This window comes from Salminus brasiliensis, chromosome 1 (assembly GCF_030463535.1).
Source record: "Salminus brasiliensis chromosome 1, fSalBra1.hap2, whole genome shotgun sequence".
Classification (NCBI taxonomy): domain Eukaryota; kingdom Metazoa; phylum Chordata; class Actinopteri; order Characiformes; family Bryconidae; genus Salminus; species Salminus brasiliensis.
In genome coordinates, this window is record NC_132878.1 from 55,019,383 (window position 1) to 55,091,471 (window position 72,089).

At 43.0% G+C, this 72,089-nt stretch overlaps 1 protein-coding gene across 1 annotated transcript; it reads left to right on the forward strand.

The window, feature by feature from the left end:
- Positions 1-6,326: 6,326 nt before the first annotated feature.
- On the forward strand, positions 6,327-58,341 carry cdh2 (cadherin 2, type 1, N-cadherin (neuronal)). The gene is made up of 16 exons (XM_072682694.1): positions 6,327-6,655; positions 10,187-10,295; positions 36,561-36,778; positions 40,184-40,324; positions 42,432-42,587; positions 44,164-44,308; positions 44,512-44,684; positions 45,492-45,629; positions 46,867-47,052; positions 47,370-47,623; positions 48,900-49,042; positions 49,960-50,193; positions 51,481-51,714; positions 51,928-52,067; positions 52,844-53,008; positions 56,248-58,341. The coding sequence occupies exons 1-16, from the start codon at positions 6,605-6,607 to the stop codon at positions 56,452-56,454; spliced, it is 2,694 nt and encodes an 897-aa protein (XP_072538795.1). The 5' UTR covers positions 6,327-6,604; the 3' UTR covers positions 56,455-58,341.
- Positions 58,342-72,089: the final 13,748 nt, after the last annotated feature.

Genomic DNA, 72,089 nt, shown 5'->3' on the forward strand with positions numbered 1-72,089 from the left:
ATCACTCACACACACACACATACTCATGACAGAGGTAGACAGAGCAACTCCACAACTACTATTAAGAAAGTCTAATGTACCAGCTGACAACTCATCCATCAGTGTAGCATTCAGACATGTCCCTCGTGTTCCTCCCTTACCAGTTAAATTAATGAGGAGAATCCCCGGCTTGTTTTGAAACAATGCCTTAATGTCGTCAGTGCTTGGACCCAATTGCTCGGCGGTATTAGCGGTGACTAATGACTCAAAATACTTTCCTTATGCGAGAGGGAGCTCAACATTTGCATTCTGCCTTTAATTCGTTTAGCAGATGCTCTAATTTGCCGTGACTCATAAGTCTGAAGGCATCCGGGGCACAGAAAAATATGGCTGGGGAGTGCTCCGGTTCAGCACACAAGAAATACGGCCAAGGAGCGAAAAACAAATCATTTGTCTGAGTGTCTGAAGGGACTGTGGAGCTCTGGCTGAAGAGATGAGCTCCAGCACTGTCCAATTTAGGTGGAGGAAGAGGAAGAGAGCTGACCATTACAGTGATGGTAATGTACTGTAGGGGTAGTGCACTGAAGCTATAAGGCTGGCTTTGCAGCAGACTATAAAGTGCTTGTGCTGGTTAGACACTGCAACAGTAAATAGTGCTGGGTGGTGTAATGTCTGGTGGAAGCGGCAGGCCTGCAGGTGATATACTGTGATATTGGCTTTTCAGTGTTAGCGCTGTTGATACATAGCAAGTATTGCGTGCATGAGAACACTCAATGTCACAAAACAGCGGCTTTTCTATTGCAAAAGTCTAAGCTGTGCCAGTTGCACATGGTATTTCAGCTTGGACAGCAACACAAGTATCATCATGAGCTAAATTCAGTCATGATGTACCATTTGTGATACAGAGCCCTAAATGATAGCTTGGAAAATCCCTGATGGCAACATAATTACCATATTATTCCATTACATTGACACTTACATATAATGGTGGGCTAACTTTAAAGTTATATTCTGCCGATATGCTGTTTGGCACTGACAAATACTGCTGAACATTGGTGCATTGGTATTCACTTATTTTAACACTCATGTATTATGTTTAATTAGCCTTTCTTGCTGATTACAGATGTAAATTTATATATTATAATCTTTCCAAGTGGAGTTCAAGGTATGTATGTATGTATGTTTCATTTGTATGCCCAGCAATTATACACAGTCTTTTTCTGTGGTATGTAGATTCCAAGATACTGGTTAAATAAAGACAAATCAATCAGAAATATTTGACTCTTGATATTTCATAATATTAAATATCATCCCAAAGCCGGTCATATCCAACACCTACACCATTCATTAGAAAGTACATTACATACTAAAAAAACAGAAAATACATACAACCAACTTTTGTAGAATTATTGGTATTGTGCAGAGGGCAATGCTATGCTCTTATTAAAGGTCCTTTAGTAAAGGTAATGGTGCTATAGCCTACAGAACAATTTGAAGGCTCTGTGGTTCTTTGCCTGGTTTCTTGATTTTTCAGATCTGTGGAAAACTATTTTATCAATGGTTATTTATAGACACTTTTAGAAAATGGTTATATGTAGTATGAAAAAAAGTTTCCACTGTTGTAATCCTATTGCTAACCTTTTTATTTCCCATGTGGTAGACTGGGATTCACTGCCTAATTAATTCACTGCTGAGGCAGGAACGCCACACTATGCCAAGAAGAGTCCATGGGCAAGACTCCCAAACACTACTTTCAGTGCCTGCTAAATGCTATAAATCTACACTAAATGAATAATAGTAAGCTTCCTGTGTACACATTTGGATAATGTTGATAGTGTATAAGCAGGGTCATTTCTGAACATGTATGAACTTGAAAAAAAGACCAGTTTAAAGCAGTATAGTTATACCAGTATAATAACCTAGTGATAAATACATTACTGAGCCATGACGCTTTGCCATCAGCATCCGGAGTCCAAAGGGGCACAGTTGGTCATGGTCCCTCTGGGTGGGTAGATAGCGCTCTCTGCCCTCATCACTCTAAAAGTGATATTGGCTATGTTGGTCTGTTAACTGGTGTGGTGGAGCTGGCTAACAGCGGGCGCTTTCTTCCGAGTGTGTTGACTGCCCAGAGGCAGTGGCTGGCTTTGCATGTATAGTCCTAGTGTTGGGAGCCTTGCTATAGTGCTAGAGGTAGTAACAAACTGTTGGGTTAGTTGATAATAACAAATTGTAAGGAAAGGGGAAAAAATCAATAAACTAATTTTGTTAAAAAATGAATAAATTACATACAATAAATACAGGTAAAAGAAATGACATGTGGCTTATGTATCCTTTTTGCTTTTTATTTTTATCAATGCTGTCTTTATAAGATATATTTGAGTCAATATCATGATTGACACACTCATTTGGCTTCTTGTGCCCCAGGGGCTTTAAATGACTGCTCGTACAGCTTATTGCGGAAGTGGTCCGGTGTGTGAGCTTCTTTATGCTGTAATTTTAAAATAGGAAAATGAAGCACAAAGGCCCAATCAAAGCGAGAAGTCAAGTCTGACATTCTTTTTAGCATATAGGAGCAATTGCCAGAAAGCATAACCTCATTAACTTTATTAATGCTAACTCAAATGTCATCTGATAAGACTTGAAAAATACTGTGCTATAGAATTGTACTCATACTGTTCAGCACCGGCTTTTAATATAAATCACTCTGCTGCGACTCCAGAGTGATGCTGCAGTCGAGATGTGCTCTTCTAATGTCCATTTCCATCTTTGACCCATCGCCATTTACTCTGACTGCTCCACTCTCTAATAGCGCAGCTGTACGCGGCTGAAGCATGGGAGGAAAAACCAGTGAAATGCTCCACTGAAGTGTCCATTGACGCAGTGTGTTCTGAAGGGATGCTTTAAGACGTGCTCAGGTGAAGTCTCTCTCTCTCTCTCTCTCTCTCTCTCTCACTCTCTCTCTCTCTCTCTCTCTCTCTCTCTTTCTATCTCTCTCTGTCTGTCTCTCTCCCTCTCTATATCACTCTGCCTGAACCGATGTTTCTGACGTCACTTGGACACGCCGTCGGCTACCGTGGACTGTGACACTGTGTGTCTGTGTCTGTGTATTTAGCTCTTTGTGGGGACCAAGATGAGGGAAAACATGAACTGTTTGATGTTGTGAGGACATTTAGTCGATGTCTGTCATCTAATTGAAATATCATTGTTGTCTTCCTGTAATCTCATTGATGACATCACCACACACCAAAAGGAGGGGGGAATGAGCTCCACCTCTCAACATCCCCACTTATCTTCATGTGAAATGTTCAGAAATGAATCATGACATAACAAATGTCTGAGGAACAACATGACTGAACCATCCTATGCTTTATTTCTTGGTGGCTTGGAGCCGACGTAAGGGAAGCTCTGTGGGATCGTCTGTTTCAAGTTTTCGGCTCATTAACTAGTCTACCGTTCTTTCAGCTCAGAGAACGTGTCTCAATCTGTGTTTATGTGTGTTCTTGCGATTTCCATCTTGAAAGGTAGCTTAGAATCTACTTTCCAAGAACTCTTCCCAAGGCCCCTCTCGTCACGTTCTTGGTATTGAGAAACACCCAGAGTGTCTCTAGCAGTGATCCTCTAATGGTCTCATTCAAACTGCATAAAACACACAGGATGCAATAAAGCTGGACTACAAAGAAAATCTATGCAAATTTAAATTAAATTAATATTACATTAATATTGTTCGAATTTTATTAGAATTATTCCACTCTAATCAGGTGTAGCATGGCAGCATTTAGCTACACAAAAATACCGACATGTGGAAGTGTCCCACAAAGGCAGAAATACAAAGTTGTGGGTGTGTGTGCATAAGTGTGTGTGTTGGCCGGTCGGTAATGATGAGCAGATGGTCGAGCGCACTGATGACCGGACACTCTCTTGGTGCGCACGGGACATCTGCTGTGTAGACACACACACACACATATACACACGCAAGTTGGTGGTCACTCCTCAAGTCAGCATGAAGAGAGAGTACCTGAAGTAACACCCCTGTCTGCCACCACCATCCATCTACACTGCAGGCGCACTGCCACGGGTGGGCCTGGGTGCGTCTGGGCCTATCCCGATCGGTCACAGGCCCAGTGAGTCGGGAAATAATATTTTATTTCGATTCATTCTCTGTGAGTGATGTTGTTGTATTACGACCAAACAAAATCATTACGCTCTCAGCAGTATTCCTGAATGTGTGAGTTATAGTCCAATGACCAATAACAAGCTCGTCTGGGGTGTTGTTTTCTCCACCCTCCAATCACTGCTATCCGTTGCCAACCGCCATTGCCATTGCCTTGTGCGCCAGTGTTTTAAACTGGTCAAAAGGGGTCAGGGGGAAAACGTCCAAAAGCTTTGGATTCCACCTTAAAAAGTACACCTTTTTACTTGTACAAAAGTACAAGTAAAAAGTGGAACGTAAAATTCAGGGAAGAAGATTTCCAGAGCCAAAAATAAATAAATTCTAATAATTAAAAAACATCATTAGTGATCACCCAGAAATGTATTTCTGTCCTGTTTTGCTCTGCTTCACTGTGGACTGTTATCCTGTAATCACTGCTGTCATCTCAAAACCTTGGCATGTTTTTACTTCTTTTTTTTTTTGGCATTACATTTTTTAACATCTACTCTTAACACTGTGTGAACATTTTAATGAGCGGGCCAACAGAAACGCTCCAACCCTGGAGCATGGAGCACTGTATTAATTTTGCCATATACAATAAAGAGAGTTCAGTACACGAACGTGACGACCATGAACCTCAAATACTGCCCAAACAGACAGACGGACAGATTCCAAAACCCCCAAACTGTAAAGTAACTTGACTCCTTATATTTACACCCTCAAAGAATTCACATACACCCAGCCCACTTGTGAAAGCCTTTCCTTTAAAGCCTTGACACATACCGACTGTGCCAGATATCAGAAAAGAGGATGCTATATAAACCAGGCCCTGCGACTGCGGCTTTTCTTGTGCCGATGCACTGTTACACTGTAGTCCTGGACTGCTTTGCGTTCATACTGGCATATGTACAATCAAACCGACATTCAGGGAATAGAAGGCAGCAAGTAAAGCTCTGCGCAAGGTGGGTGTGTCCCCAGGTCCGCTTTCATTTGCAGCACTGCAGTCATAGCAGGCAAACATGCATCAGGTTGTGGGTTGAAGCGGGCGGGTAAGATCTCTCATTTGGGAGAAGCAGAGCTTGGGTGGACCAGAGTAAATATACTACAAGTGAACTGCAGAGAGGAAATTGAAGCCCTGGATCCTTAACCCTGGCTTATTAAATCTCATAGACCTGATATCAGTATTTAACCACATTTTTGATAGTGTTTATTGCTTAAAACGACAAAATTTCAACGTTGCTGTGACTGCTTCCCAACTCACATACGTCTTTACTTTACTGAGGCAACTACACTATTGAAGGCACATCTAATGGAGGCTAGGTTTTGAACCCCTGTGTAATGTGGGAGTGTGTGGTTTTGGGGCACAGTCCCGCTAAACTCAAGCATCAGACAGACAGAGTACAAGACAGAGTTAAAGCACAGAAACGTGGGCATGGAGGCCCACCTAAAGGTGCACTTACAGAGCAATAGCATGCTATTACTAAAATACTAAATGCTAAAATGACAGCTGGGGAAGCAATCAGGTTCCGGGCTAGGCTAAAAGCTAACCATAGGACAGGATAGCAGGATCTGCTAAGACTGGGGGATCATTACAAATAATTAAATAAAAAAACTATGCTATGCAACAGTGAAAACATATATTATTGTAAGGCAAAATAACAGGGCTGTACATGCATTTTCAGCCCAATTAAGGTCACACACTCATCATTTCTAAATGAATGAGGGACTGAAACCCTCAGTGCATTCATTCTGTGGCACCCTCAGAAGCCAAGAATGCTTTAATCTCTTACAGCGTGACCATTTCAGAGATGCACACTGAGTTTGGGCAGCGATGGTGTGATACACTGTGTGATAAGTCTGAGGCGTTAAAAACAGCGCTTTGCTACATTTCCCTCCAGTGCGCGTTCACGCAGTTGGAAGAGCCCCCATACGTGTTGGAGGCGCTTTACCACTTCGGAGCCTGCAAATCTCCCAGACGATTAGGAAGCATTAAAAGGAGGAGGAGGAGGTGGTGCTGGTGGCGGGGGTGAGGAGGAGGGGAGGAGGAGGACTGGGTGGGGTTAAAGAAAGAAGATTTTCCTTTTGTCGCGCTGAGGGAGGCGCCGTCTGTCACTCCTCCTCACACACACCGACTTCCGGAGGCTGAGTGAGTGAGGGAGAGAGAGAGAGGCTTGTGGACGCTGCACGGTTAGGTTCCCTGCTGAGTGGAAGAGCTCCTCGCCCGCATCCGCCAGGGGGAGACAGAGAGGCGGCGCTGTTCACTCGGCCGAGGTGAACGAGCGGCAGCGGCGGCGCCAGCAGCAGACCACGAGCAGCGAGCCAGCGAGAAGGAGAGCGAGCGAGCGAGAGAGAGAGAGAGAGAGAGAGAGAGAGCGGATAGAGAGAGGGGGAGAGAAACGCTGCATGCAGCCTCACGGAACACTATAACCATCCTTTTACCCGAGCAGCTCGTTCACGGAGGGCGGAATTTAAACCATGGACCGGAGAGGAGGTGCGATGCTGCTGGCGCTCCTCGCCGCTCTGCAGGTAAGAGGAAACAGGGCTGCGTTTGCGTTTTGGCTCGGGTGTGTTGTTCGCTTGGGGGCTCCTAGCTTAGCCTAAGTGTGTGTCCTCACACAGGGCGACCCCGGCTCGGCATGATTACAGCGTGCTTGCGGAGCGAGGTTGGGGGAGCGATGCTTCGCCGCCTGGCCGTTGTCAGCCCCGCTGCAAACGCAGCGCTTCAAGCGTCCCGTGCTGGAGGGGGGTTGGGAGTGGGGGATGGCGGTTGCGATGGATGCGCATTTTTATTTTTTTAGACCGCTGTCGTTGAAAGTTAGCTAGCTACGACGGAAGGGGACCGGGGTCCGGGGACCGGGGTCCGGGGTCCAGAGCGCGGGGGGGCTTCGCGTCGAGCTGAGAGAAGACACGCAGTTTTAATGGAGAGCTGCGCGGAGGGGGCGCAGGACGGACAGAGGGGCCGGAGGAGGACCGGGGGGGGGGCTCCGTCCTGCAGGAGTAGTAGAGTAAAGAGGGGGTAACCGAGACCGCGTTAAACATTAGAATACTGTGTGTGTGTGATGTGAGAGAGAGAGAGGGGCTAATGTGAGATGCCCCTCAGAGCTGACTGTGGGCACAGAGAAACGAGGCGTGCCTCAGTCGAGGACGGACAGAGGACTGAGGGAACTAATAACTGTAGCTACATGTGCTGAAAAGAGAGAGAGAGTGTGTGTGTGTGTGTGTGTGTGTGAGAGACCACAGCCTGGGTCGTCAGCCTGGTCTCTGGATTTCAGTTTAATTTTTAACTTCTGTGCGAGCTGGCTGATCAGCTGGGAAGGGGTTCTTCAAGGGTTCTTCAAGGGTTCTGTGTGAAAGACAGAGGAACCGTAACGACTTCAAGAACCATTTGGATGATTAAACGGCTCCTTATCTGGATAAATGGCTCTTCTCTATGATGGAAAGGCCATTGAGCCACAGTGAAAGATGTATATGATTATGTATGTATAAGCTAGTTCTTCACACTTGGTTCTTTGTGGAACCCAAAAATGGTTCTTCTGTGGCGACACCCAAATAACCCTTTATCCCCCTTACCTTTATACCTTACACATGTATGCATATGTGCTTTTCATTCCTGAGAGGGTCAGAGTTAGGGTTTAAGGATGGTCAGCACAGCACCACTAAGCTACGCTGACACAGCTGTCAATGGTAATACCCCACAAAGATAGAAATACACACCTCTGTGTGTGTGTGTGAGTGTGTAACTGCCTCAAGCTCGTTTGAAGCCCTCTGCCCCATGCTTTTGATAAGATTGGGGGTTTGTTACCCATGATGCTCTCTTGCTGGGGGTCGAGACTTCCACACACAGATCGCGAAGGAAACACGATTAAAGGCTACGAGCATGTGGGACGGGTTCGAACGCCCCACTCGTCTCCAAGTTCTTCATCCCGTTCCGCTTCTCTACTGTTTCCTCCTCCCCAAGCCCAGATGTCAGCAGGAGCCAGCGCTCGAGCCGCCGTCTCGGCCCCTTCCCTCCATCTGCACGGATATTTGACACGCAGCGACAGCGCACTGCCGAGCAGCTGCTGACGATACAGTTTTAAAAAGCAGAAGATTTCTAAAGCAAAGTCTGTGGTGCTGTTTGCTTCAGCAGCGGGGCAGACGCCACTGCTCCACGCTGTACGATGTTATGGGGCACGACAAGTTGGCACCGGCACAGACACCAAAACGAGAGGCGGGATACGACCAGTGTCCGACCACCTGCAGTCACCCGGCCTGTGCTGTCAGTGACCATGCGGACGGAAATCAAAGCAAGTGGGTCTATCAGGTGGTCGTGTTGTAACAGAGAGAGTTAACGGGTCACTCAAGCACCCTTTGAGGTAACAAGTAATTAACATGTTTGGTGAATCGGCCGCCTCATTAACAAACAAGGCCAGTCTTCTCCTCTCTGCCTCTGATCTCGCTCCAGAAACAAAGAGGCCAGTTCACAGCGGACATCAGGAACCCAATACTGGCCGGCTTTGATCTTTTAATTCACCCCGCGCAGGCCAAATCTACACGTTTACCCACACCAGGGGACATAGGGTGTGTGTCGCGCTGATTCCGAGCCTGAGCTCGCAGAGCAGCTTTAGTAGGTTATGCTGGTGTCTAGCGGTGTATGGTTTATGTGGGCTATCAGGGGTAGAAGTTTGGCTGTGTTGACCGTGTTGATCAGGCTCGGCCCTCATGTAGTGCTGATGGGGGTGTGATGGGGGGTTGCATACAGGTGTTGGGAGGACTTTTTATTTGTGTGTTTCTATGTTTGATTTCATCATTTCAGAACAAAGCTAAGATCTTAAGGAACTTGAGGAACTTGAGGAGCCTGTGCCATGTCAAACAGTCCATATATGGAAACGAGGCTTTAAATACAGTCCCTTTTTGAATTCATTGATTTTGTGATGTCACACATAAAAAAAAAAAAAAAAAACTTGTTTACGTTATTCTCATATTCAGCATACAGCAGTTAAGCCCATCCCATTTATTCTGGAGTTATAAGGAGGGTTTCTGTCTGGGCTGCTGTTTGAATGAGGCACAATGAAGGGTGGCCAATGAGAACAGAGCTTAGTTACTGGAAGAGTCTTAAAGGGACAGTTACAAACGGTTAGAAAAGGTTAATGTAAAAGGAATTAAGGCTTTAATTCATAGTTTGTATGTACAGAAACTCACACAGGTCATAGGTCAAAGTCGACTTTTATTAAAATTAGCCATAAATGTCACTTTTGTTGATTTCTTTATGTCTTTATTTACATTTTGGTGTCTACAGTTATATCAGGGTTATTGTTATGTTATTACACATAAGTAGTCACATATATCATACATATGGGACACATGTATGACCTCATGTCCCGACAAAGTATAAAAACAGACATGTGTGTGTGTGTGTGTAAGTGTGTACATTAAGCACTCCTCCAGACCTGGTCTGTAAAGCCAGACCGTGTGTTTGACGGTCAGCTCGGCTTGCCTAATGTCTCGCCCTTCTGACCTCATCAGTCTAATTACACCCACTCCAAAACAACAGATGCTTCCGTGCCATGGGGGGTGGGGAGAAGGGGTGGTGTGTTTGGGGGGGGGGGGGATTTGATAGAAGGAGGGGGGTGGGGTTGACAAGCGAACGCCAGGCCTTCAGGGGACACAACACTCAGGAGACACTCTGAATAATGTAGAAAGAGGAGAGAAGGTTATTAATAATTATACATTTTTCCATCTTTTTTTTTTTTTCAAATCAGTTGCCCTCCATCCGCTAGTGCTACACCCCTGAAATACTCTCTGAGTGGTCTTAAGAGGTCATGAAGAGAACTGATGTGGGCTTTGCTGTGATGAGGGCTAATCCCACTGTGCTTTGTTTTACACAGCAAGAGAATTACCTCACGTTGTTTCCATCTTCTACAGTGATGAGCTGCGGTCACTGTGTCCATCGATGAATCATCTGACACTCTGCGTGCAGAGGGGATCGCATGATCTTGGACAAGCCGTGGGCTAATGTTCATTAACGCTAGTTAATGGCAGTGATTAAGCCGTGTGCTCTGGCTTTTTTTTTGGCAGGTGGTGGCGCAGGGAAGCGGGGCCATGCTGTGCCAGCCAGCCTTCACCCAGCAAGAGTACAGCGTGATCGTCAGTGATGTCATCGCCGAGGGACAGGCTCTGCTCAAAGGTAAAGGCGGATGTCATTTGGAACGTATACGCACATATGCCGCGTTCGGAAGATCAGGAACGCTACACAATGGCCCTGTTTACACTTGTTGTTGCAGTGGGTCCTGTATCTGGATGTTGCCCACAGATGCATTAAAAAGACGAACAATAGCTCATCTCTTGGCCGGAATGTGGTCTCATCCGATTAGAGATGGTTGATATGAGCAGAATAAGCTGGATCAGAAATCGGACAGAAAAAAAGAATGAATCATTTCAGTTTATTCTGAACTGGTACACCCTCACTGTTAGCTGTGTGCTTCCTCCTGTGGTGTTTGAGCAGCCTGCTTTTAGATGCTCATCTTAAGAAAGAGCACAGAGGTTTTTTAAAGAAGCGATATCAGTGTCAGAAAAAAGAGTGGTATCATGTGTCATTGATTATTAGACAACGATTGGATGATTGATGGTGATCAGATGTTGACCCTCTGAAGTCATATGTTATGAATAATAGATTGTAAGCTTGTAGAAACACTGTATCTCATTAGAAAATATGCAGATAAGCATAAATAGAGTAAAAAAAGGACAGGAAATTCTCATATTTTCTCTATATTTTCTATAAATGACAGCATAAACCTCCCACAAAGTGGGAGCCAAAAAGAAGCAGAAAGAATCATCATTTTCCATGGCTACAATATGAATGTTTGAATTAATATGAAACTGTAACTTTAGTTTGCTGACAAGCCACGTGTTTCCACTCTAAATTGCAATTTTCATCAAGTCTCTACACCAGATGTTTTCAAAGTTATTAAGTAATATGATAGACTGGTGCTGGTGCTGGCAACATGGTGGACTTCAGGGGGTTAATGTAAAGGTGCAAACAGGACCTTTCATAGGGAACAGAATTGGCAATCATTCAAAACCTGCGCTCTACAACGAAAGTGGTTTCGTGGTTTCAGACAAAGCCAAAAGCCTCTGCTTTTCCTCAAGCCCCTAATTGCTTGGTACTGAGGAGTTCTAATACTCACACAGCCCCACATCACAAATGGTTGAGCTCCAGCAAGACAGCAGTGGCGGATTATTGCAGGAGTCTGTCTTTCAAGCTGCTTGTCCGCTAGATGCCAGTGGGAAAAGATTGCCTGTGGGGGAGGGGGGCTTGTTTTTTTTTGTGTGTGTGTGTGTGTGAGAGTGTGTTTGTGTGAAAAGCAGGCAACAGGGGGAGGGTGAAAGTGAGAGGTTTGTGTTTAAGAAGTGTGAGGTGGGGAGGTGGTGGTAATAGTGGTGTGCATAAGCGAGAGGAGCCGAGAGTGCTACAAGTTCTGGTAGTCCTTGTTTAGAAGCAGCAGTGTCCGTTTATTGTGAAATATTAGCGGTCTGAAAAGCGCCGGCGGGGTTTCACACACGGATGAAACATCCTCTAATCGATAGCATTGATTAGAGCAGCCCATATCCATGCAGGCGATCAATAGCATGAATCCAACACCCACTCCCCCCTCCCCCCTCCTCCTCCTCCTCATCCATATGGCCTGTTAGGCCTAATCACAGTACAAAGATCCAGAGGAGCTGACGTCAGCAGGATGGAGACACACACGGATGTGTGGATTCAGCAGTTAGATGTGACCTGTGATGCCTTCTATCATATTCACTCACAAAGAATACTGTCTCACCGAGAACAATGGGTCGTGAAATAACCCCCCCCCCCTAAATTTACACCAAGCCCGAGCTGCTGGGAAGTTGCCTCAGACAACCTCAGACCTGAGTAATGTCTCTTTTAATTTGCAGGACTTTTCAGACTCTCAGCACAGATATAATCTAACACCTCCACACAGTTCTTTCGCATCACTATATTTCACAATGTGCCTTCATGAGAATAGTGTGGATATCATCAGGACTTGAACATCCATCAAATACGGATATACTGGCGTTGGCCAGCCTCATGTTTCAGTATGAGCTGGAGGTATATAAGTCATGGCATACACACACTGATGTGCTTTTATTGCTGGAGGTGGTGCATGGCTTGCACCTTTTATATGTCTTTAATCTATCATGAGGCAATATTTTGACCATATCACCCATCTTACAACCAAACCTACTTGCAGCTTAAAGAGCTGAAATCTGCTGAGAAATGTAACTGTAGACTTTGTACCCATGCCTACTGTTTATTAGCAGTTTAGCATTAAGTGACATTAATACAAGCTCTATATGGTTCGAAACATGGCACATTTATTTGACCACACACTAGAAGCGGTAATATCAGAATGACAAAATGTAAACATATTTATTTGCATAATAACTAAAGTACATTAGTTACTTATTTATTTCTAATATTGACTTTTAATACTGTGTTAAACCAACCCACCGTGTGGAGGCTCAGAAATATACCACGGTTTTACAGTATCACAGTATATGTGATATATATGTATATTATATGTATAATAATAAATAACATCAAAACACTGATGATTATTTGTTATTATAGATAGATCAGCTGATCGTTTTCTCCATTAATTGGCCGATTGTTTGTTTTTTAAAACGCTGAAAATAATTAGAAATGCTGGGATTCTTCTGCCTTTTGTATTGGGTGGCATTTTTTCCAATACAGGCATTAAGCAAACGGACACGGTATGCCGACCATCAAGGAGGTTGTACTGTAACATAGCTAGCTACTACTGTGAGTTGTTTAAGTGCTTCAAAACTGTGCTACAAAACACATGTGCTATGTTACAGCCATCAGAAGTGTGAATAAAACCACATCAGTGTGTAATACATGACTTATGTACACAAAAGTGTCCTTAAAAGTGCCAGGGGGTCCCAGCTCTGTGATATGAAAACATGGCCAAAAGCATATACAACCTGAAACCTCGTACTACCTAAAAGTTCATGTTACGCTGTGCCCTGTGTGTGAGTCCGTACACCGCTCTCTTTTGTTTGTTTGTTTGTTTATTTATTTATTTATTTTACTCCATTACTCATTCATGGGCTCCTTGCAGACTGTAGTATCAGACTGTAGACGAATCATTTGAAAACTGCTACTGGGCGTTCTCCTCTGTACTGTGGGAATACACAGATAGATAGTACACACACATCATACACACCCACACATAGACACACATACACTGACCTGAAGCAATTAAAACAAAAGAGACAACCGCAGCTTCAGATTTCACACTGGGAGTCTACATTTCACAGCCTGAGGGGAATTTCCAGTTCTCATCGATGTGTGTGTGTGTGTGTGTGTGTGTGTCTGTGTGTGTCTGTGTGTGTGTGGTGTGTACGGTAAGGCTGCTACTTGTTATATCTTACTCACAAAAAAACGGGAGTTACTTGATATCGGTGTTGACTCACACATTAGTTTCCTGTGTTCTTTAGAACTGAAAGCTGACCCGCTGTGACCCCCTTCTGTTGCGCACTGACTAAAGCTCTTATTTGATTTGCATTCTCATCCTTTTTTCATTCAGACTGATGTTGAGTCACTGTTAATACTATTATTAACCGTCCCTTTTTTTTTGGCTAATGGAGGCCAGAACACCTCATTCTTCTTATTCGTCCCTCTTTCTCTTTCTCCCCGTGCCTGGGGGGGGGTTAACCCCTGTATGTGGATTAGCAGGAGCCTCTTGTCTAACATGAGGAGGATGTTTTGTTTCGCTAACACTCATTCATCACCTCCTTTTTTAAGCAAATGACTCGAGGATGAAAACTTTCACCTCTCCCCCCCTCACCCCCACTTTCCTTTCTTTCCCTTTTCTTTTCAGCTGGAAAGGAGGAGGTACAGTCAGTGTGACAAACAGCGCGAGAATCTGCTGACAAAGCACTAGTACAGTCTGACAGAAAGAGGCTTCTTCAAGGGGTCTTTAGGAAAGGCATGGTTATTCAGAGAGGGATGAACCATTTGGTGGCTTCCATGGTCTTTGCTCTTCAGAAAGCGGGCCTGTTTACGCATGCCGTTGTAATGGTGCCACAGTTGCCCCCACACGGTTATAATGAGTAGTTATTATACACTCCTAAATTAAAGGTCCCAAAAGGGTTCTTTGGAGCAAATGCTATAGAAGAACCACTTTAGGTTTCCCCTAAAAAACACTTCCAGTGAACGGAGCTTCAGCAGACCAACCATGTTTACAATAGTGTAAAGAAGTGTTTACAATAGAGTGTGAAGAAGATGCCCTACATAATGCAAATGAGTTGGTATAGGACCTTCATATGATGTGAAGGTTTCATACACTTTAAAGGCTTCTTATTTTTTTCAAAAGGTTCCATTTGTGGAAAACATAAAAGAAAAATATGTATGGAAACATGATGTGAATCTGGCAGTTGATCCTTTGGGCCAATAGAAAGGCTCCAAAATGACTCTTTTTACATTGACTTTAATAGAAAGTTATGGATGTGTTTTCCTGGGCTGTCACTTTGGAAATGACGAGATTTTGTGTGACAGTGGACGACCCAGTTCTTTAAGTAATTCCTAAAAAAAAAAAAAAGATGGAGCCACATAAGTACCAAAACAGTTCTGCCATATCACCCAAGACACCGAATCACTGCTATATGGGACTAATAGAAGGTTCTGTTCAAAATATTAGTATTAGGTAGTGCTGGGTGATGTGACCTCAATATCAGTATGACGATTAATTGAACATTTTACCTCGATAACTGAATAATTAAATAAGTTTGGAGATGCTTGAGGAGGCATTTAGTTTCGCTGTGCATGACACAGAGACCTCAGGTCGTTCAAGCAAGTCCGGGGCAAACCTCAGTCAAATCAAGAGGCTGAGAAAGAGGATGGCTCCTCAGAGGTGTGACACTTCTGCAGCATTTTATGATCATAAGACTGATTATCGTCACATTTTTTGGGTGTTTTTTGGTGATGGCAGTGCATAAATCGAGTAGCCCCTCCCACCTCAGTCATTTATGCCGAGATTTCCACCTCCTCGTGTAAAACCCTCGCTAAGAAATAAGACTGTAGTTCTCACTACATCTTGAGGGTCGCCTAGATGTTCCACAGTTTTGCTTCTGCACTGCTACTGAACCCTTTTCTTTTAAGATGACAAGATTACACAGTGTCAGAACAACAGCGGCTGGAGAAGTCAGAACTAGTCATTCACCACTTTCATAGTTTTTAATACTTTCCATCCTTTTCCTCTGACAAGCCTTTCTTCTCATCATTTTTCTTTGTTCTGTGTTTTTGCACGCAAGGCAGAGCTGCAGTTCTAAAACTCTTTTAACATACAGGTTTGTCATTTGCTTTGATTTTCAGCTTTTTTTCCCTCTCCGAAAAGTTAAAAACGGCGTCTTCTGAGCGCCCAGTTCTTATATAGTATTTGCTTGTAGCTTCTGTGTGTGTGTGTGTGTGTGTGTGTGTGTTATCTTTTCTGCGCTGATGGAGCTCTCGTTTGCTCGTTTGATCTGTGGGGAGCGAAAGAGAGAATGCGATCAGAAGGAGATGTGGTGGGTGAAAGGTGATTACATCATTGCCGAGAACACACACACACACAAACACACACACACTGCATTTGCGACTGTACTTGTACACACATGAGCGAGAGTGAAATGAACTGTTCCAGAGGTATGTGTTTGATCACTTCCGATCAGAGGACGCGGAAGGGGACTTCAAGCTCCACTGTTTTCATAAACGAGCGAAACAAGCACTAATGTGCCTTCACAAAACGAGAGCGCGAGAGAGTGAGACGGCCAGAGAGCGAGAGAGAGAGAGAGGGAGGGAGAGTGAAACAGAGCGCCTTTTTCTGTTTGCATGGGACACGGGCACTGTCGGCCAGCGAGTCTGCCCAATCAGAGAGCAGCGCTGAGGTCATCAGCGTTCGGTTCAGCGCTCCTCTATGGGCTGACTGAACTGGAATTAAAGGATGGTTACGGGAACACAGACAAGAGCGCGTATGTGTTAGTGTGTGTACGCGGCTGTGTGCGTTCCGGAGAGGGAGAAGAAAGCAGAGGAGTGGATATTCTGGGAACTCAGTTGTCTTTGTTCTGTTAATTTTTTTTTTATGTTAATACGAACTCCTAAGTCCAACCCCTAATTAACATGTTTTGACTGAATGAACAAATGTGTAATTGTCTTTTTTGAAGTCTGCGCTGATTGTGAGTTGTGTTCTTTGTGCATAGTTGGTCTACTTAGTCACTGCAATAATTGGAGTGACAAAAGCCTTTACCGGAATGAAGGATTAGCTCTAATGTAACACAGTACTTAAAAGTTCTCTAGGCGCCTTTCTTTTAAAACATGCTTAAATGTGTAAGTCTGCGAGCTTAAAGAGTTCTAGGCCATTATCAAGGTTAAGGCTGGTAAATGCAGTATGATTAGGAAAGTGCACACGCATATATACAGAATATATAGCATGTTTAGCATTATACATATATATATATATATATATATATATATATATATATATATATATATATATATACAGAATTGAAAAAAAATCAACATTGGGCAAGATCACATTGATTAGAGGTGAAGGTGCACATATTTGTCATGGCACTATGTCCAGCAAAATGTGTGCTCCGCATTTTACCCATCTGTGGTAGTAAACACACACACACACACACACACACTAGTGAACTAGAGGCAGTGAGCACACACACACCCAGAGCGGTGGGCAGCCAACTCCAGCACCCAGGGAGCAGAGAGGGTGAAGGACCTTGCTCAAGTGCCCAACAGTGGCAGCTTACTGAGCCCAGATATAGAATCCACATTAATTACTTAGCCCTACTGTGATGTATTTTACTGGCATACATCCCACCCGTAACAATTTACACCCTAGGTCTACTATTCAGTTATTAATCATAATGCAGAAACAGTTTTGAAAGATTTGGTAACAATTTATATTTGCCTATCATGAGGAGACCCACAAGGTTCAATTTTGGGACCTGTTAAGCTGATGTTAATGATCACGGTGACGAAGTGGGGGGTCAATTACAGCTTCTAAGGGGGTAAAAAGGAGTCCTTCTGTGGTTCTTTAGGAAATGCCGTGGTTCTATATAAAAAGAAAGAGTGACCTGAATGCTTAAGTGGATCTTTGCTTGGTAAAATGAGAACCTGCTGTAGAAGCAGGTGGGAGGGGCTTTGTATTGGTTAGTATTATGTTTCCCTGCTCACTGGTGGGGCACGGTGACACAGCTCACCTTTCACATAATACGATATGATAAATCGTGCTAAATATGAGCAGGAGCGTGAAGTAACGGTGAAAATTTGACTTTAAAGGGACACTTTGGCAAGACTAGAAAACCCTCTGCAAGAAAACACCATGACGTATCTGGAAGGAGGGAGGAGGTTTGGAAAATGAGAACTCTCCTAGGGTGGATTTTGAGGGCCGCACAGGGAGCGCTGAGTTCATCAACATGAAGGAGGTTTTGCTGGCCTGGCCAGAATTGTTGAAAAAAAATGTCAACAGTAAATACATGGGATCCTAGTGCTTTATACACTTTGATCCCATGTGGGTTAACTGTTATTATAACATATATCTCAGCAATGCATTGTGTCGATCCTATGGCGTCTCCTAGACTTCCAGGTCTAGTTCTGTCTGACGAATCCTATCGTAAAGGACTCCAGACTTTAAACCGGAGACGAGCATGCTGACAAACCCGAAGCACACCTACTTAATTATTGAATTGCTAGCAGGAAGAGCCATGCATAATTAAGAGTTGTGTGGAAAGGAGGACTGTATTAAACTACAGAGGATACAGCAGCTGAAACAACAACCAGCCTGTATGCACGGGCTTTTGTTCAGGCCTCTTCATACAGCAACACTCGAACCCACCCATGAGCGTGCACACATATAGGCACCCACCCACGCACACACACACACCCACACCCACACCCACACACGCACTGTGATCGATGCTTTCAGGGTCTTTGTTTTGTCAGATCGATGCAGAGTAATGAAGTCTGTGTGGCAGAGCCTGCGTGTGTGTGTGTGTGTGAGAGAGAGAGAGAGAGGGAGAGAGAGTTGGACAAATGAAAAGAGTGAGACATACATGGGAGGATTTCCAGGATTTAAAAAGCATCTTATCTCACCTTGAGTAGGTCTTGCTATTGGCAGGTATGTCAGAGTGCATGATACCACGTATTACACTACAGTACACGAACAGAACACCGTGGTTTTATATGAATAGAATAGAGAGATCCGGCAGAAATGATTAGTCAAGTACTGTACTGACCACCATAGAGTCAGTGAAGAGTGGCGAGACCTCTGAATACGGAAAGACATGAAAAGGGAAGAGGCTGTAGCTCTATTTCTGCTGGATAGGTGGTCACACTGACTTATGTTTGCTGTTTAACAGAAATAGCTCAGAACCGAGATATTACTTAGTCTGGTTTGAGACTGTTTGTGATAGATAATTCCAGCTAGTTCACTTAGCCGCAACAATGGTAGCAAGAGTTTGCTACATCCGACAACCGACCTGACCAAAGCTAATTACTTGCCATGCTGTGGTTCTCACTGACATTCTATCATGGTGTTCGATCGAACAACATTTGGGAAGGGTTTTATGGCCACAAACATCTGGAGGGGGCGGAGCTTCTGAAGGAGCACTGAAAGGAGGGGTGTGTTTATTTAGCTGTTTCAAACAATCTACAGTCGTTCTCCAGAATCATGCCCAGCGCCTTTAATATAGGTGTTCTTTTAGTGCTATGTATAATAAGCTATTTTTTTAAGCATATGACACTAACATATTCTGCTCTTTTGGAGTTCAGTACACACATAAAAGGTCAGATGGAAGCCTGATGTCCCCCCTGCCTCATCTATTTGACTTTAAAGGAACACTCTGGCCAGACTGTAAAACCTCAAGGAGGAAAAATGGAGATGTACCTTGAAGACGGGAGGACGTTCTAAAAAAAGGAGAACTAGAAAGAGTTTTGAGGTGGATTTTTAAGGGCTAAACAGAAAGGGCTCGTCTCAAGCTCCTCCACCCTTCAATATGCATCATCAGAAGGGGTTTTGCTAGTCAGGCCAGATCACATGTGATAAAAAAGGGGCCCTTCAAGGGTTCTTTAGGAGAGGAAACTGTTCTACATGTCATTTGTTTACTATGTGCACCTGGACCAATCACAGCTGACTGTGGGTATGCAGGGTATGCATATAATCATCATATAAATGTAGGATTTAGGTCATAAACGATGCTAACCAGTCCCGTTCTGATTAATCAGCCTGTTTGTAACGTGCATGACACTCTCAGTATGTAGCAGCATACGCAGAACACACATATTTGGTCCATATTCGCATTGCACAGCCGCTCACTAATTCCACTCACTCATGTCAATTCCCAGATGTTGTCCTACACAATTTCAGTAAAGCAGACCCACCATAAAAATCAGTGGAGCTCAAAATCAGGTCCAGGGTCAATTACGGTCAGTCTAAAATGAATGAAATGGTCGTAAAGATGGCAGCGGGCTTCACCCGGAGCTGCTGTGAGCGGCTGGAGAAATTCTTCTTTTTTGAATCTGAACCACGTGTGTGTGTTTGTTTGTGTGCATACACACCAAGTTGCCTTCCTTTCAGGTGATGTGAGCAGGCCGCTCATGTCGTTTGGCCCTCTCTGACCCAGATTGAGAGATGAGAGGACGCGCTGAAGTTTCTAGCCCGAGGCTGTTTGGGTAGATCTATAGCAGACAGTGGCACGGATTACCTCTGAACACAAGGATGAGCTCGCTCGCTCATTAAAGGGCGGGTGTGTGTGCGAGAAGGTGCAGTCCATTCCTAATAGTCCTCCTCTCCAGGCTACAGCTGCTTTTCATCCCGTGGCCTGATCCGAGATTGTTATATTTGGAAAAGGTATGTAGTTGGACTTGGCTGAAGCTAGCCGTTAAATTTTTTTTTTTTTTTTTTTTTCCTTTTTTTTTAACACAGATAAGTGCTTTGCTTAAGATCAAACACCGGAGCTGTGTTTGCACTTAGTAATGAATTCGATTAGACGTGAGCGAGGTGGTGAGCGCTGGCGGTTCTGGATGCTTTTAGATCCAGCCGTGTTGTGGTTCTGGCAGTGGTGCACCGTCCAGACTGCCAAACGAGGCTGGAATGCTGACCCAGTAATGCATTAAACAAACAAAAGCCCAAGACACGCTCTCTTTCTCTCGCACACCCTTTTTCTCTCTCTCTCTCTTCCTGCCTCTCTGTCTCTCTCTCTCTCTCTCTCTTTCTCCCAGCATAAGCCTCTTTAGAGTGTTAAAGGATTATTATGGGATGCCTTGGTGTCATGGTGACTGCCGGATTGTGTTCTTTCAGGCTTTTTTATTGTTAGAGGTCACTCGGATTCCTCTCTCACTTTGAGTGAGCGTATGTGTGTGTGTGTGTGTGCATGTTTAAGTGTGTGTGAGAAGGAGAGTGAGACAACAAGTGTTGGACTGTTGAACAGTGTTCTGTTGGAAGTGTTTCTGCAGTGTCTGCACTTTTCAAATCCAACCCTTTCGATTAATATCTACGCAAATGTTGACAAAAGTATTGGGACGCCTGCCCATACATTGTTCTCAAGGCTTTCTGCTAGGGTTTGGAGCATCGCTGTGAGGATTTGATCACATTCAGCGATATGAGCAAAAGTATTGGATGGAGCAGCATCATTCCATCATAGAACACAGTTCCACTGCATCATAGCTCAATGCTGGGGGGCTTGATACCCCTCTTCTGTGTCAGCAATGGGTGCTGAATGCATTCATTAGAAGGGGGGTCTACAAACAGTTGGACATAGAATGTATGTGATTGCCCTGGTTTCTGTAGTATGATGGAGCACACATTGCTATGCTAAACATACTGAGCTATAAATACGAGAGAGAGAGAGAGAGAGAGAGAGAGAGCGAGAGAGAGAGAGGTTGGTGTAGTATGTGTTTAATAGCCCAGACAGTATTATTAAGCCACAATTAATGTAGTAATAGCGTTTAATTACAGGAAACTCATTATCATGCTTTGTGTGTGTCTGGTTGTGAGGTCTTATCAGACTGTGGTCATCGCCAGAACTCCAAAGGACTGTGCTATCTCATGGCCATATCTCTCTCTCTCTCTCTCTCTCTCTCTCTCTCTCTCTCTCTGTTCTCAGTTTCTGTCATTCTAGCTGAATGAAGGCAGTTTTGTGATTTTGCCCTCTGAAGCAGAACAGGGTGACCGCTGGAGAAGCGCGCCCGCGGTCAGAAAGGCAAACTCTCATGCTCAGCACACACACAAGCCTGACCGCAGAACCCTGGCAAACCGAGGTCAGACCCTGCGCCGACTGCTGTGTGTGTGCATACAAATATATAGAAATGTATATATATATATATGTGTGTGTGTGTGTGTGTGAGGTTGTGTGTATGTGTGTGTGTGTGCCTTGTTAGCCTTGTTATAAGAATGCGGGGGTGGGCTGGCTGCAGCAGAGCCTGCTTTCAATCAGTGGGGGCTGATGAGAGAGCGAGCGCAGTACTGAGACAGACAGGAGAGATAGTGCGGGACAGCTTGAGAGGGGTTGGTGAAGGGAGGAGAATTCTGTCCACCAGCAATGTGAGGAATTCAAGGGGAGAGAGAGAGGGGAGAGTACGGAAAAGGTAAAGAGAGGACAGATGGGAGTAGTGGTTGGAGAACTCTGCGAGAAGTGTGTGTAATGTGTGCGTATGGGTCTGTGTGAGTAGTGTGCAGTGTTGTCTGCCATGTTCATGGTTTATTTTAAGCTCTACCAAATCTCTCAGTGCTCTGGTGCGGAGGCAAGATACTATGTGGCTATGTCTGTTTACGTGTGTGTGTGTGTGTGTGTGTGTGTGTGTGTGTGTGTGTGTGATTTAGGCTGCTCTGCAGGAGCTCTTTGCAGTATTTGTGTTCCAATGGCAGATGTGTGAATGATAGAAGCACGGCCGTATTGGTGGTCGTATTTTTTTGGTGAATCCCAAAAAAAGTAGTATTGATACGCACAGATTTTTATATTTATCTACTTAATGACTCAATATATTATTATTTGGTTTAGTATTTTCATGCTTTAGCATTTATTATAGCACGTAGTTGGTCAGGCATTCTAGAAGTTACACAGGTCTCTAGTGTTAGGAGTCTTGCTCAAGGACTTCAAGCTTATTGGTGTAGGGTGGGGTGGTCGCCCAATCTGACACTGGGCAGGTGGTGTTGTTAGCCACTACACTACACCAGTCACCTTTTGACTGATATTTCAAACCTGTATTTGATGACGTATTCAGTCTCCACCAGAATATGCTAAGCATAAACAAGATGGCGGGAAGTTTTAACGGAAGGCTGTGTGACCAAGTCCGCGATTACTCCCATCTGCACGTACAAGTGTCGTTGCCGCTGCACAGTGACAAATATGTTTGTCTGAACAGCTGTGGAGAGAGATCAGTATGATTTAAAACCTGGTCAGTGTTCTCTGGTCTGCCCTCTAGTGGCATCCTCCACGACCCTGTCTCTGTCTCCTTCTCCTGACTCTCTGTCTGCTGCTAACCACCCGTCTCCCAACTGACACACCACGATACTTCTGGCCTCTTGTTTTCTCTGCCGCCCCCCAATGCCCAAATCTGTATCTGCTGTGTTCCCTCTATAAAGTAATTGAGTTGCTCTGTCTGCCGGATGGGAGAGGTTATTGTTTCAAAGCTAAGCATGTGTGTTTAATGATCGCGTAGAATTCATCCATGGGTTAATCCATGCCTAACACTGTCTGCAAACCACTTTTGCCCTTTTTTTGGCTGGCTGATGCTTATACACTCAGGTTTGCTGGCTGACAGCTGTAATACCCCACCATCCATCAGGATAAGCCGCGATTGGGGTGTGCACGCAGTTGGTACTGTGTAGGAAAAGCAGGGGAAAAGCAGGCTAACCCACTTTGTCAGGAGCAGCGGTGAACGGTGATTGAAAAAGGGAATTTTAACTATTAAAAATGTGTTTCTTTACACTCAAAGGTCAAACCCATTTCTTGTGGGTTAGTGAGGTTGAGGCCAGGGTTAGGGTTGGGGGTGTGTGTGTGCAGGAAATGGGCAAGTGTGTGGGGGGGTATTTGCTCCCGCTGAGAATGCATGTGGTTTAGACTTGGCTCATTACTGAACTCCCAGCCTTGAATTGCACAGTGAATCATGATGAGTTGGAATTTCGTTGGAGTGTGTGTATGTGTGTGTGTATGTGTGTGTGTTTGGTCCTGTCCTGACTCATGTCTGGGAAATAAAAGGCAGCAAGAAATCTCAGAGTTGGGGTGTTGGGGTGCTGCACTGACTCCAGGAGATACGGGTAATGAGGCAGATAAGCAGAAGCGCTGTGTGTGTGTCTCTCTCTCTCTCTCTCTCTCTCTCTCTCTCTCTCTCTCTCTCTCGTTCAGTATAGAGTAGGTAGGAGTACGTTTGGATGGAGTTGGAGCTAACATGACCTCAGCACAAGGCGATGTAGCCCAGCTGTGCTAGATGTGGTGCTCTTATTCACACACATACACATACACCCACACAAGCACACATTCTCTCTCTCTCACACACACACACACACACACACACACATATACACGTTCTCAGTTCTTTTATTGAGCTTCTCTAATGAAGATGCTTTCTGTGGTGTTTAATGAGAGCAGGCGTTAGCTTGTGCAGGAGTTAGCGGGTGCAGGAGGTGATAATTGGAGTGAGTCATGTGACTGCTGCTGATAGGGAGCTAAAAACAGCCAGTGGCACAATCAGTGCACACACACACACACAGACACACACTCAGAAGCTATCTAACACACACTGGGCAGGAATATACAGAGATGACGTCATATCCCGCTAGGCTCTCTCCCTCTCTCTCTCTCTCTCTCTCTCTCTCTCTCTCGTGTGCTCTCGCAGATATGCTCTCTCTCTCGTGTGCTCTTGCTAGGGTAGGCTTTCACACTTTTTCACAAGCCAACCTGCTGCTGTCTCCTTTGTTTTCCACTCATAACTCTTCCTCCTTTCTCCCTACCTACCCCCCACCACCTCCTCTGTTTCGCACAAGCACCTCCTTCCTCCAGACTCCTCACAGCCCACTCTCACCTGGCTGAGCCCACCGCCGAATGAAGGGGCAGAACTGCTGATTTGAGCTGACTAGAGCTGGGCAGTATGACGATATTTTATCGTATCGTGATAAATGTTGTATCCGTAACACACAATATGATTTTCTAAGCATATGGAGGAGACTGTTAGTGCTTAATAAACATGGATCAGCTGCAGGTTTCATTACTAACAGTGTAATTAGACTTAGGTTTAATTAGAAATAGAGCAGTGGATGTGTTTAGTCTGGGATTTGCATGAATCATGATAAGTATCGTGTATCACGAAAAAAGTCTTAAAATATCGTGATGTAGTATATTTACCGCATCGCCCAGCTTTACCTCCAGCTACTTTAGCCTTCAGGGCTAAACTAAAGAAGCACACTTCTGACACGAAACATAACCATGCAGACTACATTTGGGAGAAGGGGTAGGTTTTCAGTGGAACTCTTACTTCAAGCGGCGTTCCTGGGAGCTTTTACAGCTTCAAGCTGGGTTAGTAGACCTGCTAGTGGAATGCTAGTCAAGTCAACGCTGAGGTGAGGGGTCGGGCTTCCCTCTGGCGAGATTTATTGGCCCCATATTGATGTCCTTGGGCGTTGCCGATTGATTTGACATGGCCGACTTTGTTTTGCTAGACTCGGGGAGGAGGGTGAATGCGAGCGCGAGTGTGTATGTGTGTGTGTGTTTGTATGGATGAATGAAAAACTTACCCCTCCTCCCATCACACAACCCCACCCCCCACTCCCCCCCCTCATCTCACTCCAGCTAGCTGTAGAGAGTCTGGGGTTGTCAGGGGCGACCGGCGCCGCGCTAGGGAACCTGGCCTACTTTGTTGCTGTGGGGCTGGTGGTGGTGGGAGAAAAAGCGCAGGGTATTGTTCCACAGCGATGGAGCACAAAGACCACGCTGTCCCACAGATCTGCCCCTTTAGAGGGGCATTGGCCACTCTCATACTCTCATGCTCTCAGATTGCAGCCCGCGGACTGCTGCTCTCGGACTGTGCGACTCCAGGCCGGTCGCCCTCACTGTTCTTCTGCTGATTCTTTTTTAGTGCTCGGTTTCAGAGCTCAGTGGCGTGTAAATAAGAGGTAGTTCATTCTAGATTGGAAACGGTGAACACTCGCTGTCTCAGGTTTTCTCTCCGGCGCTCTCATTCCCAGATATGTTCAGCCATTCTGGTCTGTGCTCGTCTATGGGACATGCTTTCACTCGGGTGGTTCACACACGCTTACACACACACACACTGAAACATGCTTTGTGTGCAAAACAAAAGTGAAAGATCTTAAACTGATATTTTAGCTTAGTTATAGGCATGTTTTCTGAGCTTTAAGCAAGTTTATCTACTGAAAATATTCCATATTTTGCATATTTCAAGAAATAGTGCAAACTGACTACCAGTATATATACTAAATTACTTATCAAATACAGTATGTCTAATATATATATATATATATATATATATATATATATATATATATTACTTGCTATTCTCCATTTTCCCCTTCATTCTCCTGTAAAGCTTTCTTGTCATTTAGGCAAGTTTTTACACGACAGCAGCAAAATACAACTTTAAATGTGCCTGCCTCTGCACACATACATAGACAGACACACACACACACGCACACACACTCACCCTCCTGCTGCAGGCATGGGTAACTGGGTCAGTCTCTGCACAAATCTCATTACCCTTCAACATGCCACCATGGGTACTGTAGTTGTGACCCAGTGCATTAGACTACATTTCAGCAGGAAGAACCGTAACTGTAGCTTTTTAACAGCATTAACGTCAATTCAGGAGAGTCTGCACCTCCAATACCCCTCTCCCCCCTCCCACGACTCTCTCTCCCTGTCTTTGTTTAAAGGTAATATGAAGAGCTGAGTTTCAGGAGCTTCTCATAGTGAAAGACGACCTGCCTCGTTCATTTTGCCGAGGTGCGTAGAGGTGGCTCTCTTGAGTTCTGTGTGTGCGTGTGTTTGAGTGGGTGTGTCCTCATCAGAGGAGCAGGTGTTGTCTCTTTACTTGGCTGCCTCACATTACACCTGAGAACACACACTCTTTCCCCAGGATCTGTAACACACTCACTCTTTCTCTCTCGCACGCTTTTCCGGGTCTCTGTCGCATGTGTACACAGTGGCAGTAAAGAGGTGTTCGTTGGTGTCTGTGATAAACAAGCCTTACTCAAGGGTGCAAAAGCTTAAGAACAGCAAGCTACAGTCTTGACACATCTGCAGATATTTACAGCTCTAATTCTGCACTTATAGGTGTGTATGAGAAGTGTTTGTGTGTGTGTGTGTCTCTTTTTCCTGCATTAACTGCTTTAGCTATGTACTGGTGGTGTTTGACACTGTGATCTTTACTCACACGTTTAGTGATATTTGTAGCTGTATATGATGAGCATATTTGTAGCAGTATATGATGAGCATCCTATCACCTATTACAGCAGCATAGGTCAGGGGTGTCCAATCTCGTCCGCAAAGGGCTGATGTGACCGCAAGTTTTTTATTCCGGCCAAGCAGAGGCACATGTGATCAGTTGTTTGATTGTTTAGAGGAAAAACCTGCAGCAACACTGACCCTTTATGGATAAGATTGGACACCTCTGGATTATACACACACACATATATATATATATATATATATATATATATATATATATATACATATATATATATATATATATATATATATATATATATATTATTATATATTGCAGGTCATATTGGAGCTGTTTATCTGTATGTCTGTTGGTCCACTCTATCATGAAATTTTGACTCAATGTAAAGAATTATTTTCAAGTGAAAAATGCCCAAAATGTTACTATAATGTGATTTTAGAGGAACAGTGGAACAAAAAAAGTCTAATCACAGCATATTTTCAAGTTCAAAGCCTGTACTTATAGTAGCAGTACTCAGGAAACATGACTTCATCAACATTGCTAATACTAACCTGATTATCACCTGATACCATAATACTGTGATATTCTCTGAACATTGTGATATTGCATTTTATCAGCATCGCTCAGTGCTGCAGTTAAAGCAGCATTATGTCGAATTTTTATATCAAAATAACAGTTTCAAAATCATTGTAATGCCTATCTGACCTGTAATAAGGAGAAACTCTAGGCTCAGCACACTACTAACTGCACTATGTAACTTAGGTGGGCTTACTGTGTAACACATGTTTGTATAAAATCCTGTGATATACTTCTCAGCTTGTCCAGAAATGCATGTGTAAAGCCCCAACTGTACAGGGAGCCCAGGAGGAAGTTATACCACACATAATGCTGCTTTAAGTAACCATATAGTTGCTGACATGCAAAAACCTTGTATCTCCATCTGAATTAATTTACCATTTTTGACATTATGTGAATCTGGTTGTTTTTTACGTTATGTCAGAATGATCCCGTTACGCTGACGAATGAAGAAGGTTTTTCCTTCTCTTGTAAAGTTGCTATTTTGGAGATACAAAGTTTTTTGTTTGACAGTGCCGTTATATCAGAACACACAGATGTCTTCTTGTTCTCATAAAAGAAGTACGATACAGTATCTCTCAGAATAATCACAACTAATCAGCTTGTATTTGCACCGCTCTTGGGTGGATCCAGAATTCCCTGTTGTAATATTTACAGAATCATTGACACGGCACTATATTTTATCTGGCTCGCATTTTGTCACTTGCGTGTCGTCTCAGTGTGTGTACACACCTGTGTTGACACCTTTTTGTAACAGTCAAGTGCAACATCAAACAGTTATGATATATGAGTGTGTTGTCATCCTCACCCAGTCTCTAGAGAGAGAGAAGCAGAAAGACAGTGGGTTTGTGCTTCAGCATCCTGGCTACACACACACACCCACACACACACACACACACACACCATAGTGGTGTAGAAATGTTTAATCAGAGTTTGTGCAGTCAGCTTAGAGCACTTAATATTATTCCCAGAAAATCCAAGATTGAAATTATAATCCGTCTTTTGTTTTGCTGTCTTTAAAGCAGTGGGGTTTGCTGCAGATTAAGATGTTAAACACAATGAAGACAAAGAAAGAAGAGTTTTTGACACACACACACACACACACACACACGTACACGTATACACATACACACACAGGGATGTTTTTGAGGACACGTTGACTTGTAAGGCAGTCTTTGTTGTATTTACTACTGAGTTTGGAAAGTCATTTACAAGTCACACCAATTCTAAGTGTGTGTGTGTATGTGTGTGTGTGTGTGTGGTTCAATGTTTAATTGTTTTCATTCACTTTCACACAATAAGTGTAATTGCAGTTATCAGTGGGATTGATCTGAGGGAGTTTTCAATTGCGTTATTGACGAGCACATAATATACAGAGTAGAGCTGCATAAATAAATACGCATAAACATCTACATACACACACACACACACACACACATATAGACTAAGCCTGTTAAGTAGAAGCTTTCACAATCCTGCAGCAATGCAAACTCTAAATGTATGTGCGTATGTGTGGGATATGTTGTCCACTCCTGCTCCTACCTATTAATATTCTATTTTATCAATGAGTCCATTAATCGAAACGACTCATTGTCCTTCAAGAAGTTATGTTGTCAATAAAATCCATAACCTTTTATGCCATAAACTTCATGAATTGACAAAACTCAGCAATGCAGTAGGGTATTTATGCCTTCCCCTACACAAAGAACTGTGCTTAAATCAATGACCAAACAGAGTCATTAGATATGGTTTATATCCAGTCAAGCCAAAGCGCACAAACACACACACACGCAAACTAGCTAAGCCAACCAATGTAAAAGCCCAAATTGTAGCTTAACCTTTTACTCTTAGTTACGTATTCACTGGAGACTCTTAAGGTAGCAAGCAGATGAAAGTATCGCTTTGATAACAGGTGCATTTAGCGGCTGCAGGAACAACGGATTCGAAAAGCTTCCTTACTTAGGGTTAATATAATAGTTAGAATAGTTAAGATGGGTTTTCTATGTCTAGCGGTCCATTGTCCTTGAGTCAGACTCTGCTGCAGTTGCCGTAGATGAATGATTGAATAGAGAAGAGGTCTGCATATCTTCCACATCTTCTGTTAAACATGGTGGAGGCACTGTTATGGCATGGGCATGCAAGGTTGTCAACAAAACTAGTTCGCTGGCGTTTATTGATGGTGTGACTGCCTGATAGGAGTATAATCTGAAATGTATAGAGTTCTAATTTCTACTTAGATTCAGTCAAATGTTGAGAAACTGACAGCACGGTGCTTCACGGTGAATGTCATCACGATCAGCTATGTACGTAGGCACCGGCCACAACAGTGCATCCTAGATCCTTAGTCAGTGTACCACTGCACGACCGCTACTGTCATTCTCACACACTTGTTACTGGAGTTACTGGAGAGAACAGCAGCGAGCAAGTGAGTGTGTGTGTGTGTGTGTGTGTATGCATGTGTGAGAATGCATGTGTTAGTGTGTGTCTTAGTTTGTGCATGGCTGTGTGTACGAGGAGACAGCTGAGCACAGCAGCGGAACGCATTCTGCTCAGTTCATGTGTCCCTCAGGATAGAATTGGCATGACGCCTTCGCCATATGCTGTGTGAGTGTCTTTTAGTGTGCCTGTGAGTGTGTGTATGTGTGTGTGTGTAGCGATAAATCCTAAGTCCTCTCAGAGTTCAAACTAACAAGGTCGAAGGTTAAAATGACTCATGCTCACACAGGCAGAGAGAGAGGGGGGGAGATGGAGAGAGAGAATGAGTAGGGAGTAAGAGAGTGTATTCCTATGGGTCTTTCTGTAATCTGAGTAGGTAGGTAGTGTAGGTCAGTCTGCAGGGCGCCTGTCATTTAGCTTTTTTTCCCCCCTTCTATTGGCCAACCACTGGTAGCACTCAAGAATATAAAGGTCAGATTAGACTGCTGGAAAACATCAAAAAAGGCTTTCCAGATCTGGAACAAGATTCTTTAGATGAGAAGAAGGAGACGAAGGAAGAATTCCTGATCTAAAGCACTCCTTATCATCTGTCAAATATGGTGGAGGCACTGTTATGGCATGGACATTGCATAGCTGTCAAAGAAACTGGGTCACTGGTGATATGTCTGTATGTCCTGTGTCTTTAAACTCTATAAGTGTCTCACATTGTCACTCCTTAACAATGCATGCAGTTCAACACATAGCTAACGCCCCCTGTTGCTGATTGCTGATACAGCACCTTTAACACCCACCCACACACACACACACAACATACATCTTAACAAGCCATAGAAATTTTGCAGACCATCAGTGTCTTCCTTATATCCTCAGGTATAACCATCCAGCAACTGAGCTCTCGTCTGAAAAACCCCCTCTTGTGTGTGTGTGTGAGTGTGTGTACCCGGCTTTGTTCCAATAGGCCTAAGCACACAGTTTGAAGGACGCCATGTTAGTTCAACCAGTGAGCGAGCGGGCAAAGTTTATATTAACAGACCACCCAGTGTTTTAATAATGCTCCTGTAGAGCACGCACATGTCTAAGGATGGATATCCAGACTGCTGTGTTTTTCCTGTCAGCCAAAACTAATTATAGCACAGCCAGAAAAGTTCACCAAGAGAAGATGAGCATAATAATGGTATTCTCTGTGTGTGTGTGTGTAAGTGTGTGTGTGTGTGTGTAAGTGTGTGTGTGTGTGTGTTTGTAATGGAGTCGTTTAACAATTTGGGTTTAATCAGGTGTGATGTGCTCCATGTTCCTTTGATCTAAATTAAAATCTGAACAAATGAGGGGTGCGGAGAGAGAAAAGAGGACGAGGGAAAGAGGTGATATCTGGGGAAGGTATATTCTCTCTCTCTCTCTCTCTCTCCGGTTCTTCTCAGAATAAGAAAAGCACTATGGGCTGAGTAGATAAATATGTAAGGTTGTTAGCTGCCATTTCGGATCAAAGACTGTGGTAATTCCCATTAACGGAGCAGCGCGTGGAAAAGCAGTTTCACCAGACACCATTACTAAACACTATAACACTTTGGCAACTAATCAATGGCTAGCAGCTCGTTAGGGGAACTGTGCGCCGCCGTTTTTCAAAAGAGATAATGAGCCCCTTTATGACCCCCAGCTTTCTGATGGTAGCTTTTATACCTCGCCGTGCATTTTTCCCTTCAGGACAAAACCCGAGACCGCACCGCTGGGAACTATCAATAGCGTGGATGTGTGAGTTTGTGTGGGCTTGTGGTTGAGGTTCAGGTTGCAGTACACTCTAAGGGACAGGTTGAGGAATGGCGACCATTAGAGGAGGCCGACCCGTACAAAGCCTTGGAAAAAAAAGAAGAGGGCCATTACACACGGACGCCACTGCACTGGTCAGCACTGCGCAGCGTTGAGTAAGGTCCTAACTGGCCCATCTGTTTGAGCCGTGTTTCACACAGTCCCACAATACCACATTGCAGTAGAACTGTGCTGGAACTGTGATTGTTGATTGTGTTGATACATTGGCAGTCTGTGGATTGTTCAGATGATCACTATATGGTACATTCGTTTTCTTTAGCCCATCTGTCCACTGAGCTTGTCTGAGCGCGATTGTCAGATGCTTCTCGGATATTCGCTTCCCTTTTTAACTTGCATGGTTGTAAAGTTCAAGTTATTAGCTCTGGGCTATTACATTCAAATCAGCTCTGATCTAAAACCAGACATGATCCGACAACAGCCATCGCTAAGCTCTGCGTGCTTCAGCCTCATGAATACAACAGAAAACATACTTCAGTTGTCTGTATTATAATCCCAGGCCGTGTACACTGAGACGTATAGAACTGAACTGAAATCTACAGCAGTACTGAGGGCATCAGAGAGCTATCGGGAGTCTTCGGAGGGATAGAGGAGGGAGAGCTGGCTTTCAGTTGGAGTTAACACTAAATGCTAATATGAGCAGCATCAGTGATTTTTACAGTCTGCTCCATCAGCTGCACTCATCACTACTGCACACCTCATACACAGCACAGGCCACGTAATCAAATCACTTACCAAATCAGCCTGCCTGGGTATGTGTGTGTGTGTGTGCATGTGATCATTTGAAATTTGGTTGCAGCTAAGGCCTTCTTGTCCCTCTCATGATGCTCGTGTTAGTTGTAGCTCTCCTCTTCTTTTATTGTAAACAGTTTACTCTAAAGACAAGAGGCTTCTCTTCAGTTCACTCCTCTCAAATCACCATCAGAACTAGAAGTAGCTTTTTAATGACACATCACCTCACATCTACCTATCCCTCATTTTCTCATTCTTTCTGTCTTTCTGTTTCGCTATCTCACCATCTACACTATGAGGGCAAAAGTATTGGGACACCTCCTCATGTTTTTTTTTTCCAACATAACCCAAAGACATTAAAAAGATCCTGCTTTTGTGGGAGCAACTGTCTCTACTGTCCAGGGAAGAAGGCTTTCTACTAGATTTTGGAGGAGCACTACTGTGAGGATTTGATTGCATTCAGAGACAAGAGCGTCAGTGAGGTCAGAATGTTGGATGGCCACCACCCCACCTCAACCCCAACTCCCCAACTCATTCCAGAAGTATTGGATGGAGCACCAGACATTATTCCAGAGAGGACAGTTCTTCCACTGCTCCACAGCTCAATGCTGGGGGGCTTTATACCCCTTTAGCCCACACCTGGCATTAGGCAGCACAGTGCCAACAGGTTCAAGTTAGTCTGCTCCAGAGAGTCCTATTTTATTTGCAGTATTTCTCTACAGGGACTAGACAAGCTGTGTGTGTGCATTTCACATCTGTGCCAACAATGGGTGCACCCCAAATTAGCAACATGCATTCATTAGAAGTGTCCACAAACATTTGGACACACAGTTTATTTTTCTATCTCTCCATCTGTCTCTCTCTTTTTCTCAGATATTTCTGTATCTTGCGCTACCATCTCTCTCTCTCTCTCTCTCTCTCTCTCTCTCTCTCTCTCTCTCTCTCTCTCTCTCTCTCTCTGCATTTATCTATCACTCCCTCTCTTTCTGTCCCTAATTTTAACTCTCTCTCTCTCTCTCTCTCTCTCTCTCTCTCTCAGTTCTTCGTCAGTAGTCATCCTGTGTGGCTGCAGGTGGATGTATTATGCAGCCGTTACTGAGGGACTGTTATAATTAAACCCTGTTCCATTCTGCCTGTTTATTTTCTGCCATTCAGACTGTTTGCTGTTCAGGCTGGGTGATCAGCACTCTGATAAACAGTGCTGTGCCTGTGTGTGTGTGTGTGTATGTGTGTATGTGTTTTGGGTATGGATTGGAGGGTGCAGGTGGACAGAGGACAGTGTAGACACTCAGAGATCTGTCCATTTCTCTGCCTGCTGTTGTGGAGAGACAGCAGAGATGAAATACAGTGACACACACACACACACACACACACTCGCTCACACAAACATACATGCTCATCCTCATGAAAAGTGCAGGAGGAGGAGACACAGCTACAGGCCAAATGGGTGCAGACATCAAATTAATCCTGCACCGGCCGTGCAACCAAGTGCGATCTACACATACACACACACACACACACACACACACACACACACAGCACATCTCATGCACACCTGCTGAGCAGTGGATCCACCGGGGCTTCGGCTATCACAGAACATCAAAACCATTTGCTTTATGAATCTCCAGCGTGTAAGACTGCGCCCGAGGCGAGGGAAAATGACAGGAGGCTTTTGTGTCCTGCAGAGGCAGCGCAGCCCAAACAAAAGCCTTCATTCCGGTCCAGTAGAGTGAAGGAACACTGGGACCCCCCATATTCACAGTCCCATAAACACAATGACTGCTCTTCCCCTGCAGCAACTCTTTATCTAATAATCAGTAATGAGAGCCCGTCGGTCGGACTGGTGCATTACGCTGACTGATTATTGGAGCCTAGTTTATTATCCTTAAAGGCCTGCACACAATGACTGATGATTAATCTCAGCACAAAGTGGGATCTGTTTTCAGTGTATGTCTTTAATTAACCCATTAAACACATGGGCCCACAATACAGTTCCCATAATGCTCATAACTGCTTATTGTCCAGATTTGTTTAATAGTAGATACTGGATAGTTTGTAGTTGATACTGAATAGATCATAATAGATACTGAATAGTTCATAGCGGATACTGAATAATTCATTGGTAGATACTAACTAATTCACATTATGGATAATTGATAGTATATACTTGGCAGTTTACAGTAGTTGCTAATATTTAATAGTAGATACTGAATATTTCATAGTAGATACTGAATAGTTTATAGTAGATACTGAATAGTTCATAGTAGATACTGAATATTTCATTATATATACTGAATGTTTCATAGTAGATACTGAATAGTTTATAGTAGATACTGAATGTTTCATAGTAGATACTGAATAGTTCATAATAGATATTGAATGTTTCATAGTAGATACTGAATAGTTCATAGTAGATACTGAATGTTTCATAGTAGATACTGAATGTTTCATAGTAGATACTGAATAGTTCATAGTAGATACTGAATGTTTCATAGTAGATACTGAATGTTTCATAGTAGATACTGAATAGTTAATAGTAGATACTGAATAGTTCATAGTAGATACTGAATATTTCATTATATATACTGAATGTTTCATAGTAGATACTGAATAGTTCATAGTAGATACTGAATACTTTGTAGTAGATATGGAATAGTTCATTATATATACTGAATGTTTCATAGTAGATACTGAATAGTTCATAGTAGATACTGAATACTTTGTAGTAGATATGGAATAGTTCATAGTAGATACTGAATGTTTCATAGTAGATACTGAATACTTTGTAGTAGATATGGAATAGTTTATAATAGATACTAAATGTTTCATAGTAGATACTGAATAGTTCATAGTAGATACTGAATAGTTCATAGTAGATACTGAATATTCTATAGTAGATACTGAATACTTTGTAGTAGATATGGAATAGTTCATAGTAGATACTGAATGTTTCATAGTAGATACTGAATACTTTGTAGTAGATATGGAATAGTTCATAGTAGATACTGAATGTTTCATAGTAGATACTGAATACTTTGTAGTAGATATGGAATAGTTCATAATAGATACTAAATGTTTCATAGTAGATACTGAATAGTTCATAGTAGATACTGAATGTTTCATAATAGATACTGAGATATATATATATATATATATATATATATATATATATATATATATATATATATATGCAGCCAGCGAGCTAACCCCAAGTGCCTGATGTTGAGGGGCTGGAGGCTGAAGCACACAAGGGTCAATGCAAGGCATAGAGTGTTCAGTAATATGAATGTAACGAGGAGAAATTACACAAAATGTTCATTTTAATTAATATCAGAACTCGGTTAGTACTGTTTTCTGGTTGTGTTCTCCGCACTGCGGAACTCCTAGGGCCCTACTAATAAGAAACGGCAGCAGGGAAAGAGAAAAAGAGTATAAACAGTTGTAAACAGACTCAGAGAGTGAATGTCTAAGAAGAAGAAGCCACTAGCTATGCCCAACATTGCGCAGCGCTCTTTTGAAAACAGTAGAAGGCCTCCCAGTGTTGTTGTCCGCTCTGTGGACAGAATGATGTGGCTGATCAATGCAAATAGCTGCTGGTCAATAATCACACTCCATATTCAGCAACAGCGTGACACGCTAATACTCCGGGAGAATAAACTCCCTTCTTCCAGCGAGCCCTAATAATGAGGCATGACATTCGGAGAGCGGAAGAATGAAGAAAGAAAAAAAGAAAAAAGAAAAGGAAGCCGAGTCGATAACACAGATTTCACAAAAGCGATCCGCACTTTTCCTCCATCTCTCTCTCTGCTAACTGCGTAATTGTTTCTCCTCTAATAGCAGCATAATGAGTGAAAGCGCAGCCATTTGTTCGCTCTTTGTGTATTTCTAATGCGATTCCATCTAGTGGTGTAGCATAGGTCCCTCCATCCTCTGGCTCTCTCTTTCTTTTCCTTCTCTCTCTCTCTCTCTCTCTCTCTCTCTCTCTTTCTGTTTCTTTGTCTCCTCTTTCCCCGTTCGGCCTCATTCAGCACACCTGGATGCCTGCAGGGGAAGACTGAGCATGAATAATGCAGGAGAGTGTTAGAACTTCTACCAGATCTCCCTTCCTTTCTTTTGTCTCTCCTCTCTCTTCCTCATCTCTCTCTCTCACCCTCCCTCTTTCTCCTTCACCCTGCCTGGCAATGTATGCGCTTTCCCACCCCCTCGCTCTCTGTCCTCTCTTCTCAAATAAAACCACAATTCCCTCGTGGTGTAGTCGGGATGTCATTTTGTGTATGCTTGTGTTTTTCTTCTTTTTTTTTTTTAAGATGCTTGTTGGGGAAAAAAAAGTGTGCTGGCTCACACTCAACCTTGTCCTTCCCTCTCTCTCCGTCTCTCCTCTCTCTCTAGTGAGTTTCGTGGACTGCGGCCGAGGCTCTGGCCTGCGCTTCGAAATCGGAGACCCAGCGGATTTCCGAATAGGAGCGGACGGCACAGTGTACGCCGCACGAACTCTGCATCTATCGGAGAAGACTGGGCGGAGCCTGGACATCAGGGTAAAAGACGTAGAGTCAAAGAAGGCGTGGCACACGCGCGTCAACTTCACCCTACCTAACACACCGAAACAGGTACGGCTTCGCAGTTGTAACCACAATCTACGTCATCACCATGTCTGAAATGTCAGTGTAAAAAGAGGTTATTCCAAGTCATTTTGGAGCATTTCTATTGGTCCATTCATCGTAAAAGTTTGACACAATGCATGGAAAAAAATGGCCTGTGAAGGGTTTTTTTTTTGTGACGGTGTCAAAATGAAAATATACTCAATCTGATTGGTCATTTAAGGCAGATAGAGACTGTAATTAACCCTCTGGAGTCTAAGGATCTACTTCAGTTCACTTGCACATAAGATAATACTCTTTATATTAATATACTTTATATTAAGCTGTTTAGAACAACCTCAGCTTTCTTTGTAATGAGACCCCATGTGACCTGGAGCACTGTATGAAGAGATACTCTGACCCTAAATTGAAAAAATTGTCTGATTTTAGAAAAAATTCTTCACGTCTTGTGGACAAATTGTTTTGGTGCTTGCAACGGCTTAGCTTCACTAAAGCAGCGGACTGTATAAATAAACTAGCATTTAAACAGCGAGAGGCAGAAGACGAGTTTCTGAGTGTTCATTTGTCAGTTTCACACAAACCCATAGATGGACACACAAATTCACCAGTTATAGATGAGAGGCAGATGACGGACACAAGAATTCACCAGTTAGACAGGGCGAGAGGCAGAGACCAGTATCTCAAACTATCTTCATAGCCTTGTAACACTGGATGTAAGTGATGGAATGGATGGAGTCACGTGAGATCTGGCGTAAGAGGAGGTGCAAGGGAAAGGGCAAGCTCTACAGATGCTGTGTTATCACAAAGATATTAATAGAAATGTCAGGAAACAGCAAATTGTATGTGCCAATGCGTTCGTAGACTCCAGAGAGTTATACTATAAAGCTATATTTGGAAATGTAATTACATTTAATATTCAGTCATGATTTATTTTTAGATGACTCTCTCCATCTCTTTTTTAAAAGAAACCAGCTAGTATTGTTTCTGCCCCTGTTGGCCCTAATACAGGCCCTAATGTAGATTATCTCTTGTCCAATTGGCGGTACAGACCTAATCAATTGAGTGCGAATGGGCGGGGCTATACTGCTGTAGGCAGAACAAGTGGATATTCGTAAATGTGCTGTTTTTCACGGCATCACAACCAGCATGAAGTCAACACAGGCTGATTTGGCAGCTTAGTGTACTTATATGGACTGTAAGAAATGGGGAGTGAAAGTTTAGCTGTGTTTAAGTATGACTCATTTCAAAAAAGTGATGGTTTTCACTTCTGAGACTGTCTTCAGCCGCCGCAATCAGAGCCTCATAAAGCCATGCTAAAGCTACAGTAAGGCATTACTGATGCTGTAGCACCCTGAGAATCCCGCTCTAATTAAGTCTTAACGATGTTCAAATGCGGCGCAGACAGGGGAGCGGATGGCGGTGCAGCGAGAGAGAGCAGCAGCCTCACTGAATCTCTTAACACTGCCTTCTGCTTAGAGAGCAATAAAGAATACGCACCCGCTACACACACACACACACACACATACACACAAGACACACACAGACAGACAGAGAAAAGAAAGGAAGAGAGCGAGGTGGGAGAGGACGGGGGTGGGAGTGACGGAGAAACAGAGAGAGTGAGAGTGAGAGCGAGAGAGATAAGGGCAGGTTTTAAGCTGAGATGGTCAGAAAATGAGATGGGAGGGGAAGGGGAGGAGGGAGAAGGTGGGCAGAAGGAGATAACAGTGGGAAAAAAGTGAGTGGGTGTTGTGAGAGATGGATTGAAAAGAGGGAAGGAAGATACAGCAGAGAGATGAGGCAGAGGGAGAGAGAGAGAGAAAGCGAGAGGGAGAGAGGGAGAGAAAGCAAGAGAGAGTTGTTGATGTTTATGCTGTTGTTGTTGTTGTTGTTGATGGTAATGCTGTTCCACTCTCCTCCTTCGTGATGGTAATGGGCTGCCTCATCACCTGAGTCATATCTACACTGCCAGCCACAGGGAGAGGGGGGGAGAGAACGGGAAAGAGACAGAATGAGAGAGCGAGCAAAAGAGAGAAAAGCATACTATGAAGAAGAGACACTGAGAGAGAGAGAGAGAGCAAGAGACAGAAATAGAGACAGAGAGGGTGAGAATGACTATGTGGTGTGGGGTGCAGGAGAAGAGAGAGAGTGAGTGAAAGAGAGAGAGTGAGTGAGAAAGCTAGCAAAAAAGGAAGAGAGAATTGAAAGGGGAGAGAGAGAAAGAGGGAGAGAGCAAAATGTGAGAGGCAGTCAGAAAGCACTGAGAGAGAGTGAGACTGAGAGAAGACAAAAAGAGAGAATGAGAGAGCAACAGAGAGAGCAAAAGAGAGCGAGCGAATGAGTGAGCAGGAGAGAAGTGGGAGATGCCAGAGAGAGAGAGAATGGGAGAGAGTGAGGGTGAGGGGATGAGAAAAAAACAAAACAAAAGAGAGAGAGAACAACAAATAGTGAGGCAGAGAAAGTGAGAGAAAATGAGAGAGAGAGAATGAGACTGAGAGAGAGAGAAAGAGAGAGAGAGAGAATGAGACAGAGAGAGGGAGAGAGACAAAACTAAAGAGAGAGAGAAGAACAAATAGTGAGCAAGAGAGAGGGAAAGCAAGAGATAAAAAAGTGAAAGAGGATGGGATAGAGGGATAGAGGGAGAGAGAGAGAGCCATTCTGCAGTACTCTACTCTAGCCTGCACTACTGCACTGCCATTATCATGAATATTTAAGCAGAGGTAGTGAGAGAGAGATTGGGTCAAGAGGGAGAGAGGCTTAGAATTGAAATCAGATAGAAATAAAATACGGAGAACTTTTCCAGCCAAGTCACACACACACACACACACACACACACACACACACACTGTGTGTTAGTAGCTCTCTATCCGTGCCACTGTTCCTTCATTAAAATGAACTGGTGGAGCCTAGAGGGGCGTTTAGTCCGGCTCTCAGCTGTCTGACTGCAGTCATAAGCAAGCGTTCAAACATCCATCCTCAACAAAGCAAAGTAGTCTCACCTTGGAGAGCCGGGTAGTGTAAGCAGAATTAATGCTGTACATAAGGCCTGCCTCTCCATAAGGGAGTGTGAGCTCTCTGAACAGAGGAAGATTTGCTGCAGATCTTCACCTACACACACATACGCGCGCGCACGTACACACACCGTGGGGGTTATTTCTGCAGGAAACTGACTCAGTGATATTTATGACCCTATTAAAGAGGGCAGAATTAATGCTGTCATTATTTAGGTCCACAGGCAGGTGTGATGAATGTGCTGCAGTGTGTATGTGCTCTGTGTGTGAGTGTGAGTGTGTGTGTGAGTGTGTGTTTCTGTTTATGGGTGTGACAAAAAAGTGAGATGGAGAGACAATGCAAGTACGTGTACATGTATGTGTTGTGCTCTACCCAAGAGTGTGACAGGGTTGTTTGTATTGGCAGGTGCCCGAGATCATGTTTCCATGGCGCAGCGTGGTTGTCGGGGGCGACGGCAGCGTGAGCCGTGTGAAGAGAGACTGGGTCATCCCTCCTATCAATGTCCCCGAAAACTCGAGAGGACAGTTCCCTGAGGAGCTTGTCAAAGTCAGTACACACACATGCGCACACACACACACACACACACACACACACTCTCTGAAATCCACAGGAAAAGTCATTCCCTGACGGAGAGGCTGAAGAAGCTCCATGCATGCTTTATAGTTTTCTAGTACTGAACATGTGGGCTTCTCCCTGCTCATTCTGCAGCTTGCAGTGAAGTATGGTTCTGGTTTACAGGGAGCAAGTCATAAAACCAGCAGAGCTTCAAGCAGATTATTTTCTAATAAAAGGTGCTCACAATAGATGGACACAGTGAACCCCAGGAACATAATACAGCTTGTGAAATAGCCATTTGTTTTGCGCACTGTCAGTGCAAAGTATCTAAAGTGGCTAATACGGGATATTAGCCACTTTTGCATTTAGCGTTATGTTCTAGTTGTATTTTACTTTTATTCACTTTTATTCAGTTATTTACTTTTATTGGGTTATTTTCACAGTTCCACACAAATTTCACAGATTTTTTAAGATGTCCAAAATCCCCCCTTTTAATAGGAAATCCACAGATTTTGTTTAAATGTCTGAATTCAATATGTCCCGTTTTATAAAGAGGAAATCCACAGATTTTTATAAATGTTTTATTTAGGGATGCACCGATCCAACTTTGCATATCGGTCGATACCCAATGCCAATCCTATACCATTGCTAAATTAATAAACCTAATCCCTCACCATGTGGGAGAGACTTAAGGCATCAGGATTGACTTAAACATTACTTTACTAACTTTGTAAAACAAAATATAACAAATTAACACATATGAAATACTAATATAACAAATTAACACATATTAAATACTAATATAACAAATTAACACATATAAATATACTAAATTGCTATATATTTGTCAATAAAACAAACCATGGTGTAGGATCTTGACACAGCATTCAAATAAAAAAAAGGAGTCAAACTTCTTGAAATATATTTAAATACATAAAATAGATCAACCAAAAGTGAAAATAAGTAGCTTCACTTTGTCAAACACACAAACAGTATTTTTTTTTGCGTAATTCAAAATAAAATCTAGCACTTGAACCTGAGAATGAATAAGGAATTTATTTATAAATAAGTAAGCTAATTTTGTTAATATGGGGATCGATATCCAATCCTAATATCGCAATTCTAGTTTTAATCCAATATCTCCCTTTTTAAAGAGGAAATCCACAGATTTTTTTACATATCTAAATCCACTATCTCCCTTTTTTAAGAAAAATATTTTTTTAATGTCTGACTCAAAAAGCATCCTTTTTAAGGGAGGAATTCCACTGATTTTCTACATTTCTGTGTATTTCCACAAACAAAGGCATTCAGAGTGGTAATTCAGAGGGGTTTGATGTGAAATGCTCTGTTCTGAACCGATGACTGAAATTGTTAAAGTTGTTCACAGTAAAAGAAATAGGAGCCAGACGTCTGAAAGGTTTACTGCCTCTAAAAGCTCCCGCACAGAAAGCCATTACACAAAACGGTTATGAATACAGCGTCTGATGAAAATGAGACCTTTGGCTTGAAACATGTTATTCATATAAGCTCTTCATGGTGGAGAGGTACATGCAGTGCGTTATAAAGAATGAGTCCCACTCTTTAAGCATTATCAGCACTACAGGTACAACCATAGATCTACTGCTGGGTTTGGAAAGTAAATAAAATGATTTGTGGATATAGTTTGGCAAGTTGCCAAGCTTCTGTACAAAGCACCATTTCAAGTCAAATGACTTTGTTTTACATCTCACAGACTGAGTTATGCAGATATATAAAAAAAATCAATCGATGGAATTCCTCTTTAAGAAGCATTACAAGCCACAGCTCTGAACCCTAACCCCTAACCCTGTGGTTTAATGGTCATGCACTTTATTCATTTTTATAAGTGAATATTTGTATAGCCCCGTTTCTGAGCATGATTTCTAGTAGTGTTTTATGTCAGGAGTAATAAAGAAAGATAAAACATTATGGGACAGAAAAATAGAAACATGTGTGTAATATATCTGTTTTATAATAAAATTATGACACGTATTAAAGCTCTACCACAGGAGTTCATGACCAGGACATGATCCATCTGCAAAAGCTTCTTACATGTGTATACATTTGCGTTTTTTTCCAGATCCGCTCCGACAGGGACAAGAGTAACACACTCCGCTATAGTGTGACAGGACCAGGAGCTGACCAGACCCCTACTGGCCTCTTCATCATTGACCCCATCACTGGACAGCTGTCCGTCACCAAGCCGCTGGACCGAGAACAGATCTCCAACTTTCATGTAAGTGCCTGTGTGTGTTGTGTTTTTGCGAGTGCGTATGTGTGTGTCCTCATCCCTCTGTGCATTCCTCTAAGGACAGCCAGAGACACATTAAAACTCCCATTAAACTGCTTATCTGGGTTACCATGGCAGTCAGTCTGAGAATGCAACCTTTAACCTCCGTCTAATCCACTGTACAGAAGAGAGGGGAGTAGACAGATTTTTACTCAGAAGAGCTTATCTCAACACACACACACACATCCTACACTCCCACCCAGCATTACTAGATGTAACCTCCCCCTGCCCTCTGCATTAAATTTGGCAAGAATCATAGGCCATGGCCGGAATACTATGTGCATCCCATATTCAGCCAAGGACATCCTAAATACATATTTATGATGAATTGATTATATTATATTATATTATATTATATTATAGTAGTCATAAGGAATATGCAGGGCAGTTGAATCACTTGGTTGCTTAATAAAAGTATAATAAAGGTGGTATATTAAAGTATAATCTCCTGGCTCACACTGGTCACTGAATGCATATCAAGTGCAGCTGGGATCAATCAGAACAAGACTTGCTGTGCATAGTCTTGCAACCCCGTCTCCGGCCTGTCGCCATAGAGTCTGACGCGTTCCATTGCTTAATATGGCAGAGGGCTTTAAACAGGAGTAGACCCTTTGATTGGCATGAAAACTGACCAAAACCAGACCACTGTTTTACATGACCGTTTTTTAAAATTGGTGCTGTGTGAGAGTATATCTCACGTACTGGATTTAGAGTTCTTAGTAGAAAACTGTTACCTTGTAAAAAGGCTCATAGTCGTCAACTACTAGACAGGTAGCTACTTGTACAAGTGTGTTTCCTGTCAGATTAACACTGCGGAGAGACAGTGAAAATTAAAATCCTAGTAGTTGTGGTCAGCTCAGCTTAGAATAGATATTAGAAGCTGGGTGGAGCACCTGAGGCTGATTTTGTGACTTTGCTGACCATGGCTCTTGCAAGGGCTTTGTGCTCTTGCTGTTCTAGCAGTTATTTAGTAGTGCTAGTTTGATTCATGGGTAGCAGTAACCATCCAGGTTATGTAGATTAGCGATGGGGCTGCACATAGTATATTGTTTATTGGTTGCTGGCACAATATTGTAATGCTGAAATGTTAATTGACGATAAATATATATATATATCATATATCATACAATGTATATATCCATGGATCATATATATATATGTATATAAGATCCATACAGATAAGAAAGATCAAATTAATTACCGGGTAGTGACTCATTATTGATTTATCAGCAAAATTTCATGAATCAATAATGCAAGATGCATAATTTAAATATGGCAGTTGTTTTGTACATTATGTCATTATATGCAATTTCATAATCAATGGACTATTAAAAGTTCTGAAGGTTTTTTCCGTCTCCTTTAAAGTTGCTATTTTGGAGTGACAACGCTGATATGTTTAATATATATTAGGCATTATAACAGTATGTAGCAGAGACATCATAGTATTACCATTTTGCTTGTATCACCCAGCCAAATTTAGCAAAAGTGAGTTAACTGTATGTTTGCGCATATGTTCCGTTAGCTACGTGCTCATGCAGTGGACATTAACGGGAATCAGATGGAGAATCCCATCGATATCGTCATCAATGTGATCGACATGAATGACAACAGACCTGAGTTTTCCCATCAGATCTGGAACGGCACGGTGGACGAGGGTGCAAAGCCAGGTACTTACACATACACGTGCGCACAAATACACACACACACACACACACCTGCATACATAACCATCCTCACACAGATGAAATGCTAATCCTGTCTTATCTTCTGGATGAGCTGAAAAGTCATTAATAGCACCTGGTGCTTACCGGAAAGGCACGTGGGCCTTTTTGTGTGAAAGCTAAATTAGAGTGCTGGTGTTGTTACGCAGGGTCGGTTGTGATGACGGTCACATCGCAAGACAGAGATGACCCCAACACGGCCAACGGCATGCTGAGGTACAAGATCCTGTCTCAGAGTCCCGAGAGCCCATCCACTAACATGTTCACCATCAACAACAAGACAGGCAAGATCATCACTGTAGCAGCGGGCCTGGACAGAGAGGTGAGTGGCGTGTGTGTGTGTGTGCGCGTGTGAACTTTAAAGAATCAATGGTAGCTTACGGTCAGCACTAGCTAAATGACCCTGACTTTGAAAAATTATCTCTGACCATAACATAACATTACTAGAAAATCACTTTTATATGTAGGTACATCCCTGTAAAGTACATCTTTCAAAAGTTTGCAGTCTTTTATTTAATAATGTATATAGTATAGTATAGAGTAATGTATATAGTAGAGATATTATAATTATTATAAGCAAATGTTATTTATGGTAGTTTTAGACAGCATTGCATATATTTGGTAACATAAGAGGTTATTAAATTATAAACAATGTAATGTAATGATCTGTTTACAGTAATAGTCTATTACTTCTAATAAGAGTCTATTTAATAAGAGTCATTCCGACTATTAAATACATTATACTATCTGGTGGTTTATATGATTCGACATATTCATTACAGTAATAAAATTGTTGTTGCATGTTGAAAATATAATAATCTGCCACTAAAGTGGGTTTATTATAACTATTTACTTTCACATATATTATATAGAAACAGAGATTTCAACCAGTATTTTGAAACTTTTCATTGGCAGTGTATATACATATGGGGTGTTTGTGTGACCCCACATCCAGTCATCGCATAAAGACAGGCAGTATTGTTATGCAGTGTCCGGATTTCATTCCTGTTGTGTACAGTTTTTGATAAAACTGTGCAGTTTTATCATTTACTGAGTGTATACCCATTTTAGTCTTTCACCGTCTGCATATCTATTGAGTGTGCGTGTATGTTTTATGTCTCATGAACAGAAAGTACCCCAGTACACTCTGATCATCCAAGCCACTGACATGGAGGGAAACCCCACATACGGGCTGTCCAACACTGCCACTGCCATCATACGCCTTCTGGACGTCAATGATAACGCCCCGGAGTTCACCAGAGATACAGTGAGTTCAGTAGATATACTACTGAATCAATAGGTGTTGTAGCCAGTTCATTCAGAGGCAAAGGCATACCGCTCCAGAATGTGCTAAATGATCTTATATATATATGATGATATATGATATATATATATATATATATATATATATATATGATATATATATATATGATGAGACACCAGGCTGAATATTTGCTGATCATCATCTTGAAAACATTAGAATGTCATTTAAGTTGTAGGGTGAACTGAAAGGAGGTTTTTTGCTTATTCATTCATATGTCTTAGTCCTGTTAAATAAGTGTGTATATATTGATGTACATTAAAATACTGTAGTTGCAAGATTTGAGAGATATTTTCCCCCTCACACATACACACTGCCACTGTCCTACAAGTAACCCCCCAGTTACAACATCCAAAAAGAAATACTATGGTCTCCCTAGCTTTTGGAGCAATTGTTTTTAAAGATGATAATCAGCACACCTTCTACAATTCAGTCAAGGTGTGTCCATCTTTTGATGAGTACTGTATATTTCTACAGTACCAGACTCTTTTTTATTTCCTTATAGTGATTATTTATGTCGAGCTGCAGCATACAAAGCAGCATCAGACTCATCAGAATGCCATCAGAGGCATGTGCCTTCCCAAAGGTGGAACTCTTATCACAGATACCTTTTGACAAATCACAGTAATGGGATTCAGGCATGAGCTGAGCGATGCAGGGTTAGATTTCCCAGCAGTGTCTTGGACATCCAGCTTCCTTATCGGGGTAGAGCAGTTTTTTTTTTTACTATATGTGATTTAATGGTGACAGTGGAACTAAACTGTAGGGAAACGTAGCCCAGTTAGAAGGTTTAACAACTGTTGCTCTAAAGAAAATGCTGCAGAAAGGAGGAGAGGTGCTATTATGGCAGTTTTTTTTTGGCCCTAGAGTAAAAAGGTTCTGCTCCCAGAATCTCAATCACACAGCTTGTGGGAAATGCTGTATTCTAAGATTACACCACATTGTGATAAAGTGGGCTGAAATCAACAAGTGGTCCCAAGTCAACAGTCCCATTTTACTAGGAGCCCAATTGATATCATTTGTCAACAGAAAAACAAGGTTGTTCTCTCGGTGGGAGAATACAGATTTACTTTATTATACATTTACCACCCTGAGATTACTTACGACAAGCATGCCTGTCTCTCTTTCTCTCTCGCTTTCTCTGTCTACTCTTGTCTCTCCTACTCACTCATTCACGCTCCAGTTCTACGGAGAGGTCCCCGAGAACCGCGTAAATGAGATCGTGGCCAACCTGACAGTAACAGACAAAGACAAGCCCGGCACCCCGGCCTGGAACGCAGTGTACCGCATCACGCTCGGAGACCCGACCGGGCGCTTCTCCATCCCCACTGACCCCACCACCAACGAGGGCCTTGTCACTGTAGTGAAGGTGAGGCGCATGCACGTTCTGTTCGCCATTTTCCAGAAGCACGAGTTCAAACGCAGAGCAAAGACAGTTTCCATAGCAACAAAGCCAGTCAACAGCCGCTACCCCCTCTTCATCTGGGATAATGGTTTGTAAGTGGTTTAATTGGAGAATGAGTCATTCATTAATTATTGCTCCAGCTACTCCTCTCTTTGTATTCATCAGCACTAATATCCTTTCATCTTAAACAGCACTTCTGCTCTGTTTATTTGGTATGGAACATATTATGCAATTGCATTAACGCCGGGCTCCGTGTGCGTTTGTGTTGTGTCCCCCCACAGCCTATCGATTATGAGATGAATCGCTCATACATGTTGACCGTGGTGGCTGAGAATGAGGTCCCCTTAGCCGGAGGGATCCACCGCACCCGCCAGTCTACAGCCTCCATTTCCATACGCATCATCGACGTGAACGAGAGCCCCAACTTTGACTCCAACCCCAAACAGGTCAAACTGGACGAGGGGCTTCCGGCAGGGTCAACGCTGACCACCTTCATAGCCCACGACCCTGACAGACACATGCAGCAGAGCATCAGGTAGAAATACACAGTACCTACAAAGAGCCTGCCCACACATCTAATGCACGAAAACACAGCAAACTCACACACACACATTCACACACAAGCGTGTCATGCCATTTCAAATGACAGTCGTGACAGCTAGGGGTGTGAGTGATATGGGTCACAGAAAGTTGCATTTTCATTACACACAGCATGTATCAAGACATTTCGAATGGGTTCCGAGGATTTTGTTATCTAGGACTATGCATGTGATTTTAGCCCATTTGTAAGTCCGATTTGGTTATAGCCGACAGAATTTCAGGGCCGGTCCAAATTATCGCTCGATCTGCCTGTGGTTTTGACACACAGTGTTATAGGCAAGGCAACGCCCGATTTGCTGCCCAAACAAGCTTCGAGTGAGCAGTCGGGTGATGGATTTCTGACGCGTCGGAAGACTTTGTCACTTGTCTCGCAGTTTGAGCAGTCTCAGGAGCCGATTTCTGAGCTGCAAGTCGTAGACTGTATTGGTTACAGACGTTTACATATATAAAGATACTGAAAATTTCATTTGCCGGCTGACAGAATCCGTCTGTGAGTCACAGAAGACACAGAGCGAGTTGAAAAGGTTTTGGACACCCCCACACACGTCCACAGGGAACTCTTAGCGTGAAGTATCTCTGCAAAATGGACAAACCACACTGTCCACGTCTTCTCGGCCACTTGTGGGTCCACGGAGTACTTTTTTCCTCCTTGTTCATGTAATTTCAGCGCACAGCATGGCACAGGTTAGCACAGCTAGGCACATTTCTGATATACAGAGCACCATATTCTGCTGACTTGAGTGCGTGTATGTTGATAGAGCTCTGCCTACAGGCTGCGTTTCACGTGAGGGTTGAGCAGGCAGATCAACAAATCGTGGACAGTGTGAGCATATAAATCGTGGCCGTTGTCCGTACGCAGCTTTAGATGGGTCTACAGTTTATTCATTTAATGTCATATTTTTCTGCAATGCTAACCCAGCAATGCTAACCCATTTAATGTTTATTTATCATAACTGGCAGACTTGTCCTTATTGGAAAGTGACACCGATCCACATTTATCTCTTTAAAAAAAACAAACGATTGATAAAATTATTTTTAATTGATCATCCACAATATGCTTGGGAACGCATTTACAACATCTGCATGGACATTGTAGAAATCTATCAAATTGCAAATGATCCCCACTACTGTATCAAAGTATTGATACCTCTGCTACCTCTGCTATTGATACCTCTGCTAACCACACATCTCACATTTTCTCTCTGTTATAGATACTCCAAGCTGTTTGACCCAGCCAACTGGCTGGAGATCGACCCCAACAACGGGCGAATCTCCACTATTGCCCTCCTGGACCGCGAGTCCCCTTATGTCAGGAACAACCTCTACAATGCTACCTTCATGGCCTCCGACAATGGTAAGCTGTGTGTGTGAGTGTGAGGTGTGTGTGTGTGTGAGATGCAGCTCAGTGGAGAGTTTAAATGAATTCCTGGTTCAGGAGTGGATGAGTGATCGTATTGATCTCAGCTGTGGGGAACAATTATCCCCAAATTAACTCATAGAGGGACACGGGCATACACACTCTTTGACTCACATGAAAACAGATTTTCACTCATGTACCGTGGAAATAGAAGCAAGACCCTCTTACCACTCTCTCGCTCTCGCTCCCTATCACACACACTTGTTCTTTCGCACATGCTAACACACACTGCAGCCTGTGTAAAACTGGGATGCGCACATTTGCTTGGATCTATTCTTCCGCAGTTGTTAGCATTCCCACAGCATCGGATCGGTGTGAAAAACACTCGTTCCCTCCCTCTCACACACACACACACGCACACACACTCATGACTGTGTGAAGGAGATCTCTATAAACACTCGGTTAACCTGTGGTCCCAGAGTGTTTTGCGCACAGTAGGGCACTCGTGCTTTTCGATTGCTGCTGGTTTTCACTGTAACACTCCGGCAGTGGCACTTCCTTTCCCGTGGCTCCCATCATTCAGGCTGATGATCTAAAGAGCGCTTACAGTCAGCGCTCTACTCTTTTTGCCATGCTCTTAGTAAATGACTGGTGGTGTTATTTGTGAAGCCAGTTTGATGATGTGACAGACGGCAGATGTAGGCCAGCCAGTATCTTCTGCAGATGATTGGCAATGTCACGTAGTCTGTGATTATGCACGCCATAAATACTGTATGATTATTATGTGTTATGTTGTCAACGGCTAACAGGTCCAAGAGTTTCTCTCTCTGAGTCTGGAAAATTAGCACCTGCTCTCCTGATGAACGAGTAGAGTCCTAATTTCCCTCTCTCTGTCTCTCTCTCTCTTTCCACAGGTATTCCTCCAGCCAGTGGGACGGGCACTCTGCAGGTCTATCTGTTGGACATCAACGACAACGCCCCACGGGTGTTTCCTCAGGAGACAGAGATGTGTGAGCGCCCCGACCCCAACGGCATCAACATCACAGCAGTGGACGGAGATCTGAACCCCAACGCAGGGCCATTCGCCTTCGAGCTGGCCAGCAGGCCTTCTGACATCCGCCGCAACTGGACACTGACTCGCATCAGTGGTACGTCAAGTAGTGGTCTAACAATGCACTTAGCCCACGCTTCAAGTCTGGCTACCTAAAAATGCTTTGCTATCTTCACATTAACATACATACACCACATGTCCAAATGTTTGTGGACACTACTTAAAGTCGCACCCGTTGTTGACACAGACATGCAAATGCACACACACACACACAGCTTGTCTAGTCCCCGGAGAGAAGTATTGCCAATAGAATTGGACTTTCTGGAGCTGATAAACAAACATGAACCTATTGACACTATGCCTAATGCCAGGCGTGGGCTAAAAGGGGTATAAAGCCCCCAGCGTTGAGCTGTGGAGCAGTAGAAGAACTGTGTTCTTCTTCCCTGTCCAATAAGTTTTGGAGGGGTTGGGGATGAGGTGGGGTGGTGATCATACAACAACTTGACCTCATTAACACTCTTCTTGTCGAATGCAGTCAAATCCTCACAGCAATGCTTTACAATCTAGTAGAAAGTCTTTCCTAGACAGTAGAGCTAGATACTCAAACAAAAGCAGGACAAACTCTTTTTTTGAATATCCTTGATTTCAGAAGACACAAAGAATGAGCAGGTGTCCCAATACGTTTGTCCATATAGTACATTATTTGCTATTGTAAGAAAACCTGATCTCCAAAATGGTATATTCAAAGGAATCTTTTAATGCAAAATGAAAGAAAACAGGATGATGTGCTCTTTTAATTTCCTGTTGATTCATTAATTATGGAATTATGAACATAATAGCCTTAAATTGCTTAGTAATTAGCTGGCAAGCACATCTTGTACTATTAGTGAATCAGTATATGTGCACTGGCTGCTTCATTAGCAACACCATCCATGTAGGTCTATTTAACTGGTGTGCCGCTGCAGACAATAGCCTGTTGCCATGCACAGTTCCTATTAGGCATCCTCTAGTCCTTCATCAGTGTGCAGAGTCCTACAACAGAGCAGCTCTTGGCTGGACATTTTTGGTTGGTGGACTATTTTCAACCTGGCAACGACACTGACGTGTGAAAAACTCAAGCAGCACTAGTGCGCATGATACAGTCGTGCCAGCACTACACACACTGCACTGTCAGTATCACTGCTGTTTAGAAAATCGTCCTCCACCACCCAAATAAAATCTCATTACTCCCATGATCAAAAAACGATCAATGATGGGGTATTGGAGGACTGACAAACAGTGGGGTCTGTATATATTCACTGATGGTGAAGGTGGAGGAACAAGGCAGGGTAAATGTATTCAGTGTATTGACAGATAAATATTGTCATGGCTGTCTCTTTTCCAGGTGATTATGTTCAGCTGAGTCTGAGAACTGGCTCTCTTCAGAGTGGAATCTACGAGGTGCCAATCATCATCACCGATTCGGGCAACTTGCCGATGGCCAATACCTCTTATCTGCGGGTGAAAGTGTGCCAGTGTGATCGCCACGGCGACTGCGTAGACATGGAGCGCATAATGGCTGCTGGTCTGGGCACTGGAGCCATCATCGCCATCCTCATCTGCATCATCATTCTTCTGGGTATGTCTCACGCACCAATGCGTGCCACTTAAAACTGTGCAGTGTGGCTAAAAAGTTCCTTTTTGGCTTCAGGGTAGGCGTCCACTTGTAAAATGCTTGTTTTGTCACCTGTCAGACTCTTGTTAAGCTGAAGGCTACAACGACTCATTTTGCATTGCTCGGTCTGTCCCTGACTCTCTCTGTCTCTCTCTCTCTCTCTCTCTCTTTCTGTAGTACTGGTGCTGATGTTTGTGATGTGGATGAAGAGGAGAGATAAGGAGCGACAGGCCAAGCAGCTGCTGATCGACCCGGAGGACGACGTCCGAGACAACATCCTCAAATACGATGAGGAGGGAGGTGGAGAGGAGGACCAGGTACGTGCACTCTGTTGCCCAGTTGTCAGCTTGTGTGTGAATGAAAAACACAGATTTTAATGAACACATGGGGTGCTTTGTTAGGCAGACAAAGGCTTCCAGCATCTCAGACTGAAACTCTGCTGAGCATAGGTGCCGCACAGAGTATTTTGATTCGTTTATTGATGTATAAACAGTAAGTTTGTGACTTTGGTTGGGGTGAAAAATGCCTTTTAATAATAATACAACCCTGTTTTTTTGCCTCACAATAAAGCACAATGATTTTTCTTCTATAGTGGGCTCATCACAAGGATTAGTTCTGCTTTTATTGGCTGGTTTACATCATCGTGACAGCTTATAGGAGTTAGTTTTGTGTTCAGCACTGTAACAAGAAGAACATTGTCTTTAATCATTATTCTTAACAGATACAAGTCTCAACCTGCTTGCTTCCCTGAGTCTGGGTTCCTTATATGGTGCTTTTGAGTTCCCCTTCTGATGTGTGGTTAGGTTTAGTCTAAGGCAGTCCAGTTTGTTATCCATTTTGGTAGTGTTAGCTTTTAGCCAAGCATGGGGATATGCTCGCTGCGTACATAGTAACATAGTATCTCCAGGGCAAAACTAAAGAAACCAGCTTTGGTCACCTTGGGTGTCTTGGAGGATCAGCTACGTTTGTGGTGTGGGAAAAATAGTCCTTTTTTTATTTTAGTGAATCATCCCTTAAGAACCGGTACCTACAGAGAGCAGTAGCTGTTTCCCCTGTTCCTTTCCTCAACCTACATGTGTGTATCTTTGTGCAGGACTACGATCTGAGTCAGCTGCAGCAGCCGGACACTCTGGAGCACGACCTGGTGAAGCCAGTGGGCATCCGGCGGCTGGATGAGCGCCCACTGCATCCAGAGCCCAGCTACCCACTCCGCTCCGCAGCACCACACCCCGGAGACATCGGAGACTTTATCCATGAGGTGTGTTGTGTGTGTGCGCTATGTCATATAAACTGTGGGATGGCTCCAGTGATTCTAGGTAATGGTGATTGATTGGCTACTCGGTCTTCAGTCCTATTAGATTTGGATGGACATTAGTCTGTCTTAGCTGTTCTGTACAATCTTCTGCAGTCAGTGGTTGGCCGCGTTCCGCGCTCCACACACCCTCACTTGCTCGCGTACACACAAGCCTTGCAGGCATTAAGCAGTGCTGGCTGCACAGCGGAGAAAAGTGAGAAACGGTTTAAAAGAGGATATGAATTAAACATTAGATCTAAGCTTAAGTAAGTGCGCTTAAAAGAGAGTTAAGCTTTGTAGCAGTGTGTTCTGGGGAGCTGCAGTATATTTCACTCGGGTGTAGCTGGAACTCTTTGGAATATTAGATCTCAGGGCAGGCGAGGTTCCTGTGTTGTGAGTGCAGTTCTAGATGATGATATTCTGTGTGTACATTAGCTGTTTGTGGAGCTGCGTTAAAACAGAACGAGGTGTCAGTTGCAGGCTATTTCCTGTAGGATATTGTGTTTATATTGGGGGTGTAAATGTCTGACCTTACAACAATTCAATTTTATTACGTCGTTTTTTACGATTGAGTCTATCATAAAGTCCTGGGGTGGTCTGGGAAATCAGGGGGATGGGGGGGATATGTGCAGCCAGAAATGTATTTGTGAAAACTAGGTGATTAAACAGCGTTTATATGTCTGTGTTACCACAGAAGGACAAGCAGTGTTATCAGAAATGGTAATCTTATGTGTTTTTTAGTACATGTTTAGTGTAGAAAATCACTTTTTCTGCCTAATGCAATGCAATGTGATCTTTCACTAAAAAGTGTCATCTAAAAGTGGGGTGGACATTAGGGGTCTCCCCCTAACCCAAACCACCCCAAAACTGTACCAGTGATCTCAAATTTCAGCAAAATTTGATTTAGTAGTAACATTATTTACTACTGTTTGAAAGTGTTTACACTACAGATGAACATAGTAAAACATTCTTAACTTTCAATGTAGGTCAGTCTAAAAATTTTAGTCCAAGTAATTTTGGAGCATTTGGTCCATTCATCGTAAAATTCTGCCAGATGCCAGATTCACATTAGGTCAAAAATGGAAATACAAGGTTTATGTGGTACAAAGATATGCTTGCAATGAGCCCATTCATTTGTAATCTATCAATATGATTACAATCAATTCATATTGGAATGTTTTATAATAAAAATAAACAACATTCCAAAGTGAATACAGTCAAATCACCACCCTCAGATTAAAGCATTGCTACATACTGACTACACTCAGGTTTCGCAAGCGCAATGTGTTTGCCTTATCCCCTCTCCCCCTTGTTTTTATGTTTGAAATTCCTGACGTTTCCATCTCCCAGTGTGGTTGTGGGTAGTGTGCGGATGCTGAGGGCTGTAGTCGTGTGACAGTGCAGCATTGGGAGGTGGCGAGTTTGTTTTAGTTTGATATCTTTATCAGTGTGAGTCAGACAGCTGGAGAGTCTCTAGAGCTCTGGCTGCCTCCAAATAACCCCGTAGGCTTTAGCCTGTTCATACTCAAGCATCTGCCTTCATACTGACCCCAATCCCTCTCTCCACTCCTCCCTGCTCCTCACTCTACTCCTCATGCAATGCTCTCAGCTTATCTCATCTCCTTTAGTCTCTCCTGGCATTGTTTTCCACTTCTCACTATTCCTCTTTTCTCTTCCTCTACAGTTTTCTGCTCTCCCATGCTCTCCTTCCTTCTCCTCACTCATCCTTCTAGTGTGCACTCATCCTCTGCCCCCCCCCCCCCCCCCCATGTATGCCCTTATTTCTTCTCTTAACCTTCCCTCCTCTCATCTTGTCCTGTCATCTTTTCGCATCTTCACACTTAGTCTATTCCAGTCCTTTCTTCTCCCGCTTCCTTCCCTGCCCCTTTTCCCCCGATCTCATCCTGCTTTCCTCCATCTCCCTCCAAGGCTGTGTACGACACTCGAGTGCTCTGCAATATGTTCATGCAGCACTTGAGATATTTCTGGATGACGCTTCGTTATGAATATTTCAGAAAGCAAGTTGTCGTGTAAGAGGATCATTTTCCAGAACACAGGGTAAAACGGATGGAAGGAGTCTGACATCTCTATGAGGAATGGCCATTTCAGCCTGTTTTGCTACTGGGATTTTTAAACTAATACTATTGGAATATCCAGATGAGAAAACAAAACCTATGGTTTATTTGATTGTGAAACTAACCAGTGTGCCAGTTGATTTGTTAATGTGTGCATACTTCCAGTTAACATATAAAATGATTAGCCACACAACTAGGAATATTTCAGTATATTAAGGAAAGTTAATTAGCTGCTTCTGTTCTGACAGTGCAGTTCTACATCCTAAATCCTAATGAACAGTAATTAGGTAATATCTCATTTGGCCTATGTTTTTGCCAAATGATTTAAACTGTCTTATTTAAATAGCTGAACACCATTAAAATAGTTCCTGTGCACATGTACAGTGTGCAGAGTCTGAGCACCCCTGGCTAAATGACACATTTTATAGTGAGTAAACACAGCATCTGTTGCTAATCAGAAATAAACACTGTATTATCAGCTGAATCAAGTAACCATGAGAAATGAAAGCAATAGATACTCACAAGTCAGGGAACGGCTATACCTTTTTAGCTTGTTTCTGCAGTATGCATTGATAATTATTAGGAAATAGCACTTTAAGGGAACTGTGGGGTCACTATTGTATAACTGCTTGTATGCTATTAAGAAAGAAACATGAACCGTTCCATTGAGCAGCTTCACTTAAACAAACATAATCTTCATGGGAGAGTCATAAAAAGCAAACCTTACCTGGGACCTTATCACAGAACTCAGTGTTTGCAGTGAGAACATCAAGAGAAAGCAGATGTTGCGACTTCAAACATCAGGTTTTATGATGAGGTCCCAGATGTGGACTGATGTGCACCGATGAAATCAAATATGCCATAAAGAAGCTGTGCATACAAGGCAACCCAAGAATACCTACGATTTAGAGGCCTCCTGTGAGGAAGACTAGGGGGAAATTCCATCTACAAGATCTCAAAGACCTTAGCTGCTACAAAACGTGTCTGCGAGCTGTGTTTCTAACTCCTGACTGTGGAAGGTGTTTTGCACTGTTCACACAGTTGATTCAGATATATGCTATGAATCACTCAAAACCGCCCTTAAAAGTTGGTTAAAACCCTTTCGTCTGTTCTTTCCTGATGCCCCAGGGTCTGAAGGCAGCGGACACGGACCCCACGGCTCCCCCATACGACTCCCTGTTGGTGTTTGACTACGAGGGCAGCGGTTCCACAGCTGGCTCGCTCAGCTCCCTGCACTCCTCCAGCTCTGGCGGAGACCAGGACTATGACTACCTCAACGACTGGGGACCACGCTTCCGCAAGCTGGCCGACATGTACGGAGGCAACGACGACTAGCCAGCCCCACCATTCCCCTTAGCCCAGATATGTCCCAAGACCACCGGAGGAAGAGGTGCAACAACAACAAAAAAATCAAAATAAAATATATATTAAAAAAAAAAAAAAAAACAGAAGAGTGGCACTTTTTTATCATGGGACATGGACAGGGTGTAAAATCAGAAGAATGAAGAAAGCGATATTCCCCCAGGAGAGGATGAGCGAGAGGAAGGAGGATCACCATGGCAACAAAACTGGCTCTTTCCCAGGTTTTCTGCTGGAACGAAGAAGAGCCAGCTGAAGGAATCTGGACTAGCTCTGGATCAGGCCAGTTTTTTGCCTAAGTGAGGGACCCTTTGGTGCGATAATTGAAACTTAAAAAAAACAAAAAAAAAACAAGCAAACAAACACTGAAGGAACACTACAAGAACGTTGAGAGGAACGCTCAGTTACACTTGAATTTCACAGTACAGAAGCACTGGGATATTACGTGCCTTTTTGTACATTTTTCGTTGTTTTATTCCTGCTTTTTACTTCAGATCTGATTACTTGGTTTCATTGGCTTTATTGGCTCTGAGTTTTTCGAGTGGTTCTGTTGTGAGCCTGTTTATAGAATACGGTTATGCTTCTACACGCTTCTGTTTGTACGCCATCACGCTGTTCCACCCCGTCACGTACCGCAGCCAAGCCGAAGACGAGGCCGAGAGAACAGCATTGTACAGTACGCTAGAAATTTAGATAGTTTTCGATTTCCGTGTCATTGAGTTTTCTTTTGTTTTTATATTATTCATTGTTTTCCACCAAAAGTTTAATTTATGCAGCCAGTGCGAAGAGGAGGGGGGCAACTCCTGTCATTGTTTGCTAGCAGACTTTTTTTTCCATCGGTTTGATTTCTCCTTTTTTATGTGACATTGTTTTACACAAATAAAACTGTTTCTTTTGTTAACGCTCCATCTGCCTTAGTCACCCCTATGGTATTCTTTCTGTTTTTTTAACTCTACTGTAAATTAAATGGTGTGTACAGTTTTATTTTTTCCCCTTTTTTTGTTGATGTAGTCAATGAAGAAGTACAAGGAGTATGAAACTTGTATACTACAAATGAAAGCCTTTTTGCATGTTTTTATCTTTTCAGTATAAAAAAAATTCCAAAATTTATTTACCCAGGAAAAAAGAAAACAAACAAATAAAGCTCCAACTCGGGAGAGACACAGCACCAGAGAGGCAGCAGTTTTCTCGGAATAACTTCCAACTCCCTCCCCACATCAATTAATTACAGTTTTTTTCCCCCCTCTGGTCTCTTCTAATAGCCGCTGGTTGCTCTTGCCCCAGTGAGCCAGCCCAGCTGGAAAAATCTTTTCTCCTGGCTTTTCCCCAACTTCTCTCCTTCCAGCATTACCAAGGCCATCCCCACTGCTACACTCCACGGGCTATTCTTACGGACAGTGGGCTGGAGGCTTCAGAGTGTACTCTGCACACTTCTTACAGCTCTACTGGAGCACACCAGAGATGGACCGAAGAGCAGAGCCCGTTACTGAAGTTTCAGCATTGCCCTAATCCCTAGTGCTGTCTCTCTGCATCAGAGGCTAAAGGGAGTGTGTGTGTGTGTGTGTGTGTGTGTATGTGTGTTTGTGCGCACATTTGCGTGTGTGTGTGCGCTTGTGTGTGAGTGTGTATGTGTGTGTACATGCATTCCGGGCTGTCACAGAAGGGCCGAGCAGCACTAGTCTAAAGAGCAGAGCGTATGTAGTTCTCCAGTTCACACTCAGGTGACTGACAGTAGGATGGTTGAATGACAGCTGCCTGATGACTGGCAGCCGCCGGGGTTCTGTGGGCTATGTTTGCCGTTACATGTGGATGTTATGACCATGGCAGCCCAACTGGCCAATAAAAGTCTAATTTTGGAATCCATCCTCTTGGCTTATTTCATAACCAGTGTGTGTGTATGGGGAAAGGGGGGGGGTTAATGATTGTCCACTTTTGTCATCATTTGTCTCCTATCTGTGTACAAACACAGTGATAATCCAGTGCCATTCACAGACACAGCAATATCAATATCAAGTAATTCACATTCTGTCAATGTTCAATAATTCTGATTATTCTGATTTGGATCGCATTCAAAAAGCCAGACAGGTTTTCCTTAAACATTCCATGTTCTGTACTTTTCATTTAAATGAAAGAGTTTGGTGTACTATGTAATTATCATCATTCACACTGGAGTTATAAGGACTGCTTTTTGCTCCTGGGGTCCCCCTACATTTGAGGAGTATAATTCACTTTCATACCACTGCTGTAAATACAAATCACTCCATAAGCACCACCCTTTATGGATAGCTCCACAAGGGCATTTGTTGGCCAACTGAGAGACATAGAACCAGCACGAGAAGCTAGAGAAGCATGTGGACTGAGACCGTGGACTAATACTACAGGACTGTCCACAAATATGACTCAGGTTACACGCAGCATTATGCGGTTCTCACCTGTGTTGCTCCACTAAAAGTTACACAGCGCAGTTAGCAGCGACAAGATGCCATTTATTCCAGTAACAGGTGAAGCATCAGCATAATGCTGAATCTGTTGTTTTACTGTAAAATTGCTAATACATAATGAAGCACAATACAGAGCAGCCAATCAGAGCAGAACTCATTTGCATGTATCACTATCACTAAAGGCCCAGTAAACAAAAAGCTCGCTCGTTTAATTCCAAGGTACAGTTGTGCTCTTGTGCTAATGAATTCCCACACTAAACGACCCCCTTAAAACGAATGTTTGGTGCTTTTCTTAGATTCCCAAGAGGATGTGAGAATCTGTGTGTGCATCCTACACCATATGGTGGCGAAATGTACATGAACACATGCTCACTCTCACACACACACACACACCTCTGCGCTTCGGCCTTGCTTTCTAGAAGCAATCCCTCATCTGTCTCTGTCTCTTTCTCTGCTCTTCTTTTTCTGCCTTTCCAGGAATTGGGATTATTGTGCCAACATCAAAGCGCGTCCTCCTTCTGTCCTCGTGTGTGCCTGTGCGTGCCCGCGCGCGAGTGTGTGTGTGTAAAGGCTGAGGGAGTGATGGTGCGCAAAGGCGTCGGCCGGGGTTTGATGCTGCAGCTCATATTAAGCAGGCAGAATAAACAGCTCTCCTTCAGCAGCCGTCCTGTCCTGTGCTTCGGTCTCTTGCAAACCTTCTGTACAGCCTCTGTCCTTCTTTCTCAAGCTTCTGTAGAGCTTTTCAAATGTGCTGCCTCTCTCTCACTCTCTCTCTCTCTGTGTCTCACCTTACTCTCATTGTGCTTGTGTTTATTAGGACCTTGGCCGTTCACAGGAACACTTGCCTCTTTGTTAGATGAGAGAAGTGTGAGTGTGTGTGTGTGTGTATAGGTGTGTGTGTGTGTGTGTGTTCATGTACGTGCACACGTTGGAGTTTCAGAGGCTAAAAATAGGCCCTCCTCTGCTGGCGGATGGAGATGACATTGATCAACTGATACAGGGAGAATAAATTCTCTCTCCCTCTCCCTCCCTCTCCCTCCTTCTCCCCCCCCCTTGCGGTCTTTTTCACCCTCACCCGTATACTTCCATGTTCTGGTGCTGTAGGCTTTATTTCAGCGCTCCCACCATGTGTTTGCATGGTTTTCTGTGTGCATGCACGCATGTGTGAGGCACTCACATTTGATCTTCATCCAAGTGATATCTCACACACAAGTGAGTGTGCTGTGTTTTGCCATTACAGTGTGAATGGCACTATTATGAGCTAACAGCTAACTGCTCCAGATGTCTTCATGGACAATAAGACGCATTCAGCGCACTCATTACAGGCCCCTATTTCACCTCAAATGGCTGCGCTGATTTCAATCTTGGGGCTCCCTTCTCCGTCTGTTTCATTGGGACGTGGGCGAGGAGGATGTAGCGCCCCCACATGGCCAAGAGTAAAGGAGATGAGTTTGTCGATTTGGACGGATTACTGACCCGACCAGAGCACGGGAGCCTCTGAATGCCAGGGGGCTCAAGGCCTCATAAAACACCTCATGGTTTTTCAGCTCCTGTGAAAGAAAGGTCTAATGTAAATAAATGCATAAATGAAGAATTAAATAAATAAACAAAGGCACCCCCCAAAAGTGCAGGTTTTGTGTCGTAATATGTGTTATTCTTAAATGAAAATTAATCATTATTAATAGCACCTTTACATCAAAAAGGTGCAGGAATACATCTGCAGAAAGCAATAGGCTAAGTAATAAGCCTTTGGGTTTGGTCGAATGATGGTCAGGGTCTCCAAAGATGCTTGTGACCAGGGGCCTCATTAGGCCATGATCCACTCCGTGCCTCCATTTGTACTTCCCGGTGATTTTAACCCTCATCTGAAGCCTTAACCTTCCTATTTACCCATGGGCATTTAAGGAAGAGGAAATCCATTAATGAGGCTGTTAGACAGGATTCACTAAAGCTAAACCTGGCAATCAACTTTTGAGTTGTAGCAGATGTGTTTGAGCAGGCAATTCCGCAAACTGTGCCGGACAAAAGTATACAGCCCTCAGATTAAGTGTCAAGTTGCTAAAACAATATTAAACAGTTATTTGGTGTTTTCTGTTTATATCTTAAAGAGGTATGCTGTCTACAAGACCCCAAACATTACAGTAGTTACAGTAGTAGTAGTAGCTAACTATAGCATTTATTTTTTATTTTTTTTACCCAACTTGGCTACATGGTTCTTCTTTATGATGGAAATTCTCCATCTTTGTAGAACCTTTATTTCTAAGAGTGTAGAAGAAACACTTGTTTCAAGATCTCAAAAAAACCCTTGAATTATTAGCATATGCTTGTTTATGGGTCTCATTCTAGAGACTATAGTTCTATTATCTAGAGATTATAGTTCTATATGACCAGAAAAGGGTTCCAGCATTGTCCACAAGTGCACAACCAAGCCGAAAACCTTTTATAAATCTTGATCCTAAAAAAAACGCAGTGCTGGTGCTGGGCTGCGGGATGTAGCTGCAGCTTACTGGGTATCACTTTACTTGGATTATCTATTATAGATGTTTAGTAGATGCTCACCAGGCCATCAACTGACATTCAGCTAAATATGTATTGAATGCAAATGAACTCTAAGGTGATTGTGAATGACTGTTGATTGGCTGTAACCCTGCACCTAACTGTAACCCTAACTTTAATCTTAAGGTAAGGTTTACAACCCTTACCTTTAACCCTAAAAAGGTAAAGTTAAGGGTAGGTGCAGGGTTACAGTCAATAGACAGTCATTTACATTCATCTTAGAGTTCAGCTGCATTCATCAGATATTCAGCTGAATGTTAGTTGAATGTCTGGTGAGCATCTACTAGACATCTATAATCGACCATTCAAGTAAAGTGATACCTCTTATTGCAATAATAAAATAATCCATCAGAGCTTTGCATAAAGAAACTCACTACAGACTAACGAGCAGCTGATGGGTCTCTGAGCTCTCTAATGGACTTAAGGAAAATGGGTTTACTTACCTGCATGAATACTGCGTTCAAGTACTTAAGGAGAAGTGGTGAAGCATCTTAGCCAGTATAGCCGTAATAGGGGGCATGACTCTGAAAAGCAGCTCAGATGCATACACAGTGTGAAGAGGGTACATTTGCTTTGCTGGAATGAAAACCGAGAAAAAAAAAAGAAAAATTAAAAAAAAAAAAAAAAAATATATATATATATATATATATATATATATATATATATATATATATATATATATATATATTATTGCATGACAGTGGCCTTCACTTTTTGACATCATTTCAAGTTTTTACCTTTGCTGTTTACCCAATTTTCTCCTCAAGTTAGCTGAACCAGTTAATCCACCCACTTACATGGACTCCTCAAGTCAAGTCAAGTCAAGTGGGTTTTATTGTCATTTCAACTACATACAGAGTACACAGTGAAACGACACAACGTTCCTCCAGGACCATGGTGCAACATAGACAGTGCATACAAGACACAAGTGCAACACAAACAAACAAGTGCGGACAGACAACACAACACAGTACAGACCAGATCACTTGCAACGCTTCTGACACCAAGAGTGTGAGGACAGGCCCATGCCTCCTCCGATACATGTGAAGTCAGCCACTGCCTCTTTTCATACTGCTGCCAATTAAGCATCACTAGGCAGCCAATGCACCCAGAGGAAAGCATCGGCTCCCCAGCTAGGATGATGAGGAAAGAGCGCCATCTGGCCAACCAGAGAGAACTTGACCAATTGTGCTCACTCTGACTCTGGCTGTTGATGGTGAAGCAGCATGGGAGACTACTAACTACCTAATAGACATAATTTGGCATTCTGTGAATGTATGCAGCTCCTTCTAACCAAAAATAAGGCAGTAAATAAAGCAGTAATACTAATTGTATAAGAACTATACCTTTTTTACTGCCCTGTATAATTATTCTATTAAAACAAAAATCTGTATCACATCTTAGAATATTCCTGTAGGCCCATCTCATAGTCATCTAGCATACCTGTGTGTTTTTTTTTTTGTTGTAAACTGTAGCAATGACATGACTTTACTCAAAGATTCTTACAGGAATGCCACAGAAACTGCAGTAGTCTTGACAGCATTGCTCGACAGCTTTGCTTTCCTCTTTTGGGAGCCATGATGTCTTATATTTGACCATCTGTCTCTGTCTATAATAGCTCTGCTTTATTATCATATCTGTCTCCGTTGTGCTGGTCTCTCCCCATGCGCGTGCTATGTTAAACGGTAGCACTGGAATGTTCTAGTGCACTCTGTGCTTCCACTCCACCAAGGCCTGCTTTCAGATGCTTAAAGCGCTCTGCATAGCTGAGCTCTCCCAACACGAGCTTTCCCTATGTTCTCTCTCTTTCTATCCCCTGCCATGGTAGGAAGCTGGAAGTGAGCACATGAATTCTTGGTTTACCGCCTCTCTTTATCTGGCTGCATTGGCGGCGTAGGCATGCTATCCGGGCTACGTTAGCGTTTCCACAGAGACGGAGGAGTGGAGCTGGGGCCTTGATGCGCTTACATTACATTTCAGGCATGAATCACTGCATTTACTAGCACTTCAACACAGCAGGTCCGCACATGATAGTTTGTGTGTGTGTGTGTGTGTGTGTGTGTGTGTCTTTCTCACTGCCTACAGTTTCGGAAGCTTGACTACGGCAGTTGTAATATGTTTTTTGACTAAGTCACGTTATCGATTTATGTTTTTATTAGTTTTATAGAAGTCAATGAACACCGGTTTGTGTTAGCTCTATGCTAACCAAGTTCAACTACTTTTAAAATGACAACAAATGGAAATGAACCCAGAGTTATGACAAAGAAATTCTACAAATATCTACATAATTCAGTGGTTGAGACGTGAATAGACTCATTCAGAATGGTCTGATGAAGAAGCTAACCTGCTGGGACTTTTTTTTTAATGCCTCTTCAGACGGTATTCAGGATGCAGGAAAGCATCCAGTCATGTCTGAATCGCATTTCACTGTTCTAGCCTGCTTAAAATATTAATCTTATTGGGTAAAAAAAACGCTAGCTGCTAACATTAACACCAACTAAAGCTAACAACTAGCAGTGGGCTGCCGACACTGTAGCAATGTTTGGACATATGATTGCCTTTAGGATTCGGTTACAGTAACCTTGAACACGACATGGCCTTTTAAGGCACTGACTTATGTGATAGCATGGGCAGCAAGGCATCAAGGGAGCTACTGAAGCAACCATCTTTAGTTTTGGACACAGCCCAGGGGTCACAACGTCTACAACACAAGTACAGACATTTTATTTACAGTCTCAAAGAAGTTATTGAACCTTTATTGAACAAGTGATTATATTGTTGGGTAATTTCTACCAGAGCAGGAATCAACTCAGAAATCATTACAGCACGTCAGACACACCAATGAAAATAAAGGAAAAGACAATTTGGTGGTCAGAGGTAACACAATATCTGATATTTGCTCATACTCGAATGCAAATGACATGTAAATCAACCTTAATCAAAATACGCCACTAATTGGCAGCATAAAAATCAATGACATTATTACCCCTATGATCAAAACTCCAAAATGCTGATGATTAAACATAACACCATTGAATATAATAAATGATTAAACTATGCCAACAGTGTCTAATTAACATGTTGTTGTCCACTCTCGTGGCCGGGAGAGGTTCCGCCCCACATCGTCCACAGCTCGAAGAATAACACAAAACAAGGTCTTCTTCAAGATCTTATCCCTCCTAAAGGTGATCACATAAACAGGTCTACTCGTGCTGGACAGGCATGTGCTGGCTATCGAGATGAGGTTGCAAGCACCTCACTGTCACCAGTGTCACTCCACAGCAGCAGTCGTCAAAGCGGGAACACTTGGCCTCACAGCCTCACCTCTCTCAAACACATTACGTCATTACACACAGCAGGAAAGCCAGAACTCTGGGGTTCACGGACCCAAAGAACGGCTGAAATTCTGGTGTCCTTATGCCCCTTCAGAGCAAGCCAATAGCGACAAAGGCCAGGAAAACTCCTGAGATGTTAAATGAGAGAAACCTGGAGAAGAACCAAGGTTTAGAAGGGGGCCCTATTCTCCTTGGGACGACACCAGAGAGGAGTAGACTAGAAAACATAATTAGTTGTACTGTATGTCTGTACTGATTATTCAAATGACTTCAGTTATATAAATGATTAATAAAGGATATAGGCGTCCATAGTGAAGGTGAGGGCATCTCCCATTATGCCTATTAATATGTAATGTGGATAATGGTAAATCCAAGCCATAACTAGCTTAACCAGCCATCATAAAGCATTATAGTATTCTGTATACAGCAAATTAGATACACCGCAGCTAAGCTTCTGTTTGCTGTCTGTTTAAACCCAGTTAAACCCAGCGAAATATATAGATATCTTACCCAGTACGAGTATTGATCCTGCACACTTACACCCCCCCCTCCCTTAAACCTATCCTTTCATCAAAGACGACAAAAGACTAAGTTGAGGAAAAAACACAGATGTGTTCTAGCTCAGTCATTCACATTAAATATTAAACACTTTAAATAGCGTCCAGAGAAGCAGTCCAACCTGCTCCTCTAATTAACATGAGCTGATGGAATCCTCTCCTCCTCTTTTCATTCTCTCTCGCGCTCTGTCTCTATCCATCTCCTCCCTCCCTGGAGGATTTCCACTCCTCCTGATCGTGGGCTTTGAACGCTGGGAATTGAGCACCGAGTCTGAATTCATTGTCTTCTTTCTCTCCTGGTGGAATCTCTAAAGACAGGTGGAGACAATGCCTTACGGGGTAGAGTTTCACTCTGCTACACGGCCAGTATTAGAGGCGCTTTTCTGCCACTGCTCTCCGGCGGCCATCATAATAATAAACCTGAGATGGCCTATTCCACTCATGTTAAGTTTTTGTCCATGCCGACACTTTCTTGTTAACACATTCATGTCCCACTACATACAGTGTGAGGAGAAGGAAAATACCACAGAGTGGGTTCTGATTGGTCTGAAGTGATTACATTTGGTGTCATTGTGCTTTGGATGAATATCAAGAAAGAGAAACCATATGAAGTGTTTTGATGACATGTAATTAACACTTTTATCTGCTGCCAAATTCGGATTTTCTATTGTTCAGTTCAAAACAAACAGTTTAATACAATAAATGAAGTGATAGAAATATCTTAGCTGTATGATATGACTGATTTCACAAATCCTTATATTCGACCAAATGACAATTTCAAATATGGATGCTATATGGATATATGGATGGAATATGGATGCTAGTTTAAAAATTTGGCCACTGCCTTTAACCTATCCGTGCAGTGAACACACACACACACACACACTAGTGATCAAACACACACAGTCACAGTGAGCAGAGAGGGTGAACGCTGTCATCAATAGCTTGGTGCCTGGTGCTCTAATTGCTGAGCCACCACTGCCCCCATGCAACTCCATGTCCTCTACATTAACCCATATTAAGTCAAGCAGTCACACAATAGCTGGGTTTCCATAGTCGTGGTTAGGAGTGGCATTGAAACAAGCAGTATGGAGAGATTTAACTTGGTCTGCTTTCAGCAGAATCATCTTTTTATAGCGAGCAGTAGTGCACCTAACGAGGGCCGAAATCTCTGTGCTATGTGACCTTTTGAAAAGCTGTGTGTCATTACGATGACCATCCGCAGGGCTAGTCGTTGATACGTCATTGTTTATTGAAAAACCTTTTTCCATCACTATTTTTCATCTTTTGGCTTTAGCAGTATTGTAACTATTGTCCTAGCACAAAAATATTTTGTGATATTTAAAAGTTTTGTTCAGTCAGGTTTTTTTGCCGCATTTTCAAAATCCCCGCTTATGATGTTCCCTTTTTACGCTGGAGCTACAAGGCCGATATTGTTAACACTGGACACAAGCTAACAAGGAATGACACTTGACAAATTAGCATCAGCATTGTGTGAACTGTATACCTAACCGTATGAAAAGCTGACATGTGGCAAACATATTGTCACTGTTGCGCAAATACCTTACATCTCCATTTTTGCCATTTTACACTTTTTGTCATGATGTGAATTTGGCGGTTGTTCTTCACAATAAGAATGAGCTGGCATAAAAGTTTTTTACATTGACTGCCATTGAAAGTCAAGTTTTTTCTTCCCTTCTCCTGTTAGGTTGTTGTTTGCCTAACAGCATCACAATACACAATATGTCCAAATGTTTGTGGACACCCCTTCTAATGAATGCATTCAGCTATTTTAAGTTGCACCCATTGCTGACACAGCTCTACAAATGCATACATGCACACAGCTTGTCTAGTCCCTGTAGAATAGTACTGCCAATTGAATAGGACGTTCTGGAGCAAATACACATGAACCTATTGGCACCATGCTGCCTAATGCCAGGCGTGGGCTAGAGGGGTATAAAGCCCCTCAGCGTTGAGCTCTAGACTCTAGAATTGTTCTCTAGAATAATGAGCGGTGCTCCATCCAATACTTTTGGGATGAGGATAGGGTGATGATCATCCAACATCCTGAATTCCAAAATGCTCTTATTGCTGAATGCAATTCTATCCTCACAACAATGTTCCTCCAAAATCTGGCCTCTGTGTCAGGACCGTGTCATGTTGTTAGGTAATGTCAAACAGAGTTGGTAATGGGGTTCCTGGTGCTGGATGACTTGTTGTTACAACAAAAAAATGATGACACAGGTGTGTCACATAGCTAAAAACAGCAGCAGCCATTCTGAAGCCTGGCTTTTGTCCTTGCTTTTGCCAAATTGTTCAGAAACTGAACATGTCTTGTCTTGAATGATGGACTACATTTGGGCCACGGGGATAATCATGTAAGTCTGAGTGTTGCCTGAACTATTCCTTTGCCTCATTGTGGGAGAGGTGTTGATGCGAGTAGTGGCTGCTAATGAGCACGCTGTCTGAGAGGGAAAATACAGAGATAACAAAGAAGAGAGAAGAAGTGTGAAGCTCCTGTTCTCCCGAGATGCACTTTTGCTGCAGGTAAAACACAGGAGCCCGAGGTGCAGGAAGAAAGGAAAACCAAAGCCCTCTCTGTGTGATAGAAGCCTTAATGTCATAACACTGCTCTGTGTGTTCCATTACACTGTTTAATACTTGATACTGATGAATTCCTAGCACTCTGGCAGGCAGGGGAGAAACCATAGAGTTTCACTTCTTATGTTTATGCAGGGTGTGTGTGTGTGGTGTGTGTGTGTGTGTGTGTGTGTGTGTGCATGCTCGTGTTTTCCCTACCTGACCATCTGGACTGCATCGTCCCTGACCCAGCAGCCATCTGGGCCCAGTCCAGGATCCGCCTCCGTTCTGCTACCATCTGACACTACACACACACACACACACACACACACACACACACACACACACACACATACATGGAGCACCCAGGGGAAAAAGTTTTATTTTGATACTCTCAGATACCCTGGGGTGAAGGAAGTTATTGCAGCGAAGGAGCTACAGAAATGTTGCGTTTCTGTGTGTGTGTGTGTGTGTGTGTGTGTGTGTGTGTGTGTGTGAGACTTTGGGCATGTCTTGGTGTGTTTGAAGTGTGTGCAGTGTATGAGAGACATGTGGTGATCCCAAAAGATTGAATAATCTACTTCCAAATCCTAACCTACTTCCAAAAGAATGTGTTTTTGTGTGCGCACCCATTATTACTGTGAATTCTGCCACTGTCTACCCCTTTACTTTCCCAACAAACCCACTTCCACAACACACACACACTCACACGTCCTCCGCAGTCTTGCAGTAACATTGGCAGAGACTAGTAAGCTGTAACGACTTCAATACACAATACACGCTTCAAAAATCAAATCTGAACTAGTGTATTGAAATTGAAGCCTGTAGCACTGGTACACCTTTTTGTGCGTCCCAAAAGACATATGGGCCCCTGGTCACTTCATCTGACTGGTATCTGGACTGATATCCTGATAAAATTTTACCACATGCGTTCACAATCTGTCTCCAGAGGTCATATGCAAATTTGCTCGTTGAGCGGCAATTATTACTGGTGTTTGTACTGGTGCTTAATTTAGAATCTGTATGGTCAACTGTGATGCCCATCTACTTTTTGATTCAGTTCACTCCCTGACCGAACAGACCACTAACCTATCTGTACGAATGGACAGATGGTCCAGCTCAGAAGAGCCAATCAAAATTCTCATTTTAGCTGGGACAAAAAGGGGGTACAGCATCGGTAATGCCCAGAGGACGTTATAGGAACGTTCAGCGATGTTTTTAAAATGTTCCAGGAAGGCTAGCCTGTAATGTTAAAGACATAATGTGTGACATAATAATGCGTTTTATTATTAAAGTTATTAATAAAGTTATTAAAACTTTTTTACACAACATTCTGGGACAAAAACATTATGGAAACATCTTAAGTAACTTTTCCAAAACTAAAAATATAATACATAAAATACAATGCAATAAAAAGCATGAATAGAACTGATACATAATTACATTGATATCACACTGATCAATAATATTTAATAAATTTGTCATAAAACATTTTCCTCACAAAGAATTGGAGACTTTGTTTAAACACAGAACCCAATGTTTTCTGAATTTACACTGATAATAAGAAACTTTTAAATGATGAACATTCATCACTTTTCGAAATAGGTCTACCAAATGTGAAAAGCCCATATTCAAATATGAAAATAAACCAATAAATGTAAAACAAAACAGATAAAATGTTCTAAAAACCAAAAGTTGTAACATTCAGACTGATCAGATAATGTTCTACTAACCAAACAATTCTAGATGAGTGGACTGTAGTCCTTTTTTAATTTCATTTTTAATGCCATATTAGTAGTCTGTTATGAGGAGACCATGTCAAACAAGACTGTGAAATGAGTATCTAATCAGCTTATTATCCCTTGATGTCCTTCTTTACTTGCAATTGAAATTCACAGGGTTGCCAGATTTGTGAATTTATGACCAAAATATCTGCCAACTAAAGCACAGATAGGCCTGCATAGTTGATGAGACTGATGAAGGAGTAAGACGCATGTTATGGCTTGTTCATATAATTTTAAACCTGAATAGTTGGTACATGATATAGTCCACAATGGAAACTAATAACTAAAAGTAGTACACACCGAAAGTTGATAGCGGGACAACAGACACTCCAACTCATGTAATAAAAAATAATAATGGGTGTTGGGACGTTTCCTTAAGTAAAAGCGACATATTTTGGGTTCAGTAAAAGAATTGCTGCAGCTCACTAATCAGGTCAGTGTTATCACGCACTTGAATGGACCCACACTGTGAACTAAACTATCAGGTTACTAAATATCAGTGCACCGCACAGGGTCATAACACACACTGAAACTACACGAAAATGTTTACTGGGACATCTGGCTCTAACAAAGGCAGTATGTAGAGCTGAGCTTTAGTCACTCAAAGGCCCAGTTGTCTTTTACTACTCAAGAAAGATGCTATTGGTCAGTCTGTTTTGATGAATAAATCATACTGTAATATCATATTTATGCAATTCTGCACAAGTTAAACCATATGCCCACAGATATGTAGACACCTGCTCATTAAGTGTTTCCTTTGACAGATATGCATGACGGAAATATTAAATACCAGCATTGGCTCCACCATTCCAGAGAATCTGGCATTAGGCCTAGTGACCTAGGTTTGTGTGTACCTGTTTTAGAGTGTCCCAGTCTATCGGTTATTACCTCTGTCAGCAATAGGCGAAATGTAACCCAATTCACTAATTATGAGGAGTGTCTGGAAAATGTTCAGCATATAATGTACATCTTCCACAACCCTAAAGTTAAGAGAGACTAGTAAGTTGTAAATATGTGTGTCTGTGTGTGCGTATGTGTGTGTGTGCATGCTGCAGGTCATTGTGTCCATGGACACTTTCTTCTTCTCTTGGCTCGCTCCGGTCCGCTCGTCTCTTCTCTAATCAGCTCAGTTAAAGATAAAAGCCTTTCCAGTGGGACTGCATGTAGCTCATTAATAAAACAGCATTTTTAAAGTTCCTCCACTGCCCCACAGCGCAAAGCTGTTATTCTAATGAGATGGAGTTGACCTTTGTCATGCAGACTGCTGTCCTGAAAGCGTGCACATTCCTCGAGCGCACAGCGCTCTCCCATTCCCCATGCAGGCCTGCGGAAAGCGCGGCCAGGAACAGTCCTCCTCTCAGAAGTGTGTGGCTAATAATTAGAGCAGCCGAGCCTCTCAGCATAACGCGACATGGGTGCTCTGTTTAAATTTAAAAATGACGGAATCATCAAAAACACTGTTCCTTTGGTCGCGCTCTTTGAAACATGCCAAACCGCGGCAAAGCATGAAGGCTCTGTGTAAGGCCAACGAGGGGGGGGGGAATGAATGTACTGATAATCACATTCATTACATTCTGATTATTAATGCACACTTGGAGTGGTGATCTGGTGTTAGCCTGCAACTGTGGTTTAACAATTTGACATGTTCTTTGCGAAACTTCACAAGTGAACGAGGAAAAGGAAGGAGGAAAAAGCACAACTAAATAAGAGTATTGGATTACACACTTTTTCAGATTCCATTAAATTTAGACAATTCTACTGCACTACTATACACCAATCAAACAAGACATCTTTACTTATGTGATGCATAGCCATATACCAGCTTCCTGAGGAATCTTAGCTCATTGGGCATTAGTGAACTGGCCCCCAGTTCACTAATATTCTTGGGTTTGCTGCTGCAACCACCTTCTTCAAATCTCACCTGAGATTTTCCATGGGCTTCAAGTCAGGTGACTGTGATGGCCACTCCAGAATCTTCCAGGACTTCTTCTGAAACCAAGCCTTGGAGGAATGCTTGGAGGTCATTGTCCTGTTCAAAGGTCCAATGACGCCCAAGATTCAGTTTCCTCACAGAAGGCATGGTGTTTTCTACTAGAACTTTTGATAATTGATTGAATCCATCTGGCCCTCACACGCTTTCCAGGTTTCCATCACTGAGCCACCGTCATGCTTTACTGTAGGCAGGGTGTTCTAGACAGGCTGCTGATCTATAGGCAGGAAAAGGTCCAGCTGTGTTTCATCGCTTGATCAGCAGTGTGCAGGCATGAAGACCTATGCGTCTTACTGAATAAACTGAGACCCCAGTGCCTGCTGCCACCAATCCTGTTGCAGGTCTTGTGCAGATACTCAAGGGTTTTT

Bases quoted from the DNA above. Each gene is read 5' to 3' on its own strand.
- cdh2 (XM_072682694.1), top strand. From the start codon at position 6,605: ATGGACCGGAGAGGAGGTGCGATGCTGCTGGCGCTCCTCGCCGCTCTG. The intron at 45,630-46,866 runs GTGAGTTCAGTA...TTCACGCTCCAG, and splicing joins CGGAGTTCACCAGAGATACA to TTCTACGGAGAGGTCCCCGA. The intron at 47,053-47,369 runs GTGAGGCGCATG...GTCCCCCCACAG, and splicing joins GCCTTGTCACTGTAGTGAAG to CCTATCGATTATGAGATGAA.